Here is a 72,089-nt window from a genome sequence, read left to right as displayed (position 1 = left end):
TGTGACCCTGAACCAATGTGATGTGATTCCAGCTCCAGGTACCTGACTGCATACCAGCCCTGCTGTCAGAATGTTAGCAACACGTCCCCTCAAATTAACATTTCTAGACGGACTGATGCAATTAGCAGAAACAAGTTCACATAGCAAAGTGTGGACTGAGCATTTCTATGTCGTACTGTAACTTCTTCTCCTCCCCCCACTTTTTGAATGATGCCTTGCTGTGTAGGCAATGTGCATGTTCTGCAGACACAACTTCAGAGGAGTGGATTATAGAAGATATGGGTTGTATCAGTCAGCTATTGCTGGGTAACAAAAACCATCCCAGCACTTAGCAGCATATGACGCTAAATATTTGTTCTCAAGTGCACAGGTCTGAGGGTCAGCTGTACATCTGCAGGCCAGCTTGTCTAGGCTGGACTGAACTTCAAGACACGGATTCAGATTAAGCCTCCCCACATGGCTCCTCGTTCTTCTGAGACTAGCTGACTCCCTGGGGTGCTTTGTCTCATGATCATGGCAGAAATGCAAGATGACAAGTGGAAATGCACCATACCACTTAAGGCCCAGGCTTAAAACTGGCAAGTCATCACTTCTGTCTGCATTCCAATGGCCATAGCAAGTTGCACAGCTTGGTCCAGCATCAGTGGGATGGATGGGAAATAGACCCATCTCTAATAGGAGGAATGGCATGCGCATGGGCAGAGCGGGGGTGAGAAACCGGAAACAGTTAGGTAATCTATTACATGGGGTCACTTAAAGATTTAGCAAGATATGAGCATCAGCATGTTTTTATTTTGTAAAGATGAGGAAAGGAGGGAGGAGGGAGAGAGGCTTTGCCTTTATGTCAAGTGCTGGGACAAGATTTCCCAGTTCATTTTGAATGCAGTCCCAAGGTTTCCAGGGAGGACTGAGGCAGACAGGGAAGTTTCTGGACTGTACAGGGGACGTAGGAACAGACAATCTCCTGAGCTGTGTTCCCAGACCATGATTAGTACAGCAATTATTGCCATTAAATGAGAGATGCGTTCAGCCTGCAGCCTGTGTGTCATGAAGAGCCGTGACACTTCCAGGGAGCTTCCAGGGAAAGCAGGCGTGCAAACACAGACAGCCTAGACACGTCCGTGCACCCGAAATGATAACCAGATGGCCATGCTGCCTCTCGTGACGGCACCTCTCCTCCTTGCTGCGTCTGCAGTGCCGCCTCCTCCTCCCCTTTTCCCTCTTGAGCTAGCAGCGCGGATTCCACTCCTACGAGGATGGGCAATGAAGTCAAGGAGTCAGCTGGGCTCTTCCTGCCCAGGTGGGTTGTGTTGTCTTTCTCACTGCCCCTATCTAAACAAACAAGCCATTCTCTGTCTGTCTGTCTGTCTGTCTGTCTCTCTCTCTCTCTCTCTCTCTCTCTCTCTGACCTCAGTTTCCCCACTTGTAATGACAGGTGCAAAATCCTCCTCCTGCCCTCCCCAGGATGTAGGAGCCCTGTGGGCTGTGTGAGGCAGTGAAGTGCTTCTGGGATGGCCATGAGGACCTGCAGCCTGAGAAGTGCGATGAGGGTGGTTCTGGTCCCAGCCTTGGAGTCAGGCAGGCCTCAACCAAATCCAACCTCGCCACTGTCCAGCCTGGTGACCTCTCTAAGCCTCAATCTTCTCATCAAGAAAATGGTCAGAAGGATGAGATCTACCTCATAGAAATTCCGTCTAAGGGTAACATGAGGAAGAATTGGACAGTGGCTGGAATATCATCATACTCTGAAATTCATATCCATTACTAACATATGTCTCTTGGATTTATGATGCTTGGGTTGAACCTCATGTTAAATCTACGCAGACACGGAAGCCTTCAACATCAATCCTGCCAAAGCGCAGCTTTGCCAGTGGGCCCCCAGAAACCAACTCATTCATTCCATTCATCCATCCACCCATCTGTCCATCCATCCATCCATCTGTCCATCCATTCATTCAATAATTTTAATTGGTGGCCCACTATATACCTAGAACCCGTCCAGATACTGAGGGAAGTATGAAGAAATGTAGAATATAACCCGAGTCTCAAGAATCAATAGCTTCAAGCCTAGCATAGTAAATCTGAGAGCTGGGAGGGGCCCAAAACTCCTGGCCCAACTCCCACCCAAACAAGGCAAGAAGTCCCCTGCCCTATTCTCAAAAGACTCAGTCTCTGCTGAAGCAAGCCCAGTGACCAGGCTCGAAGCCTGACCATGCAGGCAGCTGAGCCTTTCCAGTTCTCTCTGTGATTAAAAAAAAAAATCTCTGTCTGACTTGGAGCTGAAATTCAGCTCCCTGTGATGTTTGGCCTCTTGGGACATTCACAGGCAGCTGTCCCATCTCCCCCGAGCTTTCTATTCCTTGAGCCAGACATCTGAGTTCCCTAAATGGTTTCTCAAATAAGTCCTCACTATCCATCTCCAGGTGCCAACTACTTCCCACAACACCTCTTTTGTGTATAGTGACAATACAGGGGAAGTCATAAGACACGATGTTGACCCATTTGCTAAACCTGTGCTTTCTGGGGTGTTTGTGGAACACTAACTAGTTCCATAGAGCTTAAGTAAGTACAGGTTCCAGCAAAAGAGGCTCATTGGTCATTGCATCTGAGAAACTCTAGGTAAGCAGAACCAACCAGGTTCCATTACTGAAAGGCATCAGAAAGCCTTTAAGAGGCTCATGTACTCTGTGGCTGCCCCAAAGGCGAAATAGAATGCTACATATCCCCAAATCTTTTGATCCCAGGACGTGACTCTGCTCATGGAGCATTTCCCGGAGCCAGTGTTCCTCAGAGAACTCTTTAGGGATAGTAGTGTTTTTAAAAATCCAGATTATGAGCACACAGGCAAGAAAAACCATTCTGAGTTGGATGGTGTACAGGAGCCATCGTGTCCCGCGCACACTCGCTGGAACTTAACTCATCCATGCACTCTGGCCCTGCCTGCCGATCGCCAACACTGCATATCTATCTGAGAGCTTTTTGGCTACCGGAGCCCACCATGCCTATGTCCGCAGCAGGCTGGAATTTCTAGAAGCCTAGTAACCTCCTCCCCAGGAGCAGCTCTCAACCAATGGCTAAGGGCTCCTCGATTGGTTGGGATAACTCTAAGTCGTATCCTCCACAGTCTCCCAGGGTGCCCAGTGGGATGGAGCCCCACTGGCCCACACTGGTGACTGACTTGATCACACACCCTTTGTTGGCTCGTCCCCCTCCCTGTCTCAACTCCCCACTCCCCTCCTGGTTTTTCCTGACATCTCCTTCCAAACAACGATTGGCACTCAAATTCCTATGTCCACTTCTGGTGGGACCCAAACCATGACAGTGTTCTGGGGAGTTTTCCCTGGGATGTTGAGCTTGAGCATAAAGGAGGAGGTCGTGTCTGATGGGGCTGGAGGAGGAGAAAGAGAAGGGAGAGAGAGAGAAGAGGGGCTTGTTGTAAAGGCAGGCCTGCACATACTCTGCTTGGGCTCATCCTCCTGCTCCCACCTGCCCCAGCAACCACGGCTCTGCCTCCCTCCCTCCGTCTCTCTGTCTCTCTCACTCCCTAACACATCTCTTCTATCTCTCTCTCTCTAACATGTCTCTTCTCTTTCTCTCTAATAAGTCTCTCCTGTCTCTAACACATCTCTCCTCTCTCTCTCTCACACACACACACACCTCTCCTGTCTCCCCCTCCTCGCCTCAATTTCCCCACTGCTCGGGGACTCAGTCTGGCCAGGGTGAAAGAGGACTCCAGACAAGGAGCCATGGGAAAAAAGGAGAGGGATCTCTTCGGCACATAAATCACTTCGCAGCAGAGAGGCCTGGAGTTCCCAAGCCTGGAAGGTAATTCCCAGTGCTGAGAACAACTTGGCAAGCAACTCCCAAGTCAGAGAGGGACCTGCGGCCAAGCTTCTGGGTCACTTTTCTCCAAGTTACTGTGGGTGTAACCTTGATCCCTCTGCTGAGGTAAACAACAGGTTCTGAATTATTTGGTTTGGAAACGGAAGAGGCCCCAGGGAGGTCAAGTGCGGCAGTAATAAATGAGGAGCAGAGACAGCTGTGCGAGCATGCCCGCTCCCTCTCCATTAGCGCAAACCCGGGGCATCTCCACAAGCTAAAAGGCATCACTCTTCCCACCCGATAGCAGCGACCAGAGTTGCAGAAGCCACAAATCACTAAGCAAAGTGCAGAAGAATGTTTGCCATTTCTTGGAATGGAAATAATTATAAATAATAATAATCTGTTCCGTGTATTTAGCCAAGATATGTTCTCCAAGGAGTTTTGCACTCAAATTTATTGTAAGTCCCCAGGGTCTGGCTATTTTTTAATTAAAACTTTTATTGGAGAAAACATACAAAGGAAAAGAAAAAATACCCCCAGAAGTGAGTTATGTGGAGGGTCACCGTCTTACATCTCTTTAGCATTTGTCTTTTTATTCTTTTGCTATTTGCATGATTACAGCCTGATCAGTCCTGCTATGTTGACTGTTGATCGCATAAAAAATTAACCATAAGTACTTGCGCTGGATGCCCTGAAAGAGAGAGAGGAAACGCGTGAAAATACATCGAGCATCTCCTAAGTGCCAGGCACATCTGATGCACATTATATGCTTAATTCTCATTACAACCCCAGGAGCTACCATTTAAGTGATTACTATGCGCCTGCTAAGTGCTTTGGATGCATTACCTCATTAAATCCTCACGAAGTCTTCTGATGCGCGCTCTTTCGGTGGCCCCATGTTTCAGATGAGGACACTGAGGCTTAGAGAGGTTAAGACACACAAGGAAACTCTTGCAGGTGCAAACAGGATGGAATCCAGGTCTGCCTGGCTCCGGGGCGCTGGTTTTCCCTGCGAAGGAGGGGAGGAAAGAGGGAGGACAGGAGGTTCCCCTAGAAGCGGTGCCCGGCGCAGGCTTCAGGCGCAGGTGAGTTAGCATAGAAGCCCTCCGAGGAGGAACCAGTGAGGGATGGACGCGCACAATAGGAAAGTGGAGGAAGCCAAGTGAGGATGCAAACTCAAAGTCCCGCCTCTGCCTCGTCCTGCAGGGGACCTGGGGGACGAATTACGCCCCGGAGTTTGTCCTGTCTCCAGGCAGCGGAGCTGGGGTTTGAACTCCACACCAGTCACTGGCTATGAGGGCGCTGGGGTAGGGGCAAGAAGACTCCTAGGCACTTCCAGCTCTTCATACCCTTGGGGAGGTGCCAATGTCGGGGGGCATTGCAGCTGTTGACAGTGGAGTTCCCTGAAGCTGGGGTGGGCCCACAGACCTGGTAAAAGCAGTCCAGCGATGGGGGCTACACTTGGCAACATCACCCAGAAAGGCCTGCCTGGATTGCCAGGATGTGTGTGAGGCTCCCCTTCTTGAGCACGCCACCCTCCTCTTGCCCCATATTTGGGGCTCATTGAAAAACCCTGGGACTGGGCCATTATATTCTGGACATAATTGTCAACAGCCTACCCACACCCACTAGACCCCACAACACAGACCACCTGGCCAAGGCTGAGGGGATGAGGCATGGGCTCTTGACCCAAGTTAGCCAACAGCCTCGCAGACAGTCTCACTAAGGACTGGATCTCAGAGACGGCAGATCCTGCCAAGTCCTCTGGACTTACGGCCACCACTTAGCTGAGAGCATGTGCAAGCAGAAGCAGCCAGGAGCCTGGGGGCAAAGCCCCAGAGAAGCCGGCTAGGCAGGCCAAACGTGCCACTGTGGTGACATGCCTTCCAGCCCCGGTTCCAAGGAGCCCAGCTGCGCTTTGGTCCCTGTGCCTTGAGACTGCTGGTGGCAGCCTGACAAATAAGCCTGCTTTGCCTGTGGCAATCACAGGGTCTTGACTGAGGCAGACAGCCAGGGGTCTGAGTCACAGGTATCTGCCCAGAAAGAAGCATAGATGTGGGGTGCCACCAAGCCACAGCAGCGGCAAAGCACAGAGTGGGAGCCCGCAAGCTCCTGCTGCTGGGTCTTTGAGCCTGGGGCTGCCCTCTGCCCCTCCCTACGGCTTAGAGCTTGCTGAGCGGTCTTTCTGGGTCCTCCTGACAAACCTCCCTTTTAATTGGGGCTGGTTTGAGTGGGTGTCTGTGCCTGGCCATCAGACAGTCGCTAAGACACTTGGCATTTCAGGCTCCTAGAGTAAGCAGACCTCAACAGGGCAGCCTGGGACACACTGAACCAGGGTGCAACAACTCATACACACACACACACACACACACACACGCACACAATCCCGCATTCATACATCTAATCTCTCTGCCTCTCTCACAGACACACCTCTCCCACCTAGCCTGCCAAAGTACAGAAAAAAAAAACATGTCAATACACACATTATGTTTTCTATTTTGATACATGTTGACAGGTGTCAATTTACTGCAGTCAATAGAATAGACCTTCAAGGCGGGACATTTAGGAGGTTTCCACTACTCTGCTATTGCAAACAAATAATGTCAAGTGAAAAAAAAAGCAAGTTACAAAAGGACATGATCAGGATGCATGCTACCACCTTTGTAAAATTTGAAAGCGTTCAAAATAACGGTCTAAACCATGCAGAGAATGATACACCAGCCCCTGTATGATGCTGACCTTAGGAGAAGAAGGGGGGAGATGGAGTGTTAGCTACATTTGAAAAATTATAATTTTTAAATATATGAAAAAGAGAAATGAAATATGACAAAATGTGAACATTTGTCTAACCTCTGTGGTAGGTTCATCGGTATTTCATATTACTTCCTGTAATTTTCTGTGTTTGGAATGTTTCTTAATCCTAAATCATGTTTTAATGATTTTTGAAAGTTCAACTAAAACTGAGTATTGGTATACCCTATGACCCAGCCATTCTACTCCTAAGTATGGACTCAATAGAACGTATTCATGCGTTTACTCACAGACTCGTGCAAAGAATATTCATCCCAGCGCTATTTTGTAATAGTCCCCGACTGGCAAATGACCCCAGTGCCCGCCAACAGTGGAATGGATAAATAAATTGTGCTGTGTTCACGCAGGGGAATTCTATACCGCAATGAGAATGATCAAATTACAACGCTCAACAACAAGAACGGAACTCACACACATTATGCTGAACAAAAGAATCAGACACAAAAGAGCCCATATTGTATGGTTCCATTTACATGAAGACCTAGAACAGGGAGCACTTCTAACACTCTGGTGTAGAAGTCAAGATAGTGCTTACTCCTAAGGAGCTAGAATAGGGCATGAGGGGTCCCTGGAGGGCTGGTCATGGTCTGTTTCTTGATGCAGGTGTGGTTGCAGGGGTGTGTTCAGTTTGTGACAATTCATCAGATGGGTACTTATGATATGAGCACTTTTCATCAGTACGTTATATTTGAGTGAAATATACATTAATTTTTTTCCCAAAAGTTAAAGTTAAGTCACATTCAACATAATACTCTGGGCTATCACATAAAAGCCATTGTCCGCCATTAATTTCTCAGCTTGAATTAATCTATTGATCACCACTATTGTAACATACTCAATATCAGACATGAAATGATCGACCTGGAATAGCCTCTAAGTTGCTGCAGTAATGAGGGGTGACAGGGCGGGGGGGCTCTCTTAATGGCATTTCACAGGACATATCGTTGCATCTCTGCATCCCTCCAATGGTAAGTCCATTTTTAGCAATGACCCCATCAGAAAAGGACTCATCCCACCCCCGAAGGAAATTAAACTACCCCTCCCCACTCTAGAGCAGTAGAGCAACCACAGTCAGGAGCCACGTGTCCAGGTTAGGGGAGGTGCTGCTAGGCAGCTAAAGGAGAAAGTCCTTCTGCCAAGTCTTTGAGAGAACAGACATCCTCAGACGTCACCTGCCAGCAAAAGCCTGGGTCTAGTGGGATCTTTGAGTGGGAGCCTAAGCGTGTGAGCAAGCCGGGCACGTGCAACCTGGAGAGACGAGGAGGGCACACTCACAGCGCATGTGCCGCCAGCTCCCTGCAAATCCCCGGGCAGACGTCACTAATCAATCAAGGCCCTTGTACCTGTGAGACTAGACAAGACCTCACACAGCCCTTCTCAGTGCCTCTCTGGGCAGCCTGGAAGATCTGGCAGAGAGACTCTTCCTTGGGTTACTCAGGCTAAGGGGCAGGGAAGTGTTATTAATTGTGTAGTAAAGAGCCATTGAGACTTAGACAGCACCACACATTGTTGATTATTCTGGGTTCGATGCACACATTCATTCTTCTGTTAATTGAATAGTAAATGTATGTGCTTTTATTTCAGAAGGTGGACTGGTATCTTTCTGTGGTCCTAAAGTAAAGTACCCCTCTGAACTATTGTTATGGTTACCTGGTGGGCACCGAAATCTACATCAGCACCCAGGTGCACGCACCCTTCCTCTGTAGTAGCGACAAGCCAAGAGGGAGAGCAGCTGGAAACTTTTATTTCATAAATGTGCACGAGCTAGACCAGGACAGGACCCCAGGCCAACTAACTCCTTCAAGGTAAAATGCGATGCCTTTCCTGTGCAGAAAACATTCCCAAAGGAACAGGTTTCCAATGGACAGGGCTGCCGCTCATTGCACATGTGGACACCACTCACATTGCATGTTTTGAGATTTGCTTTCTCTGGAGCTATATGACATGGCAGCCCGGCCCACAAGTGACTGTGGGAGAGGCTGCCCACAACTCGCACCCTAGGGGAGGGCAGAGAGCCCTGGGAAGAGCCATCAATCTTCAGGCCAAGATCAATCTGCGCAGCGATGAGTAAAACAGAGCTGTCTTCCGTGTGTCCAGCTCCCCAGAGCTCCAAAGCCCCCAAGCCCCTTCTGCAACCCCAACAGATTCCGAAGCTTGGCTGCAGGCAGAGAGGGGAGCTGCCGAAGAGCCTGCAGACAGCCATCTATTATCACATCCCCACCCCAGGAGGACTGACAGCCACACGCAGCCACAACGTGGCTCCCAGGCCAGCTGCTGATGTACCCCGTGGCTCAGATCCAACCATCAAAATGGCTTTTTCCCCACGGCTGAGGTGGCAGACAGAGCCTTCCCCTCCTAGGGGAGGGTGAAATGGTGACTAGGTTGCTGTTAACCCTGCGTTTAACCCAACTGTGCGTCTGACATTTCGAGCCCCGTCTCTATTCATTGCAGCGCTGCCTGCTCCCTGAGGTGACTGCTATGTGCCAGCTCATCTGCCTCCAGTTAGCCCTCCATTCCTCCCTCAGCTCCTCGGGGACACCCCTTCCCTCCCCTTCACCCCCCGCCCTCCTGCCAGCAGCCCAGAACTGTACCTGAAAAAAACTTCTAAGGACTTTGTAAGTTTCCATTCCATTTCATTCTCTGATTTTTTTTTTTTTACCCTGCTCTTTCAGGTGTTTTTCTAGAGATTATAAGATGAATCCCAGGCCTTGGACCCTCTTTGGGATGAGCGTCCCAAAAGTGAGCAGGTTGCTGACACGAAAGCAGGCAGCGGGTTACTTCTTCTCCCCAGCATCCAGGAACCAGGCATTTTCTGCCCTTGGGGCAGTATCCAACTTCTCAGAACTGAATATCCTACTTTATGTCCCATTTGGCCTCTCACTGGGAAGGGCCCAAATCAGAAGAAGTGACATGTGAGGTCATGCCATGACCTGTGCAAGGGGACCACAACTGGAGCTGGCTCCCAAGTGGAGAGCCTAAATTTAGCTTCATACCAATACATTTGGGCTTTAATTTGTACCTAACTGGGAGCCATTGAAAGTTCTTGAAGAGGGGAGTGTATAAAGCAGAGTGATATTTCGTGAAGGTATGCAAGAGAAAAGCTTGGAGATACTGGACTGGTTAGGGCAATAGCCCGGGAGAGAAGAGAGGAGGACCTGATCCCCAGCAAAAATCCAGAAAGTTCCAAGAGGTAGGGACAAGCAGCAAGGCTGAGCACGCAAAGAAGCCAAGACAACAGTTTCCTCTCGAAGCCCACATGGAATGGAACCATAGATGTGTAGAAGGTGACATAGCCTTAGGGAACATTTACCTCTGCCATCTCTTTTCCCAGGTGAGGAAACTGAGACCAGTGGAAGTGACTTTACTGAGTGACAGGTCAGGACCTGTCCCTTTGCTAAGTGCTTTACTAGCTCTCCACACCCCCAGTCCTCCCAACAACCAGACACGCCGTTTCTCTGGGATCGTGGAAGCTGGCACACAGAGGCTCAGGGATTTGCCTTGGGCCAGGGCTAGAAGCCAGTCTGCTGTGCCACCTCTCCCAGAGAAAAAATCCTGGTCCTCTAGAAGCCAGCAGCGGCCTGAGAGCAACAGCCTTGGGTTTCGACCAAAGTGGGAGAGAGCAGCCAAAAGCACAGTGCCACACAGGGTGGAGGACTCAAAGGGGGACCGCCAGGCTGGAACACCAGGGCAACTGCCCCGAGCCCCTGAAACGAGCAGCAGCGTGATGATGCAAACCTGCGCTGAGTCACCAAGAAACAAAGCTGGGTTTGCCTATGGCCCCCGGGGGAACTGGACCACACTCAGAGAGCACGGCAAGGCAGAACAGGCTCTCTCCAGGGGTCTAGGGTTGGGTTCCCTAGAAGCAGGGTGGAACTGAGACCAGACGCCTGTGCTTGTGATTTTACAGGAAGAGACTGTAGAGCAGTGGGGCAGGCGGGGTGGGGAGGGCAGCAAGAGCTAAACAGAGACACAGCCGCACTGAAGTCAAGGGCGACCGACTGACCAACTGTCCTGGTTTGCCCAGGACAGAGGGTTTCCCTATAACTGACAGTCCCGAGAAAACTGGGACAAGCTGGTCACCCTACCTCGGCCTGCTCCCATGGGGAGTTCTGATGCATGAAAGTCACCGCACAGTTGTCCCCTCCTCTTGAAGCAAAGGGTCCAGGCCTCTGCACCCCTGGCAGAGGCCACTGGCTGTGCCTCCCCGCCATCCCTCCACCCCCAGGGAGGTGTGTAACCTCCCAGACATCCCCGACTAAAGCGGATCCTGCCAACCAAGGGCAATTCCCCGAGGAGGAGGCAGCTGCAAGCTGATGCTCGCCAGCACCCACTCTGGCAGGCAGACGAGCGCACCAGCCAGATAAGGGAGATCTGGGCCAGGCACCAACGCTGTCTGCTACATGAAGAATGTAGTTTCCAGAGAACAACCTCCTGCCATGGCCTGCATCCTCTGAGCTCCGTCCTGCCCCTTCCTCTGCCCTGAGCAGCAGCAGAGTGACTGCTTACCAACAGAAATGTGCACCCGGAGGCTTCTGCTGGGGGCTGTTTGAGGGTAAGCTGGCTCAGTCCCTTGCCTCACACAGGTGCTCATGGCATCGTTCAAGGCTTTCACCGATGCCTCTTTGATGCCAGTGAGCAGGTTAAACTCATAGTTCTGTTGTGTTAGTCCATTTTGGATTTCTATAAGTAAATACCTAAGGCTGGGTAATTTAGAAAGAAAAGAGGTTTGTTTGGCTCATAGTTCTGCAGACTATACAAGCATGCTGCCAGCATCTCCTTCTGGTGAGGGCTTCAGGGAGCTTCCAATCAAGGTGGAAGATGAAGGGGGAACAGTTGTGTCACATGGCAAGAGAGGGAGCAAGAGAGAGCCCCAGGCTCTTTTAAACCAGCTCTCAGGTGAACTAGTAAAGTGTGCACTCACTCGTTGCCACAGGGAGGGCACCAAGCCATTCATAAGTGATCTGGCTCCATGACCCAAACACCTCCCACCTCCAACATTCAGGATCAAATTTCAACATGAAATTTTGGAGGGGACATATATCCAAACTATATCATCTGTTAACCATCGACAGCACGAAGCACAAATAGCTCGTATTTATACACTCCAACCACATTCTACATTTAACTGGGCTTCGATAAAAATGAGAAAATGTTCAGCCATCCATAACCACCAATCATCTGTCATTATTTTTTTCAGAGTACAAGGGTTCCTTGGAACTCCGTAGTGGTGTATCGAGTTTGATGAAAGTTATTAGTTAACACTTTTAAAAGTAAAGTTATAGTGGAATGAATAGAGGTGTGAAATGCAACACATTCCTAAGGGCTATATTAGGTTTCTTTAGGAATATGTTCAGCAAGCATGTATTAAGCACCTTTTATATACCAGCTGGCTCAGTGCTGGGTGCTAGGGGTAGAAGAAGAGTAGCACAAGGTCCCTACCCTCAAGAGTTAACAGTCCAGTGGGAAAGCCAGATATGGAAACAGATAAATTCTAATAAAAGTGCCAGGGAATTATAGAGGTAGGGCCTTGGGGGAAGGGGACTTGCAGGTTTCCCTGAGGGTCTGATCTTTAAAGATGAAGAGTTTGCCAAAATAAAGCAGACACTGCTAGTTGTCCCTCAGTATCTATTCTCCCCTTCTTTCTGATTTTTGGTCAAAGAAAAGAACATTCAGAATAAATTTATATTTCCCAGACTACTAAGCATCTAGACGTGGCCATATGACTAAGCTTGCTGGCCAATGGGATTAAGTGACTTCCAGGAAGTGTCCTTAAATGCAAGGCCCAAGCCCTTCCTCCCTGCCTCCTTCCTGCTCGTTGTTGGGCTGCAGAGGTAATGGCTGGAGCTTGAGCAACCATCTTGCATCATGAGATGAAATCATGTGCTGAAGATGGTGGAGCAACAAGATGGAAGAAGCCTGGGTCTCTGACAACTTTGTGAAATTGCTTGAACGACCTTGGGCTGTGTGACTCCAGCTTCACTTACAGAGAAATATACTTTGACTGTGTTTAAGTTGAGGGCGCCTCATCTAATGTCATGCTTCTTCCCAGTGTAGCCCCCATCAGTGACTGACTGATGTAGGGGGAGGGGGAGGCCTGGCCATTTGGGCCCAACTCAAAGGGACCACTCTGAGGGGCCATTCCCTAGTTGTAGAGCTCCATGTTGGGTCAGCTAAGGCTGTCATTTAGCCTGCCTGGCAGCTCGATTTCTCCTTCTGCCTATTCCTGCTTCCTCCCCTTCCTTCCCCAGGGCTCAATCCCAAGGGCCCACCTTCATTTTATTGTCCTGCACTTTAAATTCCATCTGGAGTCACCTCCTAGACGTCCTAGACCCAACCTGCAACACTCCCTGATTTCTTGGCTCCTGGACTCTATCCCAATTGTTCAGCCCCTTCTTTCTCTCTCATCTCTTAATAGCAATTTAGAGCCAATGACACCAACACCTAACACTGTGCAATTAGCACCTAATGCAATTAGCACTTAATATGAGCTTTCTGTGAGGCTAATGGCAGCCTCTCAGCAGAGCCCTGAGCTAGGGTTCCTTCTGGCCTTCTCCAAGTGGTCCACAAGGAGGCAACCTGGGTAAACAGAGCCCTGAGTAGAAATCAGGAAACCTGGATTCCTTACCCACCTTTGCCTCTGGCTTGCTGTGTGACTGCAGGCCAGCCACTCAGCTTTTCTGTGCTTCAAACGCTGGAACAAGAAAGCAGTAACCCCAATTTTAACTTTAGAGGACATTTTTGTGGCTACACCAGGGGTTGGCAAACTATGGGCTCTTGGGCCAAATCTGGCCCTTCACCTGTTTGTGTAAATAAAGTTTTATTGGGACACAACCGCACCTGATTATTTACATATTGACTATGGCTGCTTTTGTGCTACAATGTCAGAGTTGAATAGTTGTGAAGGAGACTATATGGCCTGCAAAGCCTAAAATATTTACTATCTGATCTTTTGCAGAAAATGTTCACTGACCCTGGTCTAACCAAGTTAAGGGGCTGTTATATCTCTTGCCTCAAAAGTTAGGGCTGAAGTCTCTCCATTCATTCAATATTTATTGAGCACTTACTATGTGCAAGGCCCTGTTGTAGAAACTGGGATTGCAGCAGTGAACAAAGTGGGGCCAGTACCTGCTCTCCCAGACCCTAGCTTCCAGTCAAGCAGTGCTATGGTTTGAATTTGTCCCCCGAAAGTTCATATGTTGGAAACTTAATTGCCATTGTGACAGTATCAAGAGGTGGGACCTTTAAGAGGTGATTGGGCCATGAGGGTTCCAACCTCATGAATAGATTAATGCCGTTGTCTCAGGAGTGGACTCCTGATAAAAGGATGAATTCAGCCTACATTTTCTCTCTTGCTCTCACACTCTCTTGCCCTTTTGTCTTCTGCTATGGGATGATCCTCACCAGATGCCAGTGCCATGCTCTTGGACTTCCCAGCCTCCAGAACCAGGAGCCAATTAAACTTCTTTTTTTTATATAAATTACCCAGTCCATGGTGTTCTGTTAGAGCAGAAGAAAACAGACTAAGACAAGGAGACAGACAGTAAACAATCAAATAAGTATATGTTAGGGGGAAAGAAATGCCATGGAGAATATTAAAGCAGGACATGGGATAGTGAGATGGAGGTGGGGTGGGACTGTGATTTTAAGTCAAGGGGTAGGAAAAGGCTCCTCTGATGAGGTAGCATTGGAGCAGAGGCCTGGAAGAGGTAGGAGAGCAAGCCATGTACATATCTGAGGTAAAAGCATTCCAGGCAGAGAGAACAGCATGTACAAAGGTCCTGAGGCAGGGATGCAGCTGGTGTGTTAGAGACATGTAAGAAAGCCAGTGTGGCTGAAGCAGAGGGGATGAGGAGGAGAGAATCAGGAGGTGAGGCACAGCTGTCTCAGGAGGCCAGATCCCAAAGGGCATTTTGTAAAGATTATAAAGATTCTGGCTTTTACTCTGACAGTGATGAGGTATCACCAGAGGTCTCTGAGCAAAGGAAGGACACATGTGACTTAGGTCTAAGGAGCCCTGTGCCTGCTGTACAGGAAACAGACTGTAGAGGTGAGGGAGGCAGTGATAATGCAGGTGACAGGTAAGGGTAGCTCAGATCGGGAGGCACAGGAGATGGTGGGAGGAGCAGCCAGTTGTGGATGTTTCCAGAATAAAGCCAACAGGCAAGTGTGCTTGTTCCAGGAATGGGGCACGGTAGATTTACCCATTTTTTCCCTTTCCCTTGATTTTCCTCAAATAGGGATGATGAGTCCTAAAGTCATTTTCTAGATGCCTGGCCCAGTAGGAATTTACTGGCCCTGGAAGCCCACCCTGTCAGGAATTATCTCTGTGAGTTTCACTGGTGGGGGAAGTGTCTGTTCTCACCAAAAGGTGAGAGCACTTACGAAGGCGGCAGAAGTTCTCCCTGAATCCCGTCCCCTGTTTACTCACAGAAAAGTTCCTGCGGGGTCCAGAGCTGCTTTTGAGGCAAACAGGCAGAAAGAGAGCTCCCTAAACCTAAGTCAGACATGTTCCCTCTCTGCTCGGAGCCCCCTGTGATGCCTTGGGTTGAGGTGGGATCTATGCTCCCCTTTTGAACCTAGGCTGACCTTACTTGGTGACTCTCTGGTAACCCACAGAATGTAGCAGAAGTGATGCTGTGGGACATCTGAGGACAGGTCACATGGCTTCTACCTGGTTCTCAGAACACTCACCCTGGGCGATGCCAGCCACCGTGAAAGAAGTCCAGCCACCCTCACGCCGCCCTGCTGGGGGGTCCACCTATAGGTGCACCCACCTACAGTGTCAGCTGAGCTCCAACAGCCCCGGGCATGCACCATCTTGCACATCCAGCCCAGTTGAGCCTTTGGATGACTGCGGCCCCACCTGGTGTCTGACCGCACCCTCAACAAGAACTGCTCAGCTGAACCCTTCTCGAATTCCTGGCCCACAAAATTGCGGGCAAAGTGAAGCCTCGAAGTTTGGGGGAAAGTCATTGCACAGCAATAGTAATTGAAACACCATTGATTTTGGAGCCCTGCCACCAAGGAGCTGAAGGTGGACTAGAACAGGTGACGCAATGTCCCCCAGTGACCTGCAGAGAGGCAGATGTCACAAGAGCAGCATTGTGCCACCAGGGAGTTCTTTTCTCCTCCAGGATAACCCCCCATTGGCCACCTAGGGTGATGGGGCCTTTGGCATCGTGAGCCCCGAGGAACAGTAAATGCTGCTGGGTTTTTGATCCTTTTTATCAGTCAGCTCCTCTATGTGGGTGGTGGCAAGGGAGGGATGGGTCCCAAACCTCGGAGAGTCACCCCCATGGTCTGAGCAGCATGAGACACGCAAAACAGAGAGTAGGGGGCCACCCAGCCCAACGAGGGAGAGATTTATGCTTCTTACTCTCCATCTGCAAAGCAAAACAAAAATAGCTGAAACGCCGGTTTTCTGCTTTATCGGCTCTGTGAATAAGCATATAAATTTCTATGACATTTCTGGAGGCTTGCTGAAGGGGAAAAAAGCCATCCCCCAGGACGCAGCCAGCAGCAGCAGCATATGGTTTGCTGAGAGCGGAGGCAGAGCGCTTGTGTGTCTGTGAGCACTGAAAAAGGTGACTTTGCGGGTAATTTCAGACTCAAGGCAGACTTTTCAAAATTTTCCCCTTTTTTATTAAATAAAAAATAAAAACTTGCCTGCGCCAGGGCAGCCGCCTCGGCCAATCAGTCTTCGGCAGGGAACCGGGACCACGCCGTGCCCTGGGGAAGCGTGAAGCAGGCCCTTCTGATCCCGGGCTGCCTGGGGGCACCACACTGGGCCTCTGGAACAGGGGAGGGCACCCCAGTGGCAAGCTCACGTAGGAGAAGGGGAAAGCAGCCCACAGGACATGTGGAAAGAGCAGTAACTGAAGAGCAGAATAGGCGTCTGGTTTTCTTCCCCCATTCCAGAAATTCCTTCCTCCAATGAGTACACGGGCAGGAAGTGCTGAGAAGCCGTCTTCAAGCCCACAGGCAGAAACCAGCACTGACATCACATCGACATCAGCCTGGCAGGGAGACGGACCCCGCCCCTCCTGCCAGGAGGCAGAAAGGGCACAGCCCCGTGTGCAGTTTCATGAGGGTAGGGAAGATCAACGAACTATTCAGCTCATTCCGTACTTAGATTCTACAATTAGATTCATTCTTATGGCTCAAACCAAAGGGAGTCTTGTCCCCTCTTAGGTTGTAATTATGCCTTTCCCCAGTGTGCATGAATACATTGGTTTCCTATCAGTCATTTACACTGTAGTATAAATGAATATATTTGAAAGTAAATTGTATGGGGGGAAGAGGAAGAAAGAGAACACGAGGGTGCTGGGCTGGGGGGAGGGAGAAATGACAATGGATAAGCGGAGATGTTCAAGGAAAGAATAGAGAAGGAAAAGGTATCCCAAAGACAAACCTAGCTCTCTTCGCAGTTTCGCTCAGGACTCCACCCTGCTGCCAAGCGCTATGCTGCCGAGAAGAGAAAATGGCTGGAAAGACTCAGAAGGGAAACAGTGCGAACAGAAGCCCTGCGTCTGGCACGGAAAAAGCGGGCTATTCTCTTTCCCTCTTTCCAGGAGCACCAGCTGGCTGTAGGAGAGCAGATTCCACCCTGCTCCTGCCTGAGAGCTCCACTGCAGCTGTCTAGACCTGATGCCCTGAACATCTGCAGAACAAAGTGAAAAAAGATGCAGAATAAAGTGAAAACTTCTCACCTTGGCATGCAAAGCCCAGCCCAATTTGTGTTCAACCTGCTTTTCCAGACTTATCTGCTACAGATTATCCGGGCACCCTGCTCTCCAATTTCCCTCTCACGGTGCCCCAAGTCCATCCTGTGTTCTCCCACCTCTCTGCTCACACTACCTGCTCCTCCTGCCTTTCCCATCTTCACTGCCTGTCCAACTCCTACACGTCTGTCAAAACCCAGAGCAAATTACACCTCCTTCAAGAGGTTTTCCAAGATCTTCCCATACACTTCCTGCCTTTTCTTTCATTATTCCCTAGCAGGCTGTTTGAAGGTCTATTGTCACATTTTGCCTCCGATCATAGTTTTGGTTTCTCCCAAAAGCAGAGCCTGAGACAAGGATCTGGGTGCTGGTTGCTTACTTGCGAGGTGACCTCGGGAACCTCAGCGGGGCTAGGAGGCTGCGGCATTTATCCTCCAACGGTGTTCCTGGGACATCGACTCCCTACACTTCCCGGTTGCTCCTGCATCAGCCCAAGCAAGCTCCCCTGGTGCCCCACAAAGCTCTGAGGCAGTGGAACTAGAGCTGTAGCCCTTGAAACGAGAAGCAGTTAATGTGCTGGAAACTGTTCCCCGCAGCTTCCCAGAAACCCTGTGGGCTGGAGGGAAACAGGTCAGGGAATGAACAGCCCCATGCGCTAGTGATGGGATTATTTGGATGCGTGTTCCTCTCTTCTGTAATACTCTCAGAGCCTTGTGGCCAAGAATTCTGCCTTCCTCCTCTTTGTATCTTTACTTAGCACAGATTTGTAGATGGGAAACACCTGATAAATAGTTAACGAATTGAATGCAGTCATTGTTAGCAAAGGCTTTTACCCAGTACCTTATGCCCAGGGCTGAGCTGGGGGGGGCGTGGATTTAAACACACACGGCCCCAGCCTGGCAGCATCTCCTGCCCCACAGATCTGTAGCAGGAGTCACAGAAGCTGGGCCAGACGCTTTGGACCCTCCATGTGAACAGACCAGAAAGTCTTACCAGACCCCGAGCCAGCAGAGACAAAGTTTCTGTCTACAGCCAGAGAAGCCCTTGTCCTCCATCGGCTTACCTCCAATCAACCCAGGAAGGCAGCAAGGAAAAGGCAGAATTCCAGAAAGCTCCTGGGGTGGTGGGAACCAGGCAGTTGGCAAAGTGGGAACAGGTTGCTGCAGGGCTCCGTCTTGCCATCTGGTCAGGGGCAGAAGCCTACCTTCCGCGAGGGAGCGTCTGCAGATGCTGTCATGCTCTCCAGCCTTGCCCCTGCCCGTCTCCGCCTGGCTCACTCCTCTCCAGCTACACTGGTGGCCCCCAAAAGGTATGTCCACATCTTAACCCCCCATGACCTGCGAATGCAAGCTTCTTTGGAAAAAGAGTCTTTTGCAGATGAATTTAAGTTAAAGATCTTGAGACAAGATCATCCTGGATTATCCAGGTGGGCCCTAAATCCAATGACAGGTGTCCTTGTAAGAGACACACAGAAGAGAGGCACATGGAGAGAAGAGAAGGCCGTGGGAAGGCGGAGGCGGAGACTGGAGCGATGCCGCCACAGCCAAGGAACACCTGCAGCCCCAGAAGCTGGGAGAGGCAAGGAAAGATCCTCCCCTGGAGCCTGCAGAGAGAGTGCCACCTCGATGACACCTTAATTTCAGACTGCTGGGCTCCAGAACAATGAGACATTCAATGCCTATTGTTGTAAGCCACCCAGTCTGGGGCAGCTTGTTCCAGCAGCCCCAGGAATCCAATACGACTGGCCTCTTCATTGTTCCTCAAACAAGGTACACACACTCCTACCTGAAGGCTTTTGCACCTGCCATTCTCTCTGCCTGGAATGTTCTTCGCGCAGATGCCAGCGTGGCTCACTCCCTCGCCTCCTTTAGGTCAGCTCAAATGTCACTTTCTTAGTAAGGCCACATTGAACCGTCCCGCATCTAAATACAGCATCCTACACACTCCTTCAGCAGTATTCACTTCCCTTCCTGGCTTTATGTGTTTTCTGTAGTATTCATCACCTTCTAACATATATAAAATGGGCTTATTTGTTTATTGTCTGTAGTCTCTCCTCCACTAGAAATTCAGTTCCATGAAGGTGAGAAATTTTTTTTATTATTGGGTTTATTAATTTTTTTTATGTCAGCATATTACAGGGGTACAAATGTTTAGGTTACATATATTGCCTTTGCCCCACCCGAGTCAGAGCTTCAAGCGTGTCCATCCCCCAGACGGTGCGCGCTGCACCCATTAGGTGTGTATATACACATCCCCTCCTCCTGAAGGTGAGGATTTTTTGACTATTTTATTCACAGTTGTCTCTGCAAGACTTAGAAGAGTGTCCAGCTCATGGTAGGCATTTGATAAATATTTAGCAAATAAAGGAACGATCTGAATGCAGTACGAACATTAAGGAAAATAATAACTCGAATTCTACAGTGCTTTATACATAGCTGAGTGCTTTTACCAACGTTCTCTCTTTCATCCTCACAATAGCTCTGAGAGATGACATTATTGCTTCATTTCCCAGAGGAGAAGATTCAAAGAGACTAAATAATTTGCCTGAGGTCACAAAGAGGTGGACGTAAGATTCAAACTCAGGCCTGTCTCTCTCCAAACCCCACGTTCTTTTCAGTACATATACAAGTAAGACACTGTCGCCAGGAGGTTGCCAAGAACATGGGAACCAACTAATTATGAGCCAAGCAGAACTAATTATGAATCATTTAATATGTGTTTAATGCTCGATATTGTAAGACCGGCATCTGTATATACCTCTGTGTGTGAGAGAGAGAGTGTGTGTGTATGAAATTGAAATTGAGGGGGCTTGTTTCTGTCGACTGTGATATTTGCCAAAACCATTTATCCCTGTGTTACAAGGATCTATAGTTCAGACACATTCATTCAACAAATATTCATTCAACAAACATTCGATCACTTATTATAGAACACACTGCTCTGTTCTCATCCTCTCAGCCCACTCCAAAGATCGCCTGCAGCTTGGTGAATGGTTCTGTGCACTCCAATGGCTTCCTGTCCCAGGCATTCATCTCTCTGCTTATTTAGGCTTTCTCTGGCTGCAGAAGTGTGCTCAGCACACACTACAGGCAGGCTGGAAGTTTGAGGAGGCAACATCCAAGGGACCACCCTCAACCAAGGGGGCTGTGGGGGACAGGAGTTAGTACATATGTACCTCAGCTTCATGTCCCCTCAGTGGAGGGTAGCCACGGGGAATGTTCCTCACAGTCTTCTAGAAGGTTCCCAGCAGGCTTGAGTCTCACTTGCCCACCTGCTCCTTAGCACACTGGTTATTGGCTTTCCTCCCTTCCCTGTCTCACTTCTGCACCCTGCTACTGGGCTTCTGGGATCTCTTCCCAAATAAACGACTTGCACCCGCATCCCTGAGAGAATGCAGACTAGGACCCTTGCCGTGTGCAATGCGCCGTGCTAGCAGTTAGAGACTCACAGCAGGGTAGGCCATGGCGAGCTTCCCAGAGTCCCACAATGACGGCCCCAACAATCGAGGAATCTGGAAAGTCGGCTCCCTCGGAGCTCTACAAACCCTAGGGATGTGCCAGAGGGGTGACATATCACTAAGTCGTTTTCGGAAAACACTTTCCAGGGCCGTTGACAAGCCAAGCAAGAAAGTCAAGCTCGTCCTGCTGTTGTGATCATCGTACCTCATTTCTGATCCCAAAAAGGGTTGATGGTGCCTTAATCCACGAGTATCTCCTGAGCGTCCCAATGGGTGCTGGGCACAGAGCCACAAGCCAGGCAGACCCAGACTCCACATTAGGGGCACCCTCTCACCTGGTCACCAAAGTATGTCCCAAAAGACCACTAAAGCCACCCGAAAGCACATGGCATTGGCTCCAGAAGGCACATTCACAAGATGTGTCCCCAAAGCATTTTTGGGTGCGTAGCCACCTGGCAATAGGTAAACACCTCCCAAGGCGTCTCCCTCAGAGAACCACGCTTGTGAACAAGAGGCAGCTATGGGATCCTGGTCTTCAATACAAGGTCGCATTACCTTAAAATTATGCCATTTTTAAAAAATTAGTGATGTTAATCCAAACAGACAAAAAATAGAAAAATAAATCTTCTGTGTTTTTCCAGAAGGCCCCAGAAAAAGCCAAGCTGACAGTTCCCCAGAACGATACCCTCTACAAGGGAGTAAGGTCGCTCTGGGCTGACTGCCCAGAAAACCAAACGTGGCCAAGGCCAGCCATTGATCCAGTGGCCTGCCCACCCCCAATTCCTCCTCCACACTTGGCTGAGCCCATGAGGTCTAACAGGACCCCTCTGCCTGGCACGCAGGGGCTCTCTGACCCCTTCAGGTTTGGGCATGGCACCTTAAGCACCAACCTCAAGATCAGTGCCAAGAAGGGTTTTTTCTGGGCTTTCCCGGGTAGCCTGCCCTGAGCTAAAAGCAGTTCTCATCAGGTGAGGCCCGATTCTGCTGTGATTTTCTGCTCCTCCTGCAGCCACATCCTCCAACGAGTCTGGGGAACTATGGGGCAACAAGACCTTCCAGTGCCCTCTGGCCCAAGATGGTCCCCAGGCAGGGGCCTGGATGGGTAGGCTGGGACTCTCTTGGCGTGTTGCCAGCAGCCTGGCAGGCGCACTTCCCACATGATTTGGTCCATTTGACTTGCTTCTTGTGGATTCCTGAGTTTCTCTCCTTTTGTTTAATTCATCAGGAGCCAGTGGCTGGTGGAATACTCTAAGAAGATCAAAGGAAGAGGGAAAGGGCTCCCCGGAAGGCTCATGAGGCCTCTCTGGGAGGGAAACATTTTCTAATCCAGGAAATAAAAATCCTGCATTTTAGGCAGTGATTAAAGATGGGATATTCTGTGTCTCCCAGGATTGGGGAGGAGGAAAAAGAGAAGTTATTTATCTTTTCCAATGCCACCAGTGCTAAAAGGGACAAGTCACACTCTGTAATTCAGCAGCAAGGTTGGAGAAGTGCAGAGGGGACAGGGCAGGACATCGGGCCCCTCAGAGGGTGATACTTCATGGTGAGCATGCTCTGGCCACAGAAACGTGTTCTTTAGAAAACTGGGGTTGTACAAGACCTCAGTCTTTTGTCATCCCCTTTCCAGGCTTTTCCAGGATGCCGAAATCAAAAGAACTCACTCACTCATTCATTCAACAAACACTCACTGAGCAACTACTCCGTGCCAAGCACTGGAAATACAACGAAGAGGAAAACAGTTGTAGCCCGCAACCTCAAGGTGCTTACAGGCTTGTGGGGCAGCCACGCCTTTAGCAAAGAATCCTAAATGAATGTACAAGCTATAAAGGTGCTGCGAGCATTTCTAACAAGGGGATGCGAGCTAGTCCGGGGGGGGTGAGAAAACTATTCCCGAGGAAGCGAATTCTGAGATCTGAGGACCATGTAGGAGTTAACTGGGTACAGAAGTTGCAAAGAGCATTCCGGGTACATCTTGTGACCCCAATGTAGGGGATGTAGATGGTGATCGTCAACTCAAAAGGAGAGCCATCCAGACACCATGTCCCTCCTGATCACGTTCATAGCACACCTCCCCCCTCATGCACCTGAATCCAATCGGGCCTCTAGATCTACCTACCCAATTTACAAGACATACAGGTGACAGAGGAACACGTTATGACATTACAAGGGTATAATCAGGCAAAAAAACAGACTGAGAAACTCTACAAGACAAACAATCTGGTTTCCTTCCATAAATAAATTGCAAGAGAGAGAGAGAAAGAGAGAGAATGTAAAGATAACTATTTGTTATGTTTGGCCCTCCTGATTCAAATAAACTACGAAAAAGAAAAAAATATGACATTTATGAAGCAATCAGACATCTCAACACTTACTGGATGTTTGATACTACTAAAATATTGTTAAGTTTTTAAGATATGACGTTATTTCAGTTATCTTTTTGAAAAGTCCCTATCTTTTGGAAATAGATACCAAAATATTTAGAGTTAAAATGATGTCATACTACAATTTGCTTCAAAATCATATGGTTAGGGAGAGAGGAGTAGATCAGGGTATAGGTAAAGCAGACTGACCGTGAGTTGGTCATTGTTACTGCTAGGTGGTGGGTACAGAGAGATTCATTATTATACTATTCTTTTCTATGTTTGTATGTCCTTGAAATTTCCATAATTAAAAGTTGTTTAAAAGGCATCCTGAGCAAAGCTTATACCATATGCAAAGGACCCTGGGCAGGAAGGAGCCTGCAGAGTGTCATGGAGGGGCTAGAGGAGGAGGGAGATGCATCGAGTAGGTCCTTACGGCCTAAAACTCACCCTCTTAGAGCTCATGAGGGGCTCCTTTGACTTTCTGAGTGAGTATAGTCCAGAGAGCCACCTGCCCTTTTGCCAACCAGTGAAGGAGGGTGGAAGGGGGTGAATGGACACACGGCATATAAATACTTCTGGAATAGTTGATGAAGGGGAACCCCCTGGAGGTAGCCCAATCCCTCTGGGTCATTTCTAAGTTGGGAGGCAAGCCATAAAGCCAAGTCAAACAAACGTCATACAATCTTGAACGAGGAACGCAAAGACACGGAAACACTGTGCGTACATTTCCTGTGGCTGCCATGACAAATGACCGCAAACTGCGTGTCTTAAGACAACAGAAATTTATTTTCTCATAGTTCTGAGGCTAGAAGTCCTAAATCAAGGTGTCAGCAGGGCATGCTCCCTCCAAAGGCTCTAGGGAAGGATCCTTTCTCCCTTCTTTCAGCTTCTGGTGGTTAGCTGCAATCCTTGGTGTTCCTTGGCCTGTAGATGCGTCACCCCAATCTCTGCCTTTGTCTTCACATGGACTTCTTCCCTCTGTGTGTCCGCAAATTTCCTTCTCCTCACAATGACACCTGTCATTGGATTTAGGGCCCAGTATGACCTTATCTTGACTTGATTACGTAGTAAAGACTTCGTTTCCCAATAGAGTCACATTCATGGGTACTGGGGATTGGAACTTCGACGTAACTTTTGAGGGGACACAATTCAACCCACAGTTCACTGCTCACAAGTGGACCCAGAGCTGGACGTGAATGGGTCCATCTGGATCCGCCACTGACCCCTCAGGGTCTCCACCCTTCCCAAAGTCTCGAGGAATTCTAGGGTCCTGGAATTTCAGGCTAGACCAGCCCTAAAGCACATCTGATCGGGTCTCGGCCCTTTGGAGAATCCCAAGTTCCACTGAGAATCTAGTGAAAGCTATGGACTCTCCTCCTAGATAAAATGTTCACTTGCAGCTACTCGTAAATATTTGGGTAGAACTTGGGGAAGTTCAAGGACCTCTAAAGCCTTAGGCCCGTGGAGCACAAGCTAAGAAGGCCTGAGTTTAGTCTTCTAGACCAACATTCCTACCATGGTTAGGCTCCCGGTGCCTGGGATTTATGCACCATTGGCATGCTATCAAAGGGGAGGGCAGTCATTTTCTACACTATAGCAGCTCGTGTGCGCTCTCTCTCTCTCTACCTCCCTTGCTCACTCCCTCCCTCCCTTGTTGCCTTGGGCAAATAGCCCCAGCCTCTTAGAAGTAAGGCAAATGTCAGATCCCAGTCCACTGAGTCCAGATAACTGCAGGGGTCAAGTATCATCAGCTCTCCACTCCTGCTAGGCCTTCAGTTAGCACCCTCTCCCCACCCCACATACATCTTAACCCACTTCTCTGGGTGTCTGAGTGGGGGTTCCCTGCAAGGGATCACTTGTCTCCAAAGAAATCTGCTCACAGAAAATCCAGTGTCTTCTCTCTTCAATCTTTTATATCCTCCACTGGATTTAAAGTCCTTTAACTGATTCTTTGATATTTCCTTTGAAAAATCTGCATTTTGGTCTCTGTTGGAATTTCTTAGCAATTATCTTTGGTGCCCCAAGCGAAATGCGCAGTTTCGGGTCCTGGCCTGGAGGCTCAACTCTGGAGATAGCAGAGCACTGTCTGCTCCCCCGGCTCCCATCCCACACCAGAGAGGCCCTGCGTGGTAGAATGGAATCGTTCAGAAGACCAGCCAGCAACCTCTCCACAAGCCTCAATCCAAGCTCAAGGGATCTGGCCTGGAACCAACATCAAAAACTGAATGGTGGCTCCCCCCAAAGATACATCCACCTGGAACCTGTGAATGTGACCTTATTTGGAAAAAGGGTCTTTGCAGACTTTTAAGTGAAGGATCTCGAGATGGAACCACCCTGAGTTAGGGTAAGCCTTAAATCCAACGACAAGTGTCCTTATAAGAAAAAAGAAGAGGAGAAGGCATAGAGAGAAGGTGATGGGAAGACAGAGTCAGAGACTGGAGTGATGCAGCTACAAGACAGGGAACGCCAAGGATCTCTGACAGCCACTGGAAGCTAGGGGGAAAAAAGCATGGAAAAGAATCTCTTTCAGAGCCTCCAGGAGGGACCAACCCTGCCTACACCTTGATTTCCGACTTCCAGCCTCCAGAACTGTGAGAGAATCAATTTCCGTTGTTTTCAGCTGCTCAGTTTGTGGTGGTTTGTTACAGGAGCCCTAGGAAACAAATGAAAGACCAATCAACAGCTGTCTAGCTTCCCTCCAGCCCCCATTTTCCCCTTTCCCTTCTTCCTGCAGGTCCGCCCATACGCCCAAGGTTTGTGCAACTCGGTAGAGTCGCTGGCCAGAGTTCCAGTGTCCATTCAAGCAGCCAGCACGGACTCGCTGGGGCCATGCTGTGTGTTGGGTAGGGCGCCGGGCACTGGAGCATAACTTCGAACAAGAAAGATTGCCCTAAGGCAGGTCTCAACTGGCCTCCTCCTTCAGGCTCTGGGAGGGCACAGACTGAGGTTGGCAGCCTGATCTTCCCTAGCAGCAGAAAGCCACCAGCTCAGCGTCACCACCTCCCCCTTCGCTGCCCAGACACGGAGAGGAAGCTCCCTGCCTCATACGTGGCTAGCCTCAACATTTTGACCCCTCAGAAATAAAAAGGTGGTACATTCTAGAGCCCTAAGAAAAAAAAAATAAGGATCCAGAAAATTCCTGTGACACCCAAAAGTCTATTATGAAAGGCTGTCCCTCAGGTGCTGTTATGGGCTGAATTTCCACCTGAGCCCAGACTCTAGGCTGAGCCTCCACATCTGGTAATGGGAGCTATGTAGGGTTGACAGGATGAAATGTAACCAACACTTGGACTGGCCCATAGGAGGCCCTCTCTGTGTGCTACCTTAGGTCAGCGTCCCCCAGAAGCGGACCCTGACGTAAGGATTAAGGACATAAGTGCAAGTGATTCATTTGCAAGGGATCCCGGGAATCCTCCACGTGGGAGTATTAAAATGATTCAAAACAAAAATGAAGGCCAGAAGGGGTGCATTATTAAGGCAGCTGTCACAACAGTGACAGGCACTTAATCCCAGGGGAGAACTGAGAAATGGAATAAAACAGGTGCCTCAGAGTTATCCCACCTGAGGGATGAGGGAGCTGGGGTATTTATCCACCACTCCCAGCAGGCGCTGGTGGAGGGCTACCCTTGCAGCAGTGGTAAGTCCTGACTGTATTATTACAGTTTTCTGTTGCTGCTGTAACAAATGACCATGAAGTTTGGGGCTTGAAGCAGCCCATATTTATTGTCGCCTAGAAATTAGAAATCTGAAATGGGTTAGCAGGGCTACGTTCCTTCTGGATACTCTAGGGGAGACTCTATTTCCTTGACTTTTCCGGCTTCCAGAGGCCACTGGCATTCCTTGGCTCATGGCCCCGCGCCACTCTGAACTATGCCACTGTTGTCACAGCTCCTCCTCCTCTGCTTCCGTCATCACATCGTGTTCTCTGACTCTGACCCTCCTGTCTCCCTCTTATGAAGACCCCACCCCCAATAATTCAGGATAATCTCCCCATCTCGAGATCCGTAACTTAATCACATCCGCAAAGTCCCTTTTGCTGTTAAGTACCAGGATCGCAAGTTTCAGGGACTAGGACATGGGCATCTTTGGGGCTGTTATTCAACCCACCACACTGGGCCTCTCTGGTCCGCCCCAGGCAGGCAGAGCTGCCTTCTGGGGAGGGGGAAGCTCTCAGGCACAGACATGCAGATATTCTGAAAGGGTGCAGGCACATGAGCAGGGCACTGGCACTGAGAAACCTTCACTGTTAGCCGGGCAGAAAGGTAAAGCTATGCAGGAAAAGTCAGTGAGTTGGCAGAGGTGGAGGGTGTTGAAGAGAAATACAGTTGCTAGAACAATCGAAAGAGCCAAACACATAAACATATTGGATCATCACAATATTTCATGATGGGGAGGGCGTGTACAATTTTTCCCATATTACAGCTGAGGAAACTGAGGCCCGGCAAGCCACCCCAAGTTGCACGGTGGAGGAGCAAGACCTGCTCCTGGATCTCCTGACTCACTGCCCAGAGCTGCTCCTGCTGCCCTCACCTGGCTGCAGCACGCCCTGGAACAGCCTGGGCTGAGCCGGGCCTGTGGCTACACCTGAGAAGGTGCCAGCCCCTCAGTCACTTAATCTTCTACCTCTGAGCTTTTGAGTCCCTGGCCGAACATCTGGGATTGAGAGAGACCCAGCAGGACTGTTGATGAATTCGATTGCTTTACCAAAAGTTTAAAAATGTAGCTGCTATGGTTAAGCATTGTTTATAATCTATCTCTGGTAATTTGCCTCCTACCGGTGAACATGCAAGATCAGTCGCCAAACCCTGGTGATGATACCTCCCCAATCTCTCTCTCCCCCATCTGTCACTTCTTCTTCCTTCCTGTTCTCCCAGCTCAGACCTCCATCGCCTCCCAGCCGGACCACAGCAAAAGCCTCCTTGTGGTGTCCCTGTCTCCTGAATGTCCCTGCCCCAATCCATCAGACATTCTGCCTGCTAATGAACTCCAGCTAAGAGTGGTGCGGGAGAGGCTGTGGGTGCCCCATCCATATTCCCCCAGACCATCCCAGTTTGGTATGCTCCGGCTGTCTTCCAATTGCCGGTGTCTGTATCTCTCTTCCAGAGGGTTATTTTTTTTCCAGAACCACAAGTTGGAAGGGCCAAGGAATTAGCACCCCAGAAAACAGCCCTCAAGCAATGATGGAAGGGGACTTGGTAGATGAATGCCCCAGCTCCCTGCCCCTCCACTGAGATAACTGTGAGCTGTGTGCCCCACATTGTCTCCCAGAGTCCCCGTAGTATTAAGCTGCAGTTGCCCACAGTAGTAGCTGGATTGATAACACCCTTTATTTCTGCCTTCCCTTCCCTATCTCACTCCTCCACTCCCCTGCTATTTCCTACAACCACCTTCCAAATAATTTGTCCTTGACTCCTTTTTTCAGGGTCTGCTTCTGGGGAACCCAAGCTCAGACAATCAGGTTAGTCATCTACACAACAACTTGCCAGAGAATGTCTCGCCGTGCCCTACTTAGCCTGCTCTCCAGGGCTCTCCGTGGCGCGTCCCAGTCCATCGTTCCACTTGAGCTCCGTTTCTCCACCATGCATGTGACACAGAAGTCAAAGAGCGCTGCAGGCTTATTTCCTGGTTCAAATCCCTGTGCCTTTGGTAAGCCGCCTCTTTTACCTGGAGTCTTGCTTTCCTTTGCTTACCATGCTTCCTGCATCCTATAAAAATCAGTTCAGAGGTATAGTGGAAACAAGAAGGGAAGAATGTCGATCATTGTTGAAGCTTGGGATGGGTCCACGGGGGGTTGTTATTCTATTCTGTTTACTTTGTGTACATCTGACATTTTCCATAATAAAAAGCTAAAAATCAAAATCAGCTCCTGTGTGTGACAGACATTGTTGGTGTCCTGCCTATATGTCCTCAATCCTCCAGCAGCCACACACACTCTCTGTGTGAGGCCATTCTCTAATGCCAGAGCACGCGCTTGTGAAGGGCAAGTGGGCATTCCCCGGGAACTAACACTCTCCACCATGGATGCATGAGTAGGCGCATAAACACCGTGGCTTGCTCGCCCTCGGGGGTGAGGACTCCAGAGGTGTTCCACACCCTCTCCCTGGGTACCCAGTGGGACTGCGCCCAGCTGCTTTTCATCATACCCTGTATTGGCTTCCCCACTTCCATACTGGTGTTGCCTGCGATCTCTCTCAAAAAAAGTACCTATACACAAATCCTAAGCATGGGGTCTCTTCAGGGGGCAGCCAATCTAGGACAACATGTCCCCACAACCATGAAAGCATCGTTTCTTCCCATACTTAGAAGTGAGGTCTTCCTTCCCTGAGCCACTGGAGCACATCATCTGAGCTCTAGAAGGTTCAGTACAGACTCATTCTTAAAAATGTTTGGAAGGATGGCAGCATAGAGCCTGGTAAAGAAATCAGCAGAGCAGAGCTATAAGGCCTGGAGGCCAGGGTTAACTAAAAGTAAATGTCTTATTAATTCTTGATGGACCAAGCCTCAGAGGCCCTTCAGTGCACACTGCTCCTTCTTAAGAGAGTCTTTCTGCAGAAATCGTCATGCTGGTGCCTCTTGCGAATGGGCCAAGGCCGTGCACCTGCCTCAAGAAGCTTCATCTTCGCAGGGGCCGGAGTGGGGATCGTGCAAGGGCCTGGATGGAAGGAAGAGACCAGGCAAGGGCAAAGAATGGGAGGGGAATCCAAGATCAACAGGATGGCACTGGAGGTGGCAGGTGCCACGGGAGACCAGTGCCAAACTTCCTCATAGGCCCTGGGGATGGCAGAGCCTCTGCTGGGGATGCTGCTCGGATCCTGGGGGCCTGGACCTTAAGCTCCATGGCCCTGGGTGCCTCAGTGAGGATCTTGGGGGATGTGGTGTGCCGTGGGAAAGTGGACAGCATGAACAGGAAGCTTTGACAATGAGCTGCTCAGTGGCCATTGCCACGGCCCTTCCCCCAATTTCTAGTCTGCAAGAGGGACTCGTAAGTCTCTGGAGAAGGAAAGGAATCTCCCATAAATGACTGACCCTGGCAAGCGGGGCCTCTGAGCCAGCACACTAGAGTAATATGGAACTTCTTGCCTTTAAGCCCTTGTGAACTAGACACTTGTATGAATTTATCCCTTGATGTCATTGGTGGGATTGACTTCCAAGGATAGGTTGGAAGATGCCATGCAGCTTGTGCTGTTTCATCTTAGGACATGTGCCTTGGGAGCCCCGAGCCTTCACGTAGGGAATCCTGCTACACTGAGACGCTTCTGTGCCGGAGATACCACATAGAAAGGCCTCACAGAAATACAGAAGGAGGTGGGGAGGGGACACTGGGGAGATGTTAGTCAAAGGACACAAAATTTCAGTTATACACAAGAAATAAGTTAAGGGATCAGTTGTACATCACGGTGACTACAGTTAATAGTAATATATTAATACTTGAAAACTGCTAAGAGAGTAGATTTTAAGTGTTCTCACTATAAAAAAATGTTAAGTATGTGAGGTAATGCATATGTTAAATAGCTTGATTTACCCATTTCACAATGTACACTTAGATCAAAACATCATATTATATACCATATATATACAATTTTTACTTGTCGGTTAAAATAAATAGATAAATTTGTTAAAATAAAAGAAATATAGAGAGATGCCTGAGGAGCCCCAGTTGTTCCAGCTCCAGCTGTCTGAGCCAACAGCCAGCATCTACCACCAGACATGTGAATGAGTAGCCTTCAGATGACCCAGGCCCCCAGCCTCTGAGCCAATCCAGCTGACACCCAGTGGATGAAACAAAGAAGAACTGCCCCTGCTGAGCCCTGCCCAAATTGCAGATTTATGAGCTAAGTAAATGTGGTTATTTTAAGCTACTAAGTTTTGCGGTGGTTTATAACACAGCAATAAGTAATCAAAACAACCGTCCTTGCCCCTGAAAATTGTATGGCTGTTGAATTCTCAAAACCCTTTCCAACTGTGACAAGGCTTTGTGTTCGCCAATCCCTATTTTACTTACCCGTTGGGTACACAGGAAGACTACATTTCCCAGCAACCTTTGCAGTTAGGTGGGGGCCAGCAACTGGGTTCTGGACAGTAAAATGTGGCCAGACTCAGACCTGGTCTCTAAAACTTTCTATGCGGTCCTATATGTTCTCTCTCATCCCTCCTCTGTCCACTGGATGGAAAGGACCAATGGAGGATTCCAAGTCTCCAGAAGATGGAAAAACCAAAAGATAGAGGCGCCCAGGCTCCTGAATCACCTCGTGGAAAACTGCATGCCAAACACCATAGGTGTTTGGCCACTGATATTTATTATAGCATCTAGACTTCCCTGAGTAATACTCATTTCTACTGTCTTACTTTTACCCCCAAAGAACTGTTTGAGGGAGAGCAGAGTGGACACTGTTGACTTTTCACGTTGCAGCTTCTGTCTATATTCATAATTATTAATCTTCCTCTCTTGGCTTCTTCAGTAAATTATACAATCCCTTAAGGCAAATTACCTGCCTGAGTAATTGTTGTATCCTCCACAGACTTAACACGGCTCCCTGCACATTGTGCAGGCTTACCATTTGCTGGGTGAACACAATAATACTTGCTGGCATTTATTGAGCAAATACTATCATTCCATATATTTAAATGTATTTACTCCACGCAATAACACCATGAAGCAGTTATTGCTGTTACCTCCAACTTAAGAAATTGAGGATCAGAAAGGTTAAGTGACTTTCCCAAGACCACACAGCCAATGCTTTCTGTCTCCAAAGCCCAAGCTCCTTGTCACCACTGCCTCTGCCTGGGCATGGTGTGGGTGTCTATGTTACTACACACCTCTTCCAATTTTCAGGATCTGTGAAGATAAAAGTCAACCCCAGTGTAAGCCTTAACTGCACCTGAGCAGTCCTGATGTCCCCAGCCCTGCAGCATCTCCAACAGGCAGCCTTCCTAGCATGCCTCATGTGGCCGGGCAGCTCTGGCTGCCTCCTGCATCCTCCAACCAGCCAACCCAGGCCACCTTGGGGCTGACAGAGAATGCCCACCGAGACACACGGTACAGTCCCTGGGTGCTTATCCGTCACCACCCACATCCTTCCCTTCCCAGGTCCAGCTCTGCATTGTGCTGGTGACAATGTGAACTCCTAAAGAGAGAAAGAGAGCTGGAGATTGTGTGCGTGTGCACGTGTGTGTGTACGTGTGTGCCTGTGTGTATGTGTATGTGTGTGTGTGCGCGCGTGCGCGCGCATGAAGAGATTTGCCTGGAAACACCATCCCCTCACCAAAGATGTTCCCAGCCCTCATTTGTACACACAGTCTTCAAACATCAAAGTGTTTGTTAAGCGTAAATATTTTTATTCACTCCCCTCCTTCTCCTCCCTCTCCTCTTCCATCCAGGCTCGGAGCTCAGCGGATGCCAGGAGACCCCTCTGACTTGGAGCCAGCAGGGATGGTTTTTGGAAAAGGGCACTTCCAGGTCCCAGCGGGCAGCCAGCAGCTGAGCCTGACAGCCGCCTGCGACTCGGCTCCCAGCAGCAGGCTCCTAGCTTGGCGCCTGTTTCCATAGGAACGGGCAGGCCTGGGATTGGCGGCTGTGGGAGCGTTACCCACGCCGGCTGCTTTTCAAGTGGTCCCTCGGTGTACCTCCCCTCCCCTGCACGCCTGTGCCTAGGCCTGCCCTGGAAAAGCGCCCGAGTACAGGGGAGCTGGGGGGCTGCCCCAACACTGAATTCTGGGGCACGGAGAGTCTGAGCCAACGCCTTGCTTGGAGACGTTGTCGCTCTCCAGTTCCCTGCCTTCCTTCACTGGGGACCCAGCATTGTGCCCAGTTTAGCTTTCCCACAGCATCCACCAGCCTGGCAGAGGACACGGAGCCGATGGAGAGAGCCTGTCTGGGGTCATTCTCAGAGGAGGCGCCAAGCCACATGGGGCAGCCACTCATTCCCATCCAGTAAAACCCTATTATTAAGCACCTCTCTGCTCCATCGTTTCCTGTGCCCTGCAGGTCACATTGTGCTCTGCCTCTTCATTTCCCTGCCACCCCTGTGCTGTGTGTCTCTCATCATTAAACAGAAGCCTGCAAACACAGTGGCTTTCTGGGTCTCCAAAGCCAGCACGATTACGGCTCTGCTGGAGATCGCTGAGAACCCACATGGATGGCTGCCTTGCTCCCAGGTTGAGTCCTGCTGCCAGTGGCTCTCCTCTGCCCCTCCTTTGAGGGGCACCTCAAGGGAGACGACAGTCTTGGACGCCATTCCCGGTTCTGGCTGTCGCCACGCTTTGAACCCTAGCTTCCCGTCGTAGTTCTGGACATTGTCGGGCTTCTCTGCAGCCTCCTGAGGTCTCCCTGCAGATGGGGCTTGATCGGAGCTCTGCAAAGTTCAAAGGGCACTGTGGGAGAAGCCAGGGTTTTGCTGATGGGGTTGAGGAGTCTGAGAACTCCTGCGCAGAGCTAGAGGTTGAAATGCCAGCCCATCAGCAAGAACTAAACGGCTCTTAAGGCGGGAGGACACTCAGAACTATTGATCAAGGATGCACAGACTACATCTATAATTAGACCCAGAAAGCTGCTTGCACATCAGAATGAGAGAGAGAAAGACATGACCGTGGCTTCGTGCAGCCAGATACGCATCACGATTTCAAAAAACAAACAAACAAAAACCCCACTGCTGAAAATGCCCGGTGCTGTTAATTCCTCTCTCTAAAAGGTCCCCTGTGAGCCACACTCTTCAGTCCTGCAAGGAACAGCCAGATGTTATAAAAACCCTGCTCAGAAGACAGCAACAGCTGACTTTTTGGGCTGATCATAGTTAGACCTCCCGGCTCCACGGAGGCGATGACCTCCCAGACCAGGGCAGCCCAGCAGCTGGTGCCCTGGAAACCCAGCAAGCAAAGTTACTGTTGAGAAGTTTTGTTTGCCGTTTGCATTATCGAAAGTGTCAGGAAAAGGCTTGGTTTCTGGGCATTTTGTGCTATTCGTTCATTCTTTTATATAATGAGTCTGATTTGGGAACTGCAGCTAAAATTTGGAGGGGGAGAGTCCATTAGAAAGAAATACTGTTTGTTGGGGCCGCGGAATGCTTGTGGCAAATTGCCCTTCCTAAGTGCTGTTTTTTGAAAACTCATTCCTGCGGTAGGAAAATAAAGCAGATTTCAAACACTTAAGAGATCATTTTCGGAATGGTCTAGATGCACGCTGGTGTGCTGGTACATTTGCCTCTCATTGTTTTTTAATCACTATTTTGTCAAGTTTAATTGCTGCCACGCTAACAACCCAAACGGGAGCGAAACAAAATAGGGGATATCTATCATTGGTGAGAGCATTTTGATGGAATCTATATCCATTTGCATCTTCTCCACCAAATTAGGAAAAAGGAAAATAGAAAAGGTTTTCTCCATCGCTGGTGTAAGAATCATTTTCATTGGCCTGGGTGGGGAAATTCCCGGAGTAGCAGGCAAACCGAGCAGCCTCCTACACATCGTCTCGTTCTCCTAGAAACTGGGATCTGAGGTTTTCTTGCCTGGACTTCTCCTTCCAGGGGTATTATGAACTTTTACAAGCTCTACTAAATGGGGAGAGCCTTGAAGGCAGAGAGAGACCACATAGTGCCAGAGTCTGCTCCCAATTTTCTTTTCAGGTCTTGTGACAGACACAGAGAGGTGTCACTCAGAGCCCCTCCAGGAAAGGACACGCTGCCAGCTGTTTCAAGGGTGGTTAGCTGACAGCCTCCAGCTGTAGGCTTCAGCAGGGTCAGCCTTATCTCTCGGGGCCAGTGGCCGAGCAAGGCATCGGGACTTGGGGCCAGCCATTTCCACCCAACACGGAGCTCCTCTGATGGACGCCCTTTGCTCGGAGCTCCCGCTGGGCTGGTGGAGACTTTTTAGATCTGCATTGTCTCCTGATGGCGGCCCCTGCCCAACCCTGATCGTCCCTGTCTCCTTTAACTGATGCCACTCCTGTGTCATTTTGTGCCCAATTTCATATCGTCCTTCCTGGAAGCCACTGAAGAGCTAAATCAGCTCTCACAATCGCTAATTCCATCTCAGCATCTGCTTCCTAAAGAACTCAACCTGAGACCAATCTTTAGCCCACAAGATGACTTTTGAGAACCAACTTCCGGCCGCCTTCAGTGACTATTTAATGAAAATATATTAGGTGCTTTGTTGAGTACCAGGAACACTCAAGGGTTTTAGCAACCAAGGGGAAATGCCAGACCAGCTGTTCAGAACTAGTGAGGGTAAAACCCAGAGTGGTTTCTGAAGAAAGCTGGTTCAAAGTCGGGTTTCAGAAACAGCCAGCGCAGGCCTTGCATCTGGCAACTTGGCGAAGAAAGACAAAGAACCCACAGTGCACAGGTTTCTCCTGCAGGTCCCGGTGCAAAAGTAAAAAGCTCAGCTCTGGGAACAAGAATTCAAAATTCGGGCCTGTGTCCCAACAGGACTGGAATTTGTTGTCACTTGAAGGTTTACCAAGCCCTAGGCTCCCCAAGTAAACTGCCTGTCAGCTCTTTGAAGGCCAAGACCTGCCTGTCTTGCTCATCACTCCAAGGTCTAGAACTGTGCGTGGCATGTGGTTGTTGCTCAATGAATATCTGATGCATGGATGCATGACTGAGCTTCGTATATATCATTTCACTACTATTATCACCCCAACACTCCCCCACTGCCTTGAGGATGAAGTTCAAACCCCTTCACATGGTTGACATGAACTGCCACAATCTGGTCTCCGCGGACCCTTCCTCCAGCCATAACTCGCAGAATTAGCAAAGCCCTTCAGCCCCACTCTGGCTCACTTAGCAGTGGCTGCCTCCCACTACTTTTTGGGCAGGCCAACACCTACTCATGCTGAGAAGACTTCCCTATGCCTTCACCTTCTGTCCCCTGCCCCTGCGACCAAGGGTAGTGTGGGACTTTTAAATCCCAGGTCCCCAGGCAAAAGAGAATTCTTTCCTAGGTCACCTCCCAGGAAGGTCTTGGCTAAGAGCCCTCATTGGCAGTATCTTTCATGCCATGCAATAATAATACTTCACACTTTAATATAGAATTCACTTTGTCCTGGGCACTGTTCTAAACACCTTAAACATGTTAACTAATTGAGGCCCTCATCATTTCCATGAGGTAGATATTATTCTTACTTTCACTTTACAGACAAAGAGCACAGAGGGGTTAAGTAACTTGCTCAAGGTCACACAGCTAGTAAATGCTGTGCCCAGGTAGTCTGACTCCAAAGTTTATGCTACTACCTGGTATATTGTTTTCCTGCCTGTGTCACTGATAGCTACACTGAGGCCTGGTTACTGGAAGGGAATCTGCCCAAGGAGGGACAGTTAAGATGAAGCTGGTACTTACAACTGTGGCTTCTGGCAAGCCAAGCCTTGGCTGCCTTCACCCCACCAGGCCTCATGCTGGTCATTTATACCAAGAAAGCTAAGCCACCCAGCAGGTACGATCTGCCTTTACCTACAAGAGACCAAAGACGAAAGCTACGGACAGAGTGTGTGGTGGGCGGGGTGGGCATTGGTCAGGGACACAAGCCTCCACACTCCAGGTCTGGTGGCCTTGTGCTTCCTCTCTGACAAGAGCACTGGTGTGACTGTGAACTTTGGGGAGCACCTTTTAGGTGTCAAGCCCAAGGCCAAGTACGTTTCAGCCTCACAACACCCCTACTAGGTAGATGTTATTACCATCCTCTTCATCCTACTGGTGTATACTTAGTAAGTGGCAGGGTGGGGGTTTGAGCCCAGGTAGGTCTGACTCCAGGGCACAAGTACCTAATCACTGTGCTCAGCCAACAGGAGTGCCAAATGGCCTCCCCACTGCCTGGGGTCAGGCCAAGGCCCACCCCTCCTCCCTCATCCCCTCGGTGTCCCTTCACACCTCCCCCCACCCCCTTTCCCTTCAGCCAGCCTCTCTTGTTGCTCTCCTAGGCCACCACCACCCAAGCCCTTACCACTGCATTTGGGTATCCTCTGCTGACTTTGGGGTCCCAGCTGCAGGCTGCACTGTGCAGCCTCCTTTCCCCTAATTGACAGCTGGCTGGCTTTGCTGTCCCGACGCTGAGCATTGCTGTGACAGCCTGGCAGGCAGACACACGCTGGCCTGTGCCTTGGGAAGTCCCAGCCTTTGCTCCCAGCAGAGAGAAGTAACATCTATTGGCTACTTTGCATGGAGCTGAAGCATGCTCTCCCAAGGCTTCACAGTGATCTCTTTTGTAGATTTTGCAGATTTCATTCATTCTTCCAGAAGCAGCTGATGAAGCCAGGTACCATGGGAGCTTGCAGAGAATCGTAAGTCCTGTTCAAATAAGCTGGTGGAACTCAACATCAAGTTGGTAGAGACCAACACCCATAAGACAACAAGAAGACAACATAAAGGTAGGTAAGGCAACTGTTTAAAGAATGGGGAGACACCTGAAGCAGACCCCATTGGCACTCCCCCAAATCCTCCAGGAATCCCCGAGTTCCCCTGCAGCCATGGTAGATGGTTCACATACTGACAGCTTCCCACCTCAACTATCTGCCTCTCTCTGCTCCTCTGTCTCAGGGCTCCCTGCAGAATCAGGGACAGGGCAGGTGACGTAATTTGTGGGGTGCAGGGCAAAATGAAAATTCAGGTCCCCTTGTTCAAAAAGCAGGGCACAAGCTTTTCCCTCTCTTCCAGGAACGCTCTCTCTTGACCTGTCATGATGATTTTGATTTGCTTTGTAACGCCGAACTACCTCTGGCAGGGAGTTATTCACAAGACAAGTGCAGACCCTCATTGGAGCCGTACCCCCCAACTTGGCGCACACCCAGCCCTCTCTGTGCCTGCCGCTAGGCTCCTGCTAGGGGGTGGCGGAGCAGGCGGATGAGAACCCATCCCAGGGAGACTGGAAGGCTCCAAGCCCCCAGAGAATGCTCCTTTGTCCCACTAGGCTTCACTTCCAAAACACTATTTCAAGGATAAAATGATTAAGAATTGCGAGGTGGCGACTACAGGGCATTAACCCCCAAGCCCAGGGCTCCCTTCTGCCCTGGTCATAAACCCTGGCCAGGGGAGCTTGCTCAGTCAGGTGCATGTAGGCTCACCCCTAAAGTGTGAGGAAATTAATGGCCCTGGGGGCAACCCGCAACCAGTGCGGGCAGGAGTCAGTGGATGGATGCCGACCTGTCCTCCAGTGCAACAAGTCTGAGGCATATTCTACACGTTCTACTCCGAGGATCCCAGTGGGATTGAGCGCAGCTGCCCGCAGCAGCTTTTATTGGCTTTTCTCCCTTCCTAGTGCCACTTGCGTACCCGCTCATCAGTGCTTCCCACGACCTGTGCCCAGTGCCCTTATTTTCATGTCTTCTTTAGTTCGGGAGTGACCCCAGACTAAGCTCCTTGACAGTTTGGGGCAGGTGTATTGGTTCCCAGGGTTGCCATAGCAAAGTACCACAAATTGGGTGGCTTCAAACAACAGAAACTGATTTTCTCGCAGTTCTGAAGGCTGGAAGTTTGAAATCAAGTTGTTGGCAGGGCTATGCTCCCTGCAAAGCCTTGAGGGCAGGTCCTTCTTTGCATCTTCCAGCTTCCAGTAGCCCCAAGCGTTTCTTGGCTCATAGACACATGGCTTCCATCTCTGCTTTCATCATCAGGAGAAGACAGTTGTCTTCTCCCTGTGTGTATGTCTGTGTCTATTCTTTAAGGACACCAGTCATATGGATCAAGGGTCCACCTTACTCCAGTATGATCCTACTCCAGTGTGATGTCATCTTAACTAATTACATTAACAACAACCTTATTTCCAAAGAAGGTTACATTCTTAGGTACTGGGGTAAAGACTTCAACATATCTTTGGGCGGGGGACGCAATTGAACCCATCCCATAGCAGGGAGTCATTAGAAAAGTCTTCATGAAACAGGAGAACTTGACCTATGTCTCTGGGCGATACTTCTCAAACTACCACCCTACAGCTGAATCTCCAAGGAATTGTGTTCAAACGCAAATTCTGATTTGGTGGGTCTGGGTGGGGTCTGCATTTCTGTCATTCAGAGGGCAGTAGGAGGTGGGGCAGGAAAGCAAACCAGCTCAGACCTACTCAGAGCTCAGACCGATCTACCAATTTAAGAAGGGATTTGCTCCAACTTTCCAGAGTTAACTAGACTTTAGCAGGCTAAGTAACTCAAAGGACACTAGGGGTCCTAACCCAGCTCTGTTGCAAGGAGATTTCAGACATGTCTAGTGTGTGCCCATTCAGGTTCAAGAATTCTACTTTACTAGGTGTATTAGTCAGCTATTTCTGTAATAATGCCACATAACAAATCATCCCAAAACTCAGTAGTTTACCAAACAAACATTTCTTTTTCTTGCTCAGGGGTCTACAGGGATGGTTCTGCTTTAGGCTCTTGGATGCATTCGGGGTGGCTCCACACACCTTCTCACTCTCCTTAGACCAGTGGCTACCTGGGACATATAGGTAGCAGAAGTGCAAAGGGTCTAAACAGAAACACAAGATGTTTCTTATGGCCTAGGCTCAGAACTGGCACTCTGTCACTCCTGCTATGTTCCATTAAACAAGCAAGTCACACCACCAAACCCAAAGTCACCAGATGGGGAAATACATTCTGCCTAATCTCATAGAAGGTACTGAAAGTCACGTGACAGCCTGCTAGTTTAAAAGGTGATTGCCTCAAGTCTCCTGACCCCTCTCATGGTATCTTGCTCAGTGAGTAGCATGTCAAATGCATACTTTTTATCGATGACTTCTATCTTTACTATTTTTGTCACTAAATTTTGAATTAACAAAACATGGACTACAATACATATGCTTTGTTCTTGGAATGCAGTGTTAAGTGCAAAGTGCATATTACCTATGAAGCAGCTCAAGAGCCACCCTGGAGAGTAATTAATGAAGAGAAAAGTCCTCATTAGGTTGTTAGAGTAACTGATGATAACTATTGAGATTATTTTGTCCATTTTAATAGGATTTTGATATTGTTTTAGCCTAAGGTGGTATAGTTTAGGGACTCAAGAATGCACACGTTTTTTTTTCCTTTGGCATTTATGATTTTCGGTCAATGAGAAGTAACTCTAAGAGAGGTTTTCCAGGAACAGAATTCTTTCATAAGACAGACGAAGGCAGTACTGGGGCCCAAGGAGCTGGGAGCGGGGAGTGGGGAGATGTCTGTGTCCCGAACACAGACAACCCAGCGAGAGCAAGACAGGGGAGAGTTCTCATAGGGACCTAATTCTCCCTCCTTCCTATCCTGGGGTTGAGGGAGGATGTCTCCTCTCTCCGGGCCCTGTTGCTTTTCCCCACCCCTCCCCTCACTTTCCTACCTGCCCCCTCAGATCATCCACATTGGAACTACCCTCCCCACCACTCCCCGCTTCAGCAGTGTCTCCCAAGCCCAAGTGTATGCCGGGGCCTGGGCTGAGCATCCGAGCTACTGAGACAGTTTGGACAGACTAAAGCAAGGAGTCACCGAGGGGCTCAATAACTAACATAGGCTAAAGGCTGTTAAAGATTAAAGTTAAAGGCTTTGAGTTAAATACAAATGGATTCCATTCCTGGCTCCACCATTTACTAGCTGGGGACCTAGGGCAATTTAGTTAACTCTTTGGACCTCAGTTTCTTCATCTGTAAAGTAGGAACAATAACACGGTGCACACACAAAAAGTTGCTGTTAATATCCAACATGACATGCTTTGAAGGTCAGCCCTGCCTCTGGCACTTGACGTTCACTCAATCGATGGAGGCTGGTGTGGATCCGCAATCCCTTATCCAAACCACGGGGATGAAGAGGTTTCACAATTCTGAGTATTTCAGATTTTAGGAAGGTCCCATGGCATATTTACCACATATTACATGAAACCCCAGCAGTGTCTGGGGCAGCACCTCACAATCAAACACATCGACACTTTTGCAGCAAAATGCATGAATAGTCATATTCATGGGGGTTAAACAAGGGTTTAACAAGGGGTTAAACAAGGCTTTAAATAGCCTTACATCAGTTCGGGCCAGGTTTTGCCATTGAATGAATGTTTTTGCAGCTTTTGGGGGGTTTTGTACTGCAGGCAAGTGGCTGCAGTGGTAGGCTGCAGGCATTCTGGCTGTGAGTGAGGGGACGGAAGCCCCTGGGGCAGGATGAGGCGTGGAAGGGGAAGATGTTGAGCAGAAGGCCTCAGAACGGAGGCGAGCGGGAAACTGGACACCAGGCAGGGGGTGGTGGCAAAGGAAGACAGACTGTTCCTGCATTTCTAGTAGCATCATTTCGCTCCCCAGAGGCCTGGAAAATATTCATTCCCAGACCCCCTCTATCAGTCACTGAATAGCTGAATAAATGGATGCAAGGCAATGAATAAATAAACAAACAGAACCTTAAGAGAGGCAGACAAGCCGGTTACCCCTTTACACAGGGCATTCAAGAAGGTGCGCTGGAGGGCCACCGGGGACACCCAGTGGGAGGTGCCGGTCAAGGTGAGCATTCACCAGGCCACCAGCCGGGGGGCAGGAGGGACAGAGATGGGCTGACCGCTCACCAAAGGAAATTGGCCTGGGGGACCCATTTGGCCCTTTAGCCCACGAGTTTTACAAGCCCCAGGAACCAAATAATTCTATTGTTCTGGTTTCGTTCCGGGTTCCTGACAGCAGCCTCTGGTAGATCATTAATAGTGACACTGTGTGTGTGTGTGTGTGTGTGTGCGTGTGTGCATGTGTTGCACCCATGTAACAAGAGACACACGGAGAAAAGAAAGCAATTGTTTTCTCCGAGCCCAAAGGGAGCTGAGCTGGGGGAGAGAGAGGCGCATGTCCTCCTCCCCGTGTCTTTTCTTATTTTGCATTTCTCATTACATCCTCATGTCACGGGGCTGCTGGCTGATTTATAATTTATTGGTTTAGTGTCTCACGGCAGGGAAAGGATGCTACGCTATATTTTTCAGGGACACTCAATTCAACTTTGGTGAAGCAGCCAGGGCCACAGCTGCAAGGGGCACAGGAGAAAGACGTGTGGAGGATGTGTGTAGCCAGAGAGCCCGAGGCCGCCCGGTCCGGCCCGGCTAAATGCCGTCCACCATCAGACACGCTGGCCTGCGTGGGGCTTTTGTTTAAGTGACGGAGATTCTCTAATCGGATTCGGGAAATCCAGTCACGATCAGGCAGCTACAGTTCGGCACTGGGCTCTGAGGACCTGGTGTAGTCCGGCTTTTGGGGGGGGGGTTCCCGCGGCGGCCCCTAAGACTGGGATTCATGCATAAGTGATTTTATTAAGAAGTTCTACCAGGAAAAATCAGCAGGAAAGTGGATTTGTTTGCTAGGGCTGCTCTACCGAAGTACCACACACTGGGTGGCTTAAACATCAGAAATGTATTGTCTCACAGCTCTGGAGGCTAGAAGTCCAAGATCAAGGTGTTGGCAGAGTTGGTTCCTTCTGAGTGCTATGAGGGGAATCTGTTCCCTGCCTCTCCCCTAGCTTCTGGTGGTCTCCTGGCAATCTTTGGGGTTCCTTGGCTCATAGAAGCCTCGCCTCCATCTCTGTGTTTGTGTTCATGTGCTGTTCTCCCTGAGTGTGTGTCTGTGTCCAAATTTCCCTTTTTTATATGGACACCAGTCATATTGGATTAGGGGCCACCCACATGACATCATTTAAACTTGATTGCCCCTTTAAAAACGCTGCTTCCAAATAAGGTCATGTTGTGAGGCGCTAGGGGTTAAGACTTCATTAAATGAATGGGTTGTGGTGGGGAGGACACAATTCCGTCCCTAAAAGGAAGGGAGGAAGCGATACAAGGAAGGGAAGTGACACATTGCAAGGGGGCAATGTCAAACAAAGTCATACAAAGGGGAATTGAGGCTCAATTTCCGAAGGGATTCCTAGAGACAGGGGAGGTAGGTCACCTTCAGAGGTGTCCTGACTGGGGAACAAGGGCACTGGAGTATCTGGTTAAAGGAAGCCCCCAGAGGGACTTCAATTCCCAGGCACTGCTAGCCCTCCTGGAACACAGGTACCAAGGATGCTCGCTGTTGGGAACAAAAGCAACTAGCAGGTGGCGTGCATGAACGTGGGAGGAGGCCCTCAAGGGGGTGCAAGGAACACTGACAGCATTTGCTGTGAGCCCCCAAGTTCCATTTCTAGCCAGAGGTGACTGCCGCTGATAAGTTATCTACTGCAGGTGGCAGACACATGCCCCTACCAGGACCTGGAGGGAAGACAAAAACAGGGAGGTGAGAACGTGAATTCCCAGAAAAGCCTAGATTGATATTGACATTGAAAAGCCAGTTGTTATTTCGGCTAGGTTTTTGTGAGTGGTAGATTTCAACCGCAGGGTGAGGATGGGGTCGGGGAGGATGGAGGATGTGCAGACAGATAAGAGAACTGGCCATTCCTGTGTGCAACGGGAAAAGGAAATACACTTTGGGAAAAGTGGTAATGATCGACTCTTGGGGTTAGAATCACAGTCTTTGATTGAATAACGTGGCAGGGTTTTGATTCAATAGTAATCCGATTTGGGTGGCACACCAATAATAAATTCTCCAGCAAACTGAAAAATTCTGTAGGGTAATGGAAAGCATTCGAACCCCATGGTTTCCATTGAATTAAATATGAAAATGTATCATACAATCGATATTGCAATATTTGATTCAATCAGCATTTCGGGATGGGAACCGTTTTCTCCCATTTGTTTTTATGCTGTCGCAAAATATTTCAATTTGCTTCAGAATTTATTATTGACAAATCACCCTAACAGCCGTTGGGGGTTGAGGTGGGAGCTTGTAACAGAGGATTGGCAGCTGCGAGATGCTGGGCCCAGGGGCTGGAGAATGCTCCAGTGAAATCCCAGAAAGGGACTGATTATGCACAGCAAGGAGGGAGATGAGGACATTTGTCACTGGGAGAGAGGAGATGAGACAGGTGTCTTTCCTCTGGATGGGGCTAGTCTCAAATGCATGTCTCGGCGGCAAGGGCCTGCCCTGGGCAAACTTATGAGGCAGGCAAAAGCGGTACCACTGTCTCCTCTGCTCTCCGTGACACAGGCCCCTACGAGGAAAGAGCTTTCATCTGGACTTCAAGCACGCTGTCTCTATAACCTGCAGTAGGTGGCCTGGTGTCATCTTATAAACACCAGCGTGGAGTCTTAGAAACTTGGATCTGAGTCTGGGCTCTTCTACTAACTAGCTGTGTGGCCCTGGGTAAGTGGTTTAACTGCTCTGTGCCTCTGTTTCCTTCTTTGTGGAATGCTGGTAAATCCTTACCTTCCTCATAGAGCTGTTGCAATTACTAAATGAATGCATATTAAATTAATATGTGTTCCATGCTCGGTATGTCATAAGCAACCAGTAAATGGAAACTATTATTATTACTGTTATTATTATTATCAGTTATCTATTGCTGCCTAGTGTAGTTAATTCATACTCTAAAACTTAGTGGCTTAAAACAATAATGATTCTATTGGTCACTTCTTCTGGTCTGAGCTGGGCTCCCCAGATCTTACCTAGGCTTACATGGGTGTTTGTGGTCAGTTAGAGGCTCAGCTGGGGGCTGGCTAGTCCTGAGTGGCCTCGCTTACATGTCTGGAGGTTGGCTGGCTGTTGGCACTAGTGGTGACAGAACCATGTGCCACTCAGCCCCCAGTAGACTAGTTGAAGCTATGACACGGCTGCTGAAGTCCAAGAGTAGCAAGAAAGCAAGTCCCAAAGTGCATCACCCAAGTCTTGGCATGCGTCCCATTCACTAATGTCCCCAGTTGGTCAGAGCAAGACATGGGAACAGCTCAGCTTCACCTCGTGCCACACAAATCCCCATTGAAAAAACATAGATTCAAGGAGGGGAAGAATCTGTGGCCACTTTTTCAAATGACAATAATCATTATCATCATCATCATCATCATTTCTCTAAAAGTGCCTATCATACCCCACCTCATGTAGAGCTATAGACATGAAACACCTCTCACATTAGCCTAGTGCTCCTTGAGGACAGGGTATCTTTGCATCTTTTGTACCCAGCAAGGTAGTAGGTGCTGGAAAAATCCTTTCTGAATGAATTATATAATTATATAATTGTATTAAAAGGAATACTTGTAGAAATGCATTCATACTAAAGAGTTAAGTCATCAAATACAAGAGTATTTGCATTTTTAAGCTAATGGCAGGAAAGGGGTATGGCTTAACACCAATAGAAGCTCTGGGTAGAATTTTAGGAATCACTGATGGGTGGTTATTTAAAAAAAAAAACAAACTCTCACCCATATTCCTCAAATAGCACCATTAGACAACTTTTACCACACTCACTACGGGCAGTCTGTAATCTGCCAACCAATGTTTATTGAGAACCTACTATGTGTGAGTAACTATTTTGAACACTAAGGGTACAGCGGTGAGCAAGACAGATAAAGTCTCTACTCTCATCCTAATGTCTAATCCAAAGAGATCAAAGTCAGAACAAGCAGGAGGCAGGGGCTGTCCCAGAGGAGAGGTTGCAATGCGTTCAAAGTCCTTAGCATTGGGTTAGGTGGTGTGAAATCTGTTCCATCTCAGTAGCTACTCACAACCCCCAGCTCTTCTTCCAGGTACCGGGGCAGCTGCAACCCAGATATGCAAAGCAGACACGTGTACCATGCCCAGGACTTCCTAAGCATACACACCAGTCACTGCTCTAATCATTTACACGTACTAGCTCCTCTAATCTTCTCAATAATACCATGACTGTATCAGTGGACATTTGCTGCATAACAGATAATCAGAAAACCTTAGTGGCATATAACACTCCACATTTATTTCTCAGCTATCTGCAGGCTTCAGCTGATCTGGGCTGGGCTGGGCTGGGCAGCTCTGCTGATCTTGCCTGGATTTGCTCATGCACCCAGGGGTCAGCAGGGGCAAGCTGATCTAGACTGGGCGCAGCTGGGGCAACTTGGCTCTGTTCCACATGTCTCATGATCCAGCAAGCATGTCCTTATGGCAGTGGCAGAGCCACAAGAGAGCAATCCCCACTGCACAAGTCCACTTCGAGTGTTTTGTTTATGTCACATTTGCTCACATCCCATTGGCCACAGCAAGTCACATGGCTGACTGCTAAATCGAGAGGTGAGCAGATGACTCTGCCTGCTATAGGAAGGTAACTTTTCAAAGTTACAAGGCAAAAGGCATAGATTCAGGGAGGGCTGAAGAATTGAGACCGATAATATAATCTGCCACAAAGAAGTCAGTACTTCATTAAACCCATTTTACAAATCAGAAAGCTGAGCACAGGGATGGTTAATGGGTGCAAAAATATAGTTAGATAAAATGAACAAGATCTAATATTTGATAGCAAACAGAGTCAACAAATATAGTCAACAATAAGTTATCGTATATTTTAAAATAACCAAAAGAGTGGAATTGGAATGTTTCTAACACAAAGGAATGATAAATGCTTGAGACGGTGAATACCCCAATTACCCTGATTTGATTACTGCACGATGTATGCCTGTATCAAACGTCACGTGTTCCCCATAAACATATACAACTCTCATGTACCCATAATAATTAAAAAATTTTTTTAAAAAGGCCGGGCGCAGTGGCTCATGCCTGTAATCCTAGTACTCTGGGAGGCCAAGGTGGGAGGATCCCTTGAGGTCAGAAGTTCCAGACCAGCCTGAGCAAGAGCGAGATCCCATCTCTACTAAAAATAAAAAGAAATTAGCTGGACAACTAAAAACACAAAAAATTAGCTGGACATGGTGGTACTTGCCTGTAGTCCCAGCTACTCAGGAGGCTGAGGCAGAAGGATCCCTTGAGCCCAGGAGTTTGAGGTTGCTGCGAGCTAGGCTAACGCCACAGCACTGTAGCCCAGGCAACAGAGTGAGACTCTGTCTCAAAAAAAATAATAAATAAATAAATAAAAAGAAAGCTGAGCACAGAAAGTTTAAGTTACTTGCCCAAGGTCGCATAGTTAGTAACTGGTGCATCTAGAACTGCTCTTACCAACCCCTCTTTACCATTTCGCATCTTAGCTCTGGCTTAATCCAAAGATAAATCTAAGAGTATGGGATATATGGACTGTGTCTCCTTCAGGAAATCCTCTATAAATTTCTTTTTCTTCCAGCCTTTGGCAGGCATTAAGCCACAGCACATTCAAGGTTAGACTCCTAGTCAAATACCCAGAGCTTGCGAATTAAGTGTTACCATTTGGACGTGGAACCACATACTTTAACAATTAGCCTTGCTGGGTTTGGACATTTAGAGAAGCTCTCTCCCTGCTTTTGGGGTGGAGGGTTCTGGGGAAGGGTTTTAAGGCAGCGCCATCAGCCAAGCCAGAGTTTTACTCAGAAAATTGTTTTGGTCTTTTTAGTGTAGAAGAGGAAAGGCAATCCCAGTGTTTCCTATCATGGAGTAGTATATCTTATCATCTTTCCTTGGGTCACAGACCCTTTGAAAATTGGTGAAAGTTAAGGACTCTCCATTCAGAAAAATGTACAAGCCCCAGAATTCTGCACATAACAATGAAAGTGCTGAGAAACCCATGCATGTTCAAGTCCAGCATCTGTGATAGAGTTGTGCTGTAATAATTTTAGGCTGGACAATTTGTAAAGCAGATGTCCGTTTCAGCCCTGCAAATTTCAGTAAAAAGCTCATAGGCTGTTTAACTTTGAACCATGAAACTTCCTGGCATAACTTTCAAGAGCAACTTGTAGCAAAATATGCCCCTGGTTAGATTCCTAGTGAACGGGGTGCGGGAGTCCTCCTTGAAGAATAAGTCTCTGTCCCTCTATTCAGGCTTCATCCCAGCTACTCCAAGCAACGATATACCCAGAAGCCTCCAACTCATATTCCCTCTGTCCCACAGCCAGCCAGAGGGTACCAGCCATGGTGAAGTCCATTTCCCAAGGAGCCACAGATTCAGAATGATTCCTTTGTGGCCTAAGTCCAGTGAGAGGCAGTAGGGTGTAATAGTTAAGGGCATGGATTCTAGGACCAAGAGCATAGAAATTATCAAATCAATCTTCTCTCTCTCACTCTTTCTCACTCTCTCTCTCTTTCTTTCTTTCTCCCTCTTCCCAATCCCCTCTTCACTCTTTCTCAGCTCTGCTTGTCCCTACTTCTGTTTCCATGTTGGCCCCACCCTCCCTTGCCACAGAAAGGTTCTTTGCACAGGGGGCAATGATGGCAGCTGGCAGCCCAGGCATCCACCTTTCAATTTGCTATCTATCAGAAAAGACAATGCCTCTATCGATCTCCGCCAGCATTCATCTTTCAACTCTCATGAAGGGCTCCTGATTGGTTCTGCTTGGATCATGTGATGCCCATGAAGCAATCATGTCGGGCCAGAGGAGATGATTGGCCAGGGCTGGGTCACATGTCCATCTCCCCCAGATCACAGACGATGGTGGAGGAGGGGTCCTGCAATTGGAAGACTGGTGCAGGCAGACAGCCACTGAAATTATCGAGTGCCATTATGAGAAATAGCCCTGTAAAGCTCATTGTCGGGCTGATCGTTGGGACGAGATGTTGTGGGGACACTGCTTATCATACTGTAATGTTTCTCAAACACTAGCATGCTTCAGAATCATGAGGGAGCTGTCTAAACCCAGATGGCTAGGACCCATCCTCAGAATACAAGTGCAAAAGTGTGTATTCGTACCAAGTTCCCAGGTGATGATGATGATGCTAGTTCAGGAAACACTTTAAGAACCACTGTCAAAGTGCCTAGTGCCCTCTATAAAAAGACTCGCAAAGAATGTTCTATCTGATCTCAGTTTTATGCCTTGACCAGTGTTGCTTCTGACCAATTGGTTTCTTTTGATTTGTGTAGACACTGTGAATCTCATAAATCGTATCTCCCTCTTTGTGCTGGCTGCTGGGAAGGTCAGAGCTAAACCTGTGACCCAGTTTTATCGTGTCTATGGAGCGACAGAGCCTCAAGTTCATCACTAACCTTAACCCAAACCTTCGTTTTTAACTTTCCTGCTTCTGTTTTCCCTTCAGTCTAAAAAATGATGTGGCTGAAAGGGACAGAGACCAATTTGAACTCTGTTAAGCAAAAAAAGAGAGGTTTATGGTAAGGATACTGGAGAGTCCCGTAAGAGGAATGTGGTCAAGCCCAGTAACAGCTGGGGTGAGAGGCCCCTCGATCCCCCCAGCCTCTCATCTTGGCTTCTCTCTCACTTCCTCTTCATTGCCCTCTCTCATGAGAGCCCAGCTTTCTCCACAGGGGGCAAAACATGGCTGCCAGTAGCCCTTAAGCTTTACCTCTCAAAGCCTCTGTTACCTAACCTAATGCTTGCTCCTATCCCAGGTTAACACTGCCAAGGAACCGCTGTGATTGGCCCAGAGCAGGGCAGGTGCCTTAGCCTCAGGCCAATCAGCTGTGGCGGGGGTTGGGGAGGCATGTTATACAAAATGGCTGCCCCTGCAGTAGGCATTGGTTTGGGTTGGGGAGACTGTAGTTCTCATAAAGGGATGCTGGGAAGACAATCCCACAGATGCCCACCTCACTCTTTATTTTAATCCATTTTATTTCATCCTGGTGTATTATATATATTAATGTTAGCCACCTGAAATAATTCCAAGCAACACAACCTAAGGAATAGACAGAAAGGCAAGCAGGAACATATCAGGTGGATATTGTATTTAGAGTTCTCCAGAAAAACAGACCAATAAGAGACAGATAATTTTTATACACACACACACACACATACACACATATACAGAGAGAGAGAGAGATTATAAGAGAGATTTTATTTTAAGGAACTGATTTACCAATTATGGAGGGTGGCAAGTCCAATCTGCAGAGTGGGCCAGCGAGCTGGAGACCCAGAGAGAGCCAGTGTTCCAATTTGAAGGCTGTCAGACAGGGAGACACAACACTGCAGATGGAGTCTGAAGGCAGTCTGCTGTAGAATTTCCTCATGCTCATGGAGGCTGGTCTTTTTGTTCTATTCAGGCCTTCAACTATTTGGATGAGGTCCACCCCACTTTAGGGAGAGCAATCTGCTTTCCTCAGTCTACTGATTCAAATGTTAATCTCATCTAAAAACATCCTCACAGAAACACCTAAATAATACTTGACCAAATATCTGGGTACCCCATGACCTAGTCAAGTTAACACATAAAACTAATCATCACAGATATATTTTTAAATTAGCATAAATTACATTTTATCTTATTTCTGAATCTCCAGCACCTAGCTTGGTGTCTGTCATATGGTAAGAGCTCAGTAAATGTTGGAAGAATGAATGAATGAATGATTGACGATATTTTTGGTGCCCGGGGAGGAGGGTGAGGGCTTTGCCATTTAAAGGAACCCTAAGGTTAGGCCCTCTATAATGGAATGTGGGGGATTATACCCTAATTCACTCAATTGGTAGTTTCTGACTTTAATTTATTGGGTCTCCTTAATGTCCTCAGTAGAGAGGTTTGGTGGTTTTAAGTTTCTTTCCTGCTCAAATGACTAAGGTTACAATGGTGACACATAGTTCTGTGACAGAGACAAGAATTTAGCCCTTTACTCAGCTTTAGGCCCCTGAATTCCCAGCTCACTGGGATTCCGTCCAGGTGGTCTAAAAAGGAAAATGGACCAAATCTCCCACGCAGGAGCCCAAGAGGCTGACTGCACCATTCGTGGCTGGAGCTGCCAGGTGGCATCTTGTCCACCCTGTAGGATGTCCCAGCAGAGTCAGCAAACCACAGGTGAAAACTTTCCACTCCCGGGTCTGCCCTTGCATTTGGCCAGGGCAGGAGGGGAGGGGAACATATTTCTAGAGATGGGTTGCCAAATGATGAGTTGCTCCCTAATTGAAAGCTTCGTGTGGAAAAAGTCCCCGGCAAGTCACATTTGAAGGTGGCTCCAACACCACAACTGTGATAGAAGGATCTCTGTGCAGAGATCCTTTGTTCAGATCCTAAACCAAAATATTCAAAATGTGGAAAGATTCTATGTTGAAGTTCAAGAGGGCTATCAGGAAGTCAGCAATTCTCTGATTTACTGCCCTGAGCCTTAGTTGGCTCATCTATTAAATGGAGATGATGAGCACAGCCTAGTATTACAGCAATCATTCAATAATATCATTAATTTGTTTTTCAGCCTGCATTTATCAAGCACCCACTGAATGTCGAGCATTGTTACACAGTCATGGCCCCTGCTCTTGTGGACATTTAAAGAAAATGAGCTGGGCATCACTGAGTTGCACCTGAAGCAGGAGGTCAAGGCAGTGGCCACCACCATGACATGCAGGGTAGCAAGGATTCCCAGGAGATCTGAGACCTGCAGTCATGGGCTGGAGTTCAGAGGCACATTTGTCACCCTTGTGTCTGTATCCGCTCTGCTGGATACAGTTGTGCAGCCAACATGGCATCATTTTGGAAAGAAATGGTGAATTCTTCAAGAGAGAGTAAGTTAAATACAATGACTACAGTCATTCACCTAGACGACTTGATGACCCCAGGCTTTTTATGAGGGGCACAGAAGTGGAAGCTGACACAGCCCAACAAGCACAGCGGGCATAACCAGATCAAAATCAATTAGGCAAAAAAAATCAAACTCTAAAAGAGTTTTTTTAGAAAAGACATTTGAAGTTACAGAAGAACATAAAGAACACTTGTCATGGGTGTGCGTGCAAATGCACCAACAGCAGAGCCAGGCACACAGTCAGTGTTCAATAAGTGTGCATTTCTACGTATTCATTTGAGGGGAGCAGGATGGCAGTAATGTGGAAAACTTGACTTCTGAGTCCAACTGTTCTGGATTCCAACCCTAGATTTTCAATTTACCAGCTCTATAACATACCTTCATCGGTACATCCAATAACTATTTACTGAGCACCTACTATGTGCCAGACACCCACGTAGCCCCAGGGATATAACTGTGGGAAAAAATAGACAAAAGTCCCATATCTCATAGAGTTACATCTAGCAGGGAGAGACAGATGATAAACAAGTAAAATATATACGTCAGAAGCTGATAAGCGTCACGGAGAAAAATAAAGCCAAGCAAAGAGATAGGAACTGGGGGAAAGAATTGCTACTGGACATATGACTTAACCTTTCTAGCCTCAACTTTCTCATCTATGAAATAGGTCTCTATCCCACCAGACAATGTAGATAAAGTGACTAATGGCACCTGGGCCCTAAAAGGGACTCAGTGCATGTGCTCCCTCATTCTTCCTTAACCTGCTGAGGCTAACGAAATTCACTTGGGCAATACTCAGAAGAAACATCTTCTTTGGGGCATTTCAGAATATTGCTGGTCTTTTTGGTCTGTATCTATACTGAGGGTATAATCTTGACATTAGGAGATTTCAGGCATTTGTTGTCATCTATAGACAGGTACCCTAGGTTATGGGAAATGCACAGACTTAGGAACCAGGAAGACAGGGATTCAAATCCTGCCTCTATCAGTTGTCAGATCCTGAGCTTCGGTTTCATTGTTGTTAAACTATTTAACAGAAATGATAGTACCAACCATCGGGGTTGGGAACAGGGTGAATTAAATGGCACGCAGCACAGCGCTGGGCACGTTCCCTGAGTGGAGTGGGTACTGTGCCAATGACAGTTCCTTCTCTTTTCCTGTGGGCACCAGAGAAATGGACTGTCATCTCCGCTGGCCAGCTGGTGACAGCATCAGCGCCTACATCAGCACGTGGCACCTGTTTGCTCCCCACCTGGCATCAGTGAGGTGCTGCCGGGCAGCAGTCTTCACCCCGGGAGATTTGGGATAAACAGACTTTAAGGCAGCAGTGCTGACAGGTGAAAAGAACTAGGGGGGGATGGTGAGGCACCCAGAAACTGGGAACAACTGGCAGCCATTACCACTCCTAGGGGCAAGGGTGGGAATAGTGCTAATATGGGAGCCCGGGGAGAGGTAGGAGCTTGGCGGAGGCCTCCAGGGGAGCTGCACTGAGGGGGAGATGCCGCCTCCCTCACAGCAGGAAGGAGACCAGGAGAGATCAAAGAAGAAACACCCCTGCCCTCTCTCTCCTCCCACCTCCAAGGTGTTGCTCCCATCAGCAGAACCCAACTGAGAGCATAGTTGGTGAGGAAGCCCAGAGGGGCAGTCCACAGAGCTCGGTCTCAGGGACACAGAACGTGGTAGAAAATAGTTGAGACCGGATCTTGGGGGGCAAACAGAGGACAATCAGCACACGCCTGTACCATGATGTTTGCCCTGCAGATGCTTCTGTACATCGGCTGTTCCTTTATGGCAGCGGTTCTCACACTTGCGGGTGCCCCAGAACCCCTTGGAAGACTTGTCAAACACAGACGGCCGGGCCCCAGCCCCAGAGGGGCTGATTCCATAGGTCTGGGGTGGGGCCTCAGAATCTGCATTTCTAACAAGCCCCCCAGGCGATGCTGATGCTGCCAGTCTAAGGACCACATTATTTATTCATTCATTCACTCATTCATTCATTTTAGAGACAGGGCCTCCCTATGCTGCCCAGGCTGGCCTCGAACTCCTGGGTTCAAGCAACCCTCCTGCCTCAGCCTCCCAAGTAGCTGGGACTACAGTCGTGCGCCACTGCACCCGGCTAGGGACCACATTTTGAGAACCACTACTTTATAATATCAGATCCCTGGCAAGCAGCTTCCCTTCCTCCTCACTCAGCATTTAACCAAGTCCGGTCTGGCCCTAGGGCAGCTCTACTGTCAGCAGGACCGCGGGCAGCTCAGAGCTCTCCAGGGCAGCCATCTGCAGCTCCCCTCACCTACAGCCACATGGCCACCAACCCTGCCAGCCGCACTGCCCTCACCTTGTCTCCATCCCTTGCCTTCCCTCGCCCTGTCCTTCCTCTCTCCAGGCCTCATCCTCTGCCTGATCCTTGTCAAAGCTCCCCAGCTTGCCCGCCTGATTGCTTCGCTGTTGACACCGCATGCACGCGCACACACAGGCACGTGCGCAAACACACACGCTCCTATTAGCTGCACCTGGATGCCTGGCCCGTTGCCTAGGGGAAGACGAGTTGACCACTCCTTGGGGCCCCTGCGACATCCTGTGCTCAGGCCAGGTCACAATTCCTGGTCATGCGATATTGCCTCTCTGCAGGGAGCTCTGCCACTAGCGGCTTTCCCTGGCATCTTTGTTTGAGGGGAAATGAACACAGAGCGCTGCTGGGTCATTACCATGTTCGGGCCCACTGTGCTGCCTCCCCAGTCTCCTCATGGGCTGAGCCCCTCCAGAGAGCTGCTCTCCTCTTCCCCTTCTTGTCCTCACCTGGCTCTTCCTGCAACCAGTCCCTTTCCTCAGCTTCCTGCTTCTAGGATGGCATTCCAACAGCAGCTGCTAGGAGCCCCAGGGTGTGTCAGTGGTGGAAAAGGCCTCCTGTGGGCACATGTTGTTTGGGTCCCTTCTTTGGGGGTTCCCCACCCACTTTCATGCAGGTCTAGTCTGGCTCTTGCTTCCGTCATCCTATGCCTTCTCCCCAACCTCAGCCACAGGGCAAAAAGGGACCAAGTCCTGACTAATCAGCACAGTCCATTCCCCTGGACACAGGGCTTGGTCCAGAGCTGGGCCCGAGTGCCAAGGAGGGGCAGTCAGACTGATTTCCTAGACCAAGTGTGCAGACACGGGAGCAGCAGTGCGCTGGAGCACCCCCTTCCCCTGGCTCATGAGAGCTAAGTACGTGCAGCTCTTGGGTAGCCTAAAATTGACCACCGTGGGAATATTTGTGCAGTGGGGAGATTGGCAAATGCTACATCCTGGGAAAGAGAAGCTCTGTTTCCAAGAGGTTGCTAAACTGGGAGGCTGTGAAGGCAGCAACTTCTTATGCTGCACAGGGAGGGCTGTGTGCAGCAACAGAGAACGAAGGCAATGCTGAGAGAAACAGAGTCAAGACGAGTGGAAGAGAAAGAGCTGTCCATATGGTGTGTGCTCCTGGATCTAGCCATGCCTGAACTCCAAATCATCCCGGTCATATGGAACAAAAATTGCCTGTTTTGCATTAGCTCATTTGCATTAGGGTTTTCCACTGCAAACAATCTACAGCACCCTGACTGAAATGGAGCTTGGGAGAAAATATCTTTCCTGTGGGGATTCTTACAATTATCGCCACAAAATGGTATGCTTCCTCCATCCACAAGGGGGTCAGTCTTCTCATTATTCCAGGGTGGAAGGAGATGGAGGCTGATGAGCCCCTGCCAAGCTAGGATGCAGGGCATCTAGGGTGTGGCCCTGGAGCATCAAACTCACACCTGCAGCGCAGCTGTGGGCATTCTAGCTCCAGGGCGTGAGAGGACAGAACAAGCGCCCTCGAGTCTCCAGGCCTCAGTTGACCTACTCAGAGAATTCCCTGCCACCACTGCCACCATCATGAAGCCCAGGTTGGACCACTTTGGTTTCCATTATTGAGCATCTCAGGATACATGTGTTTGAGATTGGCCCTCTTCCAGCTAGGAGGCCTCCAGATCCACCCACCCTGCCTGTCCTGCTGGTCCAAGCCAGGGCAGCAAGCCAGCCCTTTGGGAGAGGAGCAGTGACAGGAAGGCACAGAAGACCCCGCTATCATCTAATCCCCTGTTCTGCATAGCCAGGAGGTTATTCTAGCTCCTTTGTCCTGGAACAAGATAGTGTGTTCTGGGCAACTTGGCAGCCTTCACCCCAACAAGGCAGAGGCCGCATTTTAAACACCTTTCTCAAGGGCATCCTGTGTCACCCTGGCTTCAAAGGAGCCCAGTTGCTGCTAGAATCTTGAGAGACCCTTGATGGTTTCCAAAGTGGCTGCTTGTGTTATGTCAGCAGCACCATCCCAATCTTTTTCCTGATCGTGAATAGCTCCATCTTTTGCCACACAGAGGCTGCCTGCCACTGATCTTTTGCCCCACGGTGATTGGCCTTGAAACCCTGACGCCAGAAGGTTCCTTGGGTGTTCCTTGTAGGAGAGAGAAGGAGAAAGAGGAAAGATCGTGGCTCATCTGCAGCTGAGCCTTGGCAGGGGAAAGAGGGTGACCCACCACAGAGAGAGGGCGGCAGGCTAAGCCCCAGGAGCCTGGTAGCGGCAGGCACCACAGGTAGCCCTGGGGACAGAAAGGGGCCCTGGGCAAACAGCGAGGCCAGCAGGGAGTGGGAGACTGTCTAGCCTCTGTGTGTCCAAACCCAGAACTGAACGAATACAACCACATATACCGTACACACACACACACACACACACACATACACACTTCACATAAACACATACCACAGACACAGCATACATAAACAGGTACCATACACCACACGTGTACACCACACACATGTACTGTCCATACACAGCACACATACACATACATCACATACACACACACCACATACACACTGTACACACACATATATCACATACACACCGTACGGACACACCACACATACACACGTATACACACATACCTGTCTACAGTTCCTCGTAAAGTCCCAGTCCCTAAAGCAATCTCTGGGACTCTTCCTTGATCAGAACCCCCAGCTCCTCACTGAATGCCATTTTTCTCTCCCCACCACTGCCCCAGCCCCCCAGGAGTTGGACCATTCTTCCCACCCCTTTTCCCACCGCAGGCTTGTTTTCTTTTCCTGAGCGATTTTAGGTTTCCATCTGTCATCTTAGGTCATTAATCCCGAGACAGAAGGCCAAAGAAGCCTACCCCACATAGCCAACCCATTAACTAATTGCAAAAGGTGCCCACATCATATCATATTTATCTACTGAAGCAGCCCCATCGCCCACGCCTCTCTTTCTGAGCTGCACTGACAAAAATGACAAGCCACCTGCTACTGCCCTGGATGGCACTGCCGTGATGGATGGTCCATGTGCTGAAAGGGTGGGGGTCAGCCACGGAGATTCATGTGGCAGGCCGAGGAGGGGGCTGAGAGGTGGACAGGAGCGAGTGGCCAGCTGCCAGGGTAATTTGCTTCCCTCCCTGAGCAGGATCTGAGACTTCCTGTGTCCCCAGATACTGCTGTCCAGGCCTGGCTGCCCTAGATGACTGCCCCGGGATGGCAGGGCCTCTGAGGACAAGGACAGACGGGAAGTCCTGAAAAGCCCCCAACCCCCGCCTTCCAGCAACTGTTCTCTGCAACCTTTCAGCTGCTGGTCACTGAGTCAGCAAGTTCGAGGAGACTGGCTTTCGACTGACCACACGTGGTCTGCAGGCAAAACCTTCTTTCTGACAGGGGGTCCTTGAATGCAGGTGGTCTGTCTCCAGGAGCTTCCCCTCCCCTCCTCTGAGGGCTTAGAGGCCATGGCAGCCCTCCGCAGGGACTGCCCGATGGCCTATTTCCCAGCAGGGACTGCCGGCGAGGCTGTGTGCGAGCGTGTGCACACGTCCTGCTTCTCCGCTTCCAGGATCGGAATAAATTGCCTGATTGACAAACCTCCTCTGTAGTTCATGTGCGCCGGGGCCCATGGGTCGGCCGTGGCTACAGTTGCAGTCAGCTGACCTAATCCATTTATCTTATTTATACCGTATTCCATTTTCCATATGCAGAATTAGGGCCTCCTGGATCTGCTATGCAAATTAAATGCAATGATTTGCAAATGAGCAGAGGCCTGGCACTTTTAAAAAATTATCATTAAGAATGTTGCCGCCTTGCCACTGGGTGAGAGAAGAGAGGCTGGAAGGGAAGGAATGAAGGCATGTGATACGAAGCTCCCTTGCCTACATGGCTGGTTGGCACAGCCCTCATTCTGCCAGCCTTCGGAATCCCCACTGACTCCTGTCCCCTTATGTATTCATTCCATTAGAGCGGGGGTGATGGGCACAGGCATCGTTGGGGAGAAAGAGGGCTGGCAGGAGATGCACAGAGAGCTGAACAAGGCCAGAGGGGGTTGTCCAACTGTAGAGTGTCCCTGGCAAGGGTGGCACTGACCATGCACACGCCCCAGCCTGTGGAGTCCCATAGTTCACTGCCTTGACCAACAAAAGACAGAGGCTCACCCATGGATTTGGGGGGGTGGGGTTCAAGGGGGGTGGGGAATCAAGGTCCATGGATGGTGATTTCCTGGGGTCTTTCTTTAGGATATGCAAGCACCACCTCTAGGCTACTCCATAGGATACCCATCAAGCAAATGGCCCCAGAACAAGCCTTGCACGACCAGCTCCGAGCTTGGGTGGGAACAGCGAGCAGTACATTATAAGCTATGACCATGCAACTTTCCAGAGTCTTCTTTCTCCCTCATGCTCTCCTCAAAACCCTCTCAGGCAGACAGGTCTGTTCAAAATGACAGCAAGCTGGCCCTTTAGCTCAGTCTTTATCCATGACCCATAGCTGGAAGTCGGCTATAGGTGAGGCCACATGAGAGCGCCTGCATCCGAATCTTCCTCGGGCACTCGGAGAGATGCAATTACTGCGAGGTGCCAGGTATGGGTCCCACAGGGCATCCTGGAGAATGAGCCACATCTGGCGGACCACATAGTGGCCAGTGGAGGAACCCAGACTTGAGAAATGGGAGAGTGTCACCATCCACAGCTCCTCCACACCATAGTTGCACCCCTTCTACTGTCCCCTGCTTTGGTTCGTGGCAGCCTACTGTGTTGTTTTCTGGTCTGGTATCCAAGAAAGAAACCTCATTTTAGTTCAAAGTTCTGCGGATTAATTTGAAGTCAATGTCTTACTTTTTTTTTTTTTTTAATACACTGGAGAAAAGAACATGTAATCCCAGCTTTTCCAAAGGCAGAGCAGGAGACTTCAATAACAAAGTTATATTTCACTTGGCAATCAGGGACAGCTGCCCTTTTCCTTCCAAGTGTCCTTGTTCATTGTTCTGTTTCTAAGAATATCCAGAAGAGACATCTCCAGGGCTGCGGGCGCTGTTTCACCAGGAATTTCAAAAATGGCATTCAAAACATTTTGCCAATAGTTAGGCAAATGTGGGCTGGTCCCCAACGTGCAAATCATGGTGCCGGACATCAAGAATGGTATGACAAGTTGTCATGACAAATAAGACAATGTTTACAGAGGTTTTAAGAAAATTAAGTACGAGATCCTGAAGAAGATAATGCCAGATTTAACCCCAAAGTGCCTGGTTTGCATTAAGAAACAACACGGCCCCTAGACATCCCTCCAGCAGCTCTCAATGCAAACCCACGTTTCCTTTCAATCTTGTCGTAATGTGTTTCATTAAGGGCAAGCTACCACTGGTGACCAGGCGATGTTTTTAATTACTGTGTTCCGTTCACTTCTGTTCAATCCTGTTGTTATTCTTCCAGCAGATACTTACAAATATGACTTCTTTGGGGGTTCCCTGTGATCTCCACAAGGACTGCAGCTGCTAATGAGATCCAGGCAGGCCCCCAGCCAAGGGGGCCGCTGATTATCAAGCCAAGAAACATCCAGACTCAGAGACTAATGAGCTGTCAGGGAGACCAAAACAGACTAAGAATGCAGAGGGCAGCACTGGGGAGAGAAGCCACCAAGACAACCTTAAGAGGGAGATGGAGAGAGGAGATAAACTTTAGTTGAATCAGAACATTTGCGGTTGCTAACAGACAAGGCAGCTATGTCAGTGGGAGCAGAGGGAGCTGTTTATTCGCAGTTTGTGGAGATATGGCCGCAGCCCATCAGGGAAAGAATGTGTGGGCCAAGAAAGAGGAGATTTGCTCCCTGAAGGCTCTTGTTACTTAGGGAGCCAATGTCGGGAAATCAGCTCTTTCCCCTGCCATTATTCTCCCTGCTTGGGATGACGCCCTCCACCCACCCTCCACACCTCTGCAAATTTGCTCCTCCATTCCAAGGTCAATGAGAATTCCATCTCCTCCACTGGACTGCCCCAACCAACAGTGATTTTTTTTAACCAAACATTTATTCAGTTCCTCCTATGTCCCACTCATTGAGCTCAGTGCTGGGGGGATGATTCTGTCGTGGTCACTGAAAGAAGAGTTGGGAAGACCAACATGGAAAGGAATGCTCGGAGGGAGTGGGAGCCTCAGCAGCTAACTCCACTCATCGAGAAAGTAATCATGTTCTGTCCCGTGACCTGCTCTTACCGGGTCGTCTTGATCTGAGAATTTATTCTGAAATTATTTAAGACATATGCCTTGGGGCAGAGACTGGCAGATGCTCACCAAAACTGTTTCCTCTTCTTGGGCACACAGTTAAACTAGTTTCAAAGCCCCCTTTTATCCTAATGAGAGACCAGTTTTCACCAATCAAATGTGAGCAAAGAGATTAGAGAGTTAAGAGTGAGAGTGCCTTCTCCATTCTCTGTCTCTGCCTCTCTCCTTCTCTCCCTCCCTCCCTCCTGTCTGCTAGCTAGATGATACACCAGGGTGTCCTTGAAGGGATATGTTGAAGATGGCAGAACCACAATATGATAGGAGCCTGACGTGCTAGGTCAGGCTCCCTAAAAGCAGAGCTTGAGAAGGAGTCCCATCCAAGGGATTTAGTGACAGAATGTTCCCAGGGGAACCCGCAAAGGAGTGAGAGAAGCAGGACAAGGCAAGGGAGGAACATAAGCAAACAGGTAGTTGGACATAAAGTTTAGCCTTTGATCCCTAGGAGAGCTCTGGAGCACGAGTGGCTCCACTGGGTTGTATCCACCTGAGGACAACAAGTCAGGTATTTGTAGCCCTGTCCCAGTCAACCATCGCCTAGGGGCTGCCCCCAGGACTACCTATGACCTATGTTCTCAAGCATTTCTGGGTGGAGTGGCTGCCTGACAACTCAGGACAAATATCCAGATCGTGGTGCAGCTGTGAGCGATTAGCATTTACAGCAGCTGCGGGATGGGGGCCCCAGCCTGATAAAGGGGAACTGAGAAAGGATGTCATAGCCTCTACTACAATGGGTCCCCAAATGACTGCCTGGAGCAGAGCCCCACCTGCTTTTGATGGTGACGTGAACAAGAAGGAATCCTTCATGGTGTTAAGCCACTGAGCTTTTGGATTTGTTACAGCAGCTAGTGTCTGACTATGGTAATTGCACACCCAGTCTCCTAAACCAGAAATTGGCGAATTTATCCTGTAGAGGACCGATGGTAAATATTTTCAGCCTACTAAGGCCATATGGTCTCTGTTGCCACTATCGGACAGATTTGTCTTGCAGACCATAATTTGCCAAACTATAACCCTCAAGAGCAGGGAGTATGCTTTGGGGGGGATCTTTGTTTTTCACCTAAGGCCTAGGACAGAACTTTACCCTTACCACGCCACCCATTAAAACCCCGTTGACTAATTCGAAAATTAACAAATAATAGTAAGATTTGGGTTGTGGTTGTTAGTTAATTTGATTTGAACTTGAGTGACCACAGAGGGCTGCCTTTCTGGGTCTGGTGGAGATTGTTCTGGATTCTGTGTGATCTCCTTATGAGTTCCTATTGGACATAGCTGGCTGCAGTTCCCCACACATTGGGATCTCCTGTCTCAAGTCTGTCTCACAAATGAAAACAGAAGCTGGCCGGAGAGATTGGCAAGGTCCAGTTCAGCGCTGGGGCAATGCTGACAGCAGAGGGCCCGAGCATGCAGAAGTACCAGCGTCATCATGTCTGAGATTCTTGGGGTTGATTAAAATTGTATCCATCCAGTGATTAAGTCCCCTCTGGTACGATCTCATCTTAGTGCTTCCACATCTGGTTAGAATGGTAAATGGATGACTAAGGCAGTCATAGCCATAGGAGAAGGGCATGCTAACTACAGGCTCAGACCCATAGGCAATGACAGTCTGGCTCACCTGCCAGGAAAGCTGCCTAGACCAGTGGAGGTGCCAGCTGAGGGAGAGGGGAATGTAGAATGGATGGCAGGGGCAGGGGGATGGTGAATATCAGTTATGGCCACACAATCAACTACCTCTGCTTTTGTAAGTTTCCCAGGAAATAAGAACATTAAGAATCCTGGAGAAAGCCTTCACAAATGGAGCAAACTGACCTAAGAAGCAAGTGGATCTCAGCAACACAAGGGGACAGAGTCCCATGCCTGGGCCAATGTACCCATCCTCCAGCAGCTGGAATATCAACTGTTGGTCACTCACAGCTGAGTCCTTCACTGGACATTGTCCTCGGCCACAAGAAACTTCCCTGCCCAAGTTTATTCAACCCTCCCAGGAGACAGCCCTCAGCCATCCCTAAGCTGATACAGAGATACAAAGGCCCAGCCCCCTCACCTCAATTTGGGACAAGTCTGAAGAGCCATCCCAGCTCCAGAGCTCGCCGTATCTGCTGAGGCCTCTATTGTAACTGTTTTGTGGTCATGCTCCCCGGCCTGCCTTCCACATCCCCTTACAGGCACACCTCGTGAGATACTCCAAACAAACCTCCTGCACACAGAAATTGACACGCTGATCCTAATACTCTATGAAGATGCAATGGAACCAGAATGGCCAAAACAATTTTGAAAAGAGGAACAAAGTTGGAGGATTTATACTTCCTGATTTAAAGCATACTACACAACTACAGTAATCCAGTCAGTGTGGTAGGTACTAGCATAAGGGTAGACATATGGATCAATGCAACAGATTTTAGAGTCTAGAAAGAGACCCTTACACTTATAGTCAATTAATTTTCAACAAAGATGCCAAGACTGTTCAATGGGAAAGGATATTTTTTTCAATAAATGATTCCAGGACTGCTGGATATCCACATGCAAAAAGATGAATTTCTATCCTTACCTCTCACCATACACAAAAATTAACTCAAAATGCATCATAGATCTAAATGGAAGAGCTAAAACTATAAAAATTTTAGTAGAAAACATGAGAAAAAAATTGTGACCTCGGATTAAGCAAAGAGTTCTTACTTATGACACCAAGGTACAATCCATAAAATAAAAAACTAATAAATTGGACTATATCAAATTTTAAAACTTTTGTACTTGAAAAGTCACCATTAAGAAAAGGAAAAGACAAGTCGCAGACTGGGTAAAAATATTTGCACATCATATATCTGATAGAGGTCTTGTATCCAGAATATATATTTGAAAAAAAAAAACCTTAAAGTTCAATAATAAGACAACCCAATTTTTAAAGGTAGGCCAAAAATTTGAATAACCATGTCATCAAAGAAATATATGAATGGCCAATAAGCACATGAAAAGATGCTCCACATCATTTAGTCACCAGAGAAATGCAAATTGAAACCACAATAAGATACCACTTCATACCCACCATGAAGGCTAGCATCAAAAAGTGTTAGTGAGGTTGTGGAGAAATTGGAACCCTCATACGCTGCTAGTAGGAGTGCAAAATGGTGCAGCCACTTTGAAAAACAATTGGCAGTTTCTTTAAAAGCTAAATATAAATTTATCATATGACCCAGCAATTCCACATCCAGGTATATATATTCCGAGAAGAATGAAAACATACATCTACACAAAGACTTGTCCATGACTGTTCACAGCAATATGATTCACAATAGCCAAAAAGTGGAAGCAACCCAAACATCCAACAACAGATGAATGGATAAACAAAATGTGATGTATTCACATACTGGAATATTATTCAGCAATAAAAAGGCACGAGTACTAATACATACGACTAGGATGTGGATGAAGCTTGAAAACATCATGCCTAGTAAAAGAAGCCAGCCACAAAGACCACATACTGTATAATTCCATTTACATGAAACATCCAGAAACGGCAAATCTATAGAGACAAAAAGTAGATTAATGTTTGCCTTGAGCTGAGGGTAGAAATGGGCAGCGACTGCTAACAGGCACGAGGGATCTTCTCGGAGTAATGGAAATGTTCTAAAGTTGGAATGTAGTAATAGTTGCACGACTCAGCAAATTCACTAAAAATCTTTGAACTGTATGCTTAAAACAGATGAATTTAATAGTATGTAAATCATATTTCGATAAAGCCGTTTTAATAAAAAAAAAAAAACCTTCAAGCATACATATCTCAATCTCGAAGTCTATTTCCAGGGAACCCAATCGAAGACAACATATATTGCGTTTTAACAGAAATGCCTATTACTTTTTATCTCTAGCCAAATTTGAGAAAATCGCAGTTTCAAGATGAAAAGTCCCAAAGTATGCCCAAGCACACGGAGCTCTCCCCGACCCACCCACCTTTCAAGTTCTCTAGCTTTATATCACAGCCACCATTGACATCTCCCTTCTCTGACAGCAGTTCTAGGACCTAACACTGGGATTCCTTCCCACAAAGAAAATAAGTCACTCCCTGTTCACATGAAACAGAGTTACAGGAGCACATCCTGCCGTTGCTCCTCATTTTTAATTATGAATTTCTATTTTTAATAGATGTTTCTGTTCAGTGCAATCTCTCACGATTCTTTAGCCTGAAAAGCCCAGATACCTTGAGGTGTAAACACAGGTGGTATAAATTACCTGTGTTTGCTGGGGAGTGAGGGTCAATGGCTTGGCAGGAATGAGCCCATGAGACAGACTAGGAAACAGAGAAGCGAAGGGGAAAAAAAAGACGAGTTGATAAACAAGGACTCCGAGTTCATCCCCACAAGGCTGGCTGCTCATTGCTCAATGTTGCGAGACACTGACTTCTTAGAGGTTTGCAGTAACAGCTCGCTCGAGCTGGAAATTGCTGTGAATGTGCGTGCTACCCGAGGCTGAGCTTGTAAAAAGAGTTCTCTGGCATCCTCGCCTCGCTGACAGGTCTGGGACATCATGTGTTCCTTCAGGGGCGGCTGAGTCTAAGTCCCAACAACCCTGCCCCCAAGCTCTTGTGCACTAGACCAATCATCGATGAGCTGTCCCATCTCCCCCCTCCAGCTCCTCTACCTCTCACTCCTGTAGTCTAGGGCCTAGCCACAATACCGTACCCTTCTCTCTGCCTGGAATGCCACCCCCTTGTTCATGCATTCCCCAAACATTTATTGAGCATCTATCATGTGCCGATGGAGCTACCTCTGAGCTAAATTCTGGTACAAACCAGCCATGAATGACACAGTCCCCACCTACAAGAAGCTGGCAGATATAAAAATTAGGTGTGCTTTGTGCTGTGATGCTGTGTAAAGGGGAAACATTAGGGACAGAGAGGTGAGTGTGGACAAGTCCACCCAGAAGGAAACGTCTCCAGAGACATCCAAGAAGACTGGACGCTTGCACCGTCTCTTAAAAGAAGGACAGTTGCTCAAAGGCCAGGTGTTAGATTTCATCCGAAGGAGAGAAAGCAGCGATTTAAACAAAACTCCAGGGCAGTGCTGTCCACTGGAACTTTCTATGATGATACAAATGTGTTATATCTGCACCATCCAAATTGGAAGTCACTAACTATTAAGCACTTGAAATGTGGCTAGCGCAACTGAAAATGAAATTTTTAATTTTATTTCATTTCAATTTGTTTTAATTTAAATCGAAATATGCACATATGGCTAGAAGTTACCGGAGTGGACATCACAGCCCAGAGGCATAAAACAGCAGGGCCCATTCCCCTAAGTGCTAGTTGTATGAGGAAGCAGCTTAGGGTGCCCAGGAGCTGCTACTATAAACAGAAAAAAGAGACCAGATCACAGAGGAGCTGCGGCCATATCTCGCTCACTTGCCCTGACAGGAACACGAGGACACCCAATTCATCCACCCAGCAAAGTAACCATTCCCATGTCTACCCTTCTACTGTTCTCAAGTCCAAGAGCTGCAACCTCAAATGCCTACAGCTGGTGAGAAAGGGTCCACAGGCACAACTGTGGGTGTCCTGGTCATTGTGTCCAGCTGGACAGCACGAGTCCCATCTAAAGGGGGCAGCCACTACTTGGGATCAGTTGCATTACTGTCATCTCAAAATGCGGGCCCAGAATTTCCTGATCTTCAAATGTTTCAAGAGAAGCCAAGAATCATGACTTATTTTTGTAAGATCTTTCATTGTTTAAACACTAAATACATATTTTTTAATGCTCTGCAGGCCAAGGAAAGCCAGTCTTAGTGCTAGGATTTGGTCCTTGAACTACAGGTTTGCGGCCGAAACTCCCCTCCCTGCCTCTTTTGTAGCCCCTGTCATGCTATATAGCATGGACCTGTGTTGATAATGCCCATCTCTCCCCAACAGGCTCACCATTCCTCAAGGATAGGGACCAAAGTCTATTCATTCGGCATTCCCAGCACCTAGTACAATGCCTGTACGTGGTCTTTGTTTTGTATATGTTTGTTGAATGAATGAATGGCCTCATTCATTTGTGCAATGATTTTGCCATTTGTGCAATGATTTTGCCAGTGGCTCGGAGAGACAGCAGCAAAGGAGTTAAAAGGCAGGAAATGAACCAGGCTTTGGAAAAAAGCCCCATTAATTGCCATCTTACCAGAAATCCTCTTCCCTGCAAATCTGCGGGCTGTAAATTAAGATCTGAATTGTTGTTTTGAGCGCAGCTTTCTCCAAACCACAGATTTGCAAACACTTCTCTTCCCGGTAGTTTGAGGGCTCACAACAGTCTTGTGCTATTAAATCTTGCTGAAAAGTGGGCTGAGACCAGTAGGTCTCTTGTGAAAATTGCCAGACTTGTGGACGGCTGCTGTGGGATTTAGCAAGATGCCTCCACCCTGTCACCAGGGAGAGCCCAGCCAGGAAAAGGCACCTGGGGAGGAGAATCTCTGACTTCCAGGGTTACCCCCCAAGAGCTGCGGGGAGTTGGGGGGCGACAGGCAGCTGACTGTAGTCAGCAGGTGGCTTCCCAAAGTGCAGAATCCAGGTCCATGTTCCCCTCGCTTGTCCCACTCCACATTCCTCCAGCAGCTTCTGGGAAGTCATTTAAACTCTGCGCTCCAGTTGTTTCAAGCGTTCACTGGGAATAAATGTGCTACGAGGCACGGTGGCTTCCTAAAGCCAGGTAGATCTTCGTGCAGCGATTTCAAACTGGTGGCAGGAAGAGGGAGGCGTGAGCCAAGAAAAGCTACAGTGGAACTTTTAAAAGACGGTGGGTGGGGGTGTCACAATAGACACAGAAATGCCTGCTCCTGGCATCGTCACATCGGCCGTCCTGGCAGAAGCACATCACCGTGTTCCTGCAATTTCTCCTTTGGGGCCATTTTAGGGAGATTTCGAGTGCCTGGAATTCATTCAGCCTCATACAATCAAGGGTGAAAGGCACCGAAAGGACTTTGAGCTGACCTCCCCCCACACACACTTGCTATACAGATGAGGAAACCGAGGCTCACAACTCTTACCCGCTTTGTTCAAGGGCACACCGCTGGACTCCCAGAGCCCAGCCCAGCACTGTGTCTTATCTCACACCACGGTGCCCCTTGCTAATCCATATATCTGAGCACACCACAGTGTCCTCTCCGAGTCACTGATGACAAAGGCCATTTTTCACAGGAGGATATAATCTGCTAAAATCTTCTCCTGCATTCCAGGGTAAGAGCTCCCATATTTCACAGAACAGGTTAATCACAAATATCAACTGATGAAGTAGGAAGACAGGCAGGGAAGAGAAGGAACCCTTATGGTCCATGGAAACTTTTGAAAGGGGACCTGTATTGCTTCCTCTGCTCATGTGACAATGAAAACATCCTAAAGGCTTGTAACATCTAGCAAAACTCTTTGAAGTACCTGGCTACAAAATAATATGCTCTTTAAACCGATAGACAATTTATTTAGGAAAGATAATTGATGAGTTATTTATATTAGTCCCCAGTGTCCAGCGCAGCCATCATTGAGATGAAGTGCTCAGGACAGAGTGAAATCCCTTAATTACTCTCACATGTGTTGCATGTTGCCGGAAAGAAAACATAATGCAAAGTGCTTATATATTTCGGCGGCATAATAGCTTGATGAAGATTTCTAAATTTTTCAAAATGTCATTTCTTTCCAAAAGATGGATTATTTCTGTTGGGGTTTAGTCTACCTAATTATTCCTGCCTTGATTACTTAACTACTCCAGATATTTCATCCCTCCATGCTCTTATCATGTTCGGCATGTTAGAAGAGTCGAGGCAGCTTATTAGCATGAAGCAGACAATCCCGTTACCTGGCAGTTACTTTGGGAAGGTGGGTTACACAATAGAGCACTAGGAACCTCTCTCGGACAAAGCAACTGGCCTCACTGCAGCCTCTGCCACTTGCAGTGGGCCGAAACTTGTCTGAACCATGTACAGCCAGAACTTTATTGCCTATTCTAGACCAATGTCCACCCTTCCCCCATTGGAAGAGTCAGAGCATGTTAATTTCCCTTTGCTCTCCAGCTCCCTGCCCTGTACATGACACAGACTTCAGCCTGGAGGGCTCCCTAAAACAAAGTGCCATGTCCCACCCCCCAGAGTGTCTGAGTCTGGAGGTCTGAGCTGGGGCCAGAGAATCTCCCCATTTCTAACCAGTCCCCAGACAACACTGTCGCTACTAGTCCCAGGGCCACACTTGGAGTACACTGCTCTAAAATAATTTTCTTTCTTTTTAAAATCATTTACACGTTTAATGTTGTGGTATGAAGCTGGAGATTGGGACCAAATGGCATTTCTTTATTTGACTTTGTAAATGTCTGTCCAGTGTCCAGCACTGGATTCAATGAGCAAAATAACTGTTTAGGTAAAGGGTAAGGACCTCACAGAGGAAAGAAGGGAGGGAGGAAAAGATGTACACAGTTGGAAAGGACAGATTCTAGAACATCTCTGAAGGTGTGATTCTAAATCTATTCTCAGACGAGTCTGGGAGTGAGCACAGCTCCACGGCGGGACTACAAGGAGTGTGGCTTGTCTCCGCGTTTTCCTATCGCATGCGGATAGCAGGGGTCAGTCCCCCTACCAACCTGAGTCATTCTTCACTAGGGGAGGGGGGAGGGGGCTGGCGGCGCGAAGGGCAAAGGGTAAGCTGGGAGCCCAGCGCCTGCCCCGGGCGCACCTGTCACGCTGAGGGAGGGAGGCCTGCGCCCTTTGGCTGATCCCACTGCCTGGAAACCAGCCAGACTCCGCTGCCTTTGAAATCCTGTTCCTCGGAGCAATCCCGGCTCGCTAGGTTTAATTGTTTCGTCTCTTTTTTTCTGGTTTATGAAGCCGCCCCGCCTGAAGTCCGCCCCTTGCGCAGCGGCCCGGAAAGGTGGGAGGAGTGCAGGCAGCGCTCCCCGCTCGGAGAGAGCCGGCTCCTATTTCCTGATTATAAAGAAGCATTTGTTAGGAGCTGATGAATTGCGGCGGGGCTGGGGCCGCCAGGACGCGCACCTGTGATGCTCTGCGCTGCCGGAGTCTGTTTATGCATCAGATGTGGCCACAGATTTTCCCTGGCGCTTGGGGAGAGGGTTGGGGGAGGGGGATGCGGGCAGCCCCTTGCCCCCCTCCAAGTTTGAAAGCCTCTGAGACCCTGCTACTCAAAGTGTAGTCCATGGACCAGCTGCATCACCTGGGAGCTCGTTAGAAATGCAAATCTCGGGCCCGCCCAGACCTACTGAATCAGCATCTGCATTTTAATGAATCCTGGGGTAATTCCCTATTTACGCTAAAGTTTGAGAAGTGCGACACAGGGGTCCATGGCATAGAAAAGGTTAAAAGCTCTGATCTCAGACAAGGAAAGGGGTGGGGAGGCAGTCCAGTCGCGGATTTGGAAGGGGGAGTGGCGGGTTTGCCCGCTAGGGTGGGGGACAGACTGGGAGTGAACACAGGCAGGGGACAGCTCAATTTGTCCGGGGCGGGGGGAGGGGTGGAAAGAGAAGCGATGGGGTAAGTGGGTGCCACCCACACTCCCAGGAAAGTCTGGTATGTTGCATGCTGTGACCTTTTGCTCTGCCTGCTGCTAGTTTTCTGAGACCCAACCGAGGCATTTTAGCACATGTGAAGGGATAGATGAGAAAACAGCGGTGGCCGGAACTGAGGGCAGGCGGAGCCCAAGTAAGAAGCACCTGGGAGTTTCTTAATAAGCAAGCTGACATGTGGTGGATAAAATTTTAATGCAGGAAGAAAAGAGAAAGCACATGGCCATAAAAAGTGTGCCCGGGCATCCTGCATCATAACCAAGAGGACACGGCTGGCAGGGAGCACGCCTGTGGAGCCGGGGTGGCGGCAGTGCTCCACGGCCCGGATCAGCCCAGGTCTCAGCCCCGACCCCGCCTGCTCTCCATTTTCTGCGCTAGCGGAGAGGAGAAGAGCTACTGAGCGTGTTAAAGAGCAGGTAATCCAGAAAGAAACGAGTCGGATTTGACGTAAGGGCTTTTCTAGGCCCCCGTCTGACCCTCTCTTGCCCTCACTTACTGTCAGCCCTACGGGAACAGGTGGCGGTGAAATCTCCTAGGAGTGAAATCTCCTAAAATCCAAAGTAGGTGATACACTTTCAGACTCCCCTCTGGGGCTCTTACTTCAGCCCTATTCAACATTTTCATGCATGGAGCAGATGGATCAACGTAAGACACATACCTATCAGATTCCTGGTTGCCCCCAAGCTGGTAGGGTATTTAAAAGACTGGATAATCCATCCACTTGGATTCCAGTGATGTCTCCACAGGTTGTTGCAAGAGAGTTAGTTGGTCAAAATGGTATTTATTTATTTATTTATTTATATGCCTCCAAATCCTCTTCCATAAAGGTGTTGCGGTCATTTGCAGAAATCATAGTAAATTACATTAAAATATTTACATAAAAATGTAAAAGTCATGTTCTGTTCTAGTATAATTAGAATTGGCAGTCAAGACTGGTGGGAATGGTGCCATTTAATAGGAAAAAATACCGAGTTCTAGCCTCGATCCAGGAAGCAGAAACCCAGGTATAGGACGTGAGAAATGTGGCTTTGCAACACCTTGGATGAAAAAGAAATCGTAACAGACAGTAAGTTCAGTGTGAGGAAAGAGTGGGAGATGGTAGCTGGAGGAAAAAAAAAAATGAATCCTGTCCCAGGCTATAGTCAAATGTAAATTTCCATGAAAAGGGAAGTGATGGTCCCACTTTGTCCCACTCTTGTCAAGATCACTTCTGGCACATTCTGCTCAGTTCTGAAAAAGTCATTCACAGACTAGACATATTCAGAGAAAAGCACCCTGGAGCGTGAATGATCACAAAACATGAAACACAGGAGCAGACTATGTGCCAACTCTTGTGTCAAGTACCAGAGGGACAAAGTCACAAAAGGCATGGTCTTGTTCTTCAGAAACAGCCCAGTGAGTGAGTCAGATAAGTAAGTGTACCACAGGAAGAGGGAAGGCTAAGCAGGCTGTGGAATCTTGGAAGAAATTGTGGAAATTAGGAAATATTTTGGACGTAGTGACATCCAGCATTCAGCACTCTCAACAGATGAGGAAATGAGTGCCTCCATCTTAAAGGGGGAAATCCAAGCAGTGCATCCCCTACCTGCTACGTGAATCTAAAAATCTGACTACAGTGGCTTAAACAAATAAGATGTATTTTGTTCACACAAGAAGAGAAGAGGTAGGCAAATATCAGTCCAAGAATATCAACACCTTAGTCTCCGTGATTCTCTTGGCCCTTCCCCTCATGGTTACAAGATAGCTGCTACTACTCTTGCCTTCGTGTCTATATTCCAGCAGGAAGCAGGAAGCAGGAAGAAGAAGGAACAGCATCTATATCAGGGAAACAAAAGCTTTCCCAGGAAGCCACAGCAAACATCTGCTTAGAGGTCATTAGCCTAAACTGTCGGCCCCTGGTTCCATGGTGTAGTTCATTATCAGAAATGAGGGCCAGGTCAGCTGATCAACAGTGTCTGCCACAGATGGGTTTCGAGTTTCAGGCTTGGGAGCTTGAAGGGATGGTGGTACCATCCGTGGAGACAAGAAATACAGAGGAGGAGCAGGTTTGCTGGGCACTGATGTAGCAGTTGCTGAGTTCAGCCTTGGGCATGTTGAGGAGCCCGTGAAATGTCTAAAAACAGAGATGTCACGGGGACAAATCAGATGTGAGGGTTTCGATTGCAACCGGGAGATCTGTGCTAAGACTTGGATGTAGGAGTCACCAGCAAAGAAGTAGAGGTGGCTGCAGGCAAGGTCCCTTGGGAGGCAGGGCAGGGCAGAGCGAGCGGGCTAGAAGGGCTGCAGGTGGGTGCCAGTTTGGCTTTTAGGCAGGAAGTTGGTGGGAAGAGGGGACTCTGGAAGTATGCTGAGAAGAAATACCCAGAAAGGCAAGCAGGAAACCAGGAGTGAATGTTTTGCAGAGGCTGAGGGAGGAAAGACTTTCAAGGAGAGAGGGAGAGACAGAGGCAAACCCACACTGTG

This window comes from Propithecus coquereli, unplaced genomic scaffold (assembly GCF_000956105.1).
Source record: "Propithecus coquereli isolate 6110/MARCELLA unplaced genomic scaffold, Pcoq_1.0 Scaffold173, whole genome shotgun sequence".
NCBI lineage: Eukaryota > Metazoa > Chordata > Mammalia > Primates > Indriidae > Propithecus > Propithecus coquereli.
The sequence above is the reverse complement of the archived record's forward strand: the minus strand, read 5'-3'. Positions refer to the sequence as shown.